The sequence below is a fragment of the Telopea speciosissima genome, chromosome 1, assembly GCF_018873765.1.
Source record: "Telopea speciosissima isolate NSW1024214 ecotype Mountain lineage chromosome 1, Tspe_v1, whole genome shotgun sequence".
Classification (NCBI taxonomy): Eukaryota; Viridiplantae; Streptophyta; class Magnoliopsida; order Proteales; family Proteaceae; genus Telopea; species Telopea speciosissima.
The window spans coordinates 71,115,274-71,187,362 of record NC_057916.1 but is presented as its reverse complement, the minus strand read 5'-3'; the positions used below and the strand labels follow the sequence as shown (position 1 = coordinate 71,187,362).

The window sequence follows — 72,089 nt, the reverse complement described above, 5'->3', positions numbered from 1 at the left end:
GACAGTTCACCCACCATCCTCGTGTTCAATGGTTCATAAAGCCCTCCTAGGATTTTTGTATGTTCCAAAATACCCTCTTGATATTCATTCCTGTCCTCTCTTATCCCTCGGTGAATGGGATCCCATTCATCGTGGGTGGAGGGAAACTTGGTCTTAAGTTTCTCGAATTACCTCATATAAACCCTAAAAATCAAGTTTTACGAAATTTTAAGGGTCCTTTGGATCATGGTTCGCAAGCCAGAGATTAATCTCAGGATTGGTCAAGGTCAATACTGATTTGGATCGGTCCAGATTGATCAAATGTGACCCAAAACTGGGTTTTGCTGGATTGGAATCAGTCAATATCGGTCAAAAAATATTAAAAAATAAAAAATTTTACAAGAGTTTCACAGATCGGCCGATATCCGACGAATTGACCGATCCACTAATACAGTAATAGTGGGCAGGCATAGAATCGTTCATTATTCGGGATCGATCTAGGCCGATACCAATCCGACGATGTTGACCGATCCAATCCGAGATTACGGACCATGCTTTGGAAGCAGCCCACAATCCAAGAAATTTAACCACCCTCAACGAATACAAAGAAGGATATTTTTATGCTTTGGGTTCTCCCACTAGTGCTGGCTGTGATGCTCACGTTTTCGGCAAGGGGAAAGGTGAAAATGACAAGAGCTGTCCTCAAGTCCTTAACGAGATAACGTAACAGGTAAACAGAAATCCAAGGCCAAAGTGGGACAATGGGTGGTGGGTAGTGGGTAGTGGGTACCCACCCAAAAAAGTTAAGTCGCAATCAGGGTGGACCACGTGTAAGGAACCTGCAGGATGGATAGATGGATGATGGGATTACTTCTTCAGGTACATCTATGATCTATCTTCCCGCCAGTCATCACTTTGAAAATTAACCATATATGTCTAAGCGAGCTCTGATGGTGCTGGACCCGGATCCTGAACTTGGACCCTCCGGTGCCTGTGCCGGTGTGGTGTGGAACCGGTAAAACAGCCCCACACTCCCAGTCCTAGTAGGGTTGGGTTTTTCGGTAAAGTGTATTTATATTGAGTTTTCGTTATATATTTGTAGTGAGGATATTTAGTTTTTCTGAAATTTGAGAGAGAAGTGAGGAGTGGTTATAACCTTATTCTCGTTCATTGGAAAGCAAATCCCATCTCACTGTGGCAGTAGGCAATTTGTTGACCTACATAAATCTTCATGTTTGCTTTGTATGATTGTTTGTGTTTTTATTTTTATTTGTTTCATGCATCGTTTTAGGTTTTCGTTTTCTACAAGTCCAATATCGGTTATGTGGGATTTTGGATATGTTTTCATATACCATTAGACTATCTCTGTTGTGGATACATCTCCACGTGCTGGTGTATCTAGCTCAACATCGGTTACATAGTTAGTTGAACTAGTCAACCACTTGCTTTAGACTGTTGTGTACATGTAACCGTATACCAGTGTATTTATATCAATATAATCTTACAGTAATTAATGAGAACATGGAGAACGACATTTACTCATCTTCACATGGTATCACGAGCCTGTCCCTCGCACGAGTCAGCTTTTCTTAATTCCTTTTCTTTCTTGGTTTCTTTTCTTGATTCCTTTTCTTTTCTATAGCTTCTTTCATGTAATTATTTTTCCTGCTCTAGTAAGTTTTTTACAAACAGATAGGGGTGGTGAGTTTCAATCTCTGGATCCTTTCCTTCATACTCATGGAATTTCTCGGCGTATCTCCTGTCCTCATACCTAGGAACAAAATGGTGTTGTTGAACACAAACATCGTCACATTGTTGAATCAGGGTTGGCCCTTATATTACATGCCAATCTTCGTCCTTCCTATTGGACTTATGCATTTCTCACATCAGTTTATCTTTACAATCAACTCTCATCTTCATTACTTGATCTCACTATTAAACGTCTATATATTGCATGCCATGTTGTCTTTGATGAAGGACAATTTCCGTTCTCCACCACTTCTTCTTCGGATTCTACTACTTTTGAATGCTTTGCTCCTTGGTTTACCTCTTCTCCACCTCTTTTATTTCCATGTACTTTGCTCATTCCTGGCATGCCTTCCCCTACTTTAAGGGTTTCAGAGCCCCGGTCCAATCCTTCCCCTGCTACAGCTTCAAGACCCATTGCTTCCCCTACTACAGCTCCTTGGCCCATTCCTTCTCCTTTGGCTCACCAGTTTGAGCCATTCCTTGATTATGCTTTTCCATCTGGTATGTCATCTACTCAGCCCATTTGTGATTCTTTATCTCTAGCCCAACAAGCTGCCCCTGTTTCTCTCTCTGGTCCATCTCGGGTGCCTGTTGGTCCAACACTGACTCAACATCCAATGATGATTAGGTCCCACTTTGGCTCCCTTCGCCAAATCCATTGTTTGTGGTTGCGACTCATACAGTCTCTGACTTTGATACTACAGAGCCTACTTGCTATACGCAAGCTATGCGTTTTCCTTATTGGCACAAGGCTATGCAAGACTATTTTGATACCTTACTAAGGAATGGTACATGGGATTTTATTCCTTCCACCACAAACCAGAATGTAGTTGGAATTAAATGGGTCTTTAAAATAAAAAAGAAAGCTGATGTATCGATTGAGCACTATAAGGCGCATTTAGTTGCCAAAGGGTTTCACCAATGCCCCGTGCTTGATTACAATGATACATTTAGTCTAGTAATTCAGTCTACTACAATATATTTAATATTTTCCCTTGCGGTTACATACAACTGGTCCCTCAAGCAATTTGATGTTCAAAATGCTTTTCTACATGGCAATTGAGTGAAACAGTCCTTACGCAACAACCACCTGGTTTTGAGGACCCGACCTATCCTTCTCATGTGTGGTGTTTGTGCAAGTCCTTGTATGGGCTTAAACCAGCCCCATGGGGTTGGTTTACAAGGCTGAGTGGTGTTCTTCTCTGATACGGTTTTGTTGCCTCTAAGACGGATACATCCATTTTCATCTATCGTCGGGACTCTACTGTACTTTATTTGTTGGTTTATGTTGATGACCTCTTACTTACCGGCAATGACCCTACGATGATTAGTTCTTTGGTTCGTCATCCTTTTGCTGAGTTTCCCTCAAGGAGCTTGGAGATCTCCATTACTTCTTGGGCATGGAGGTTACTCTCAGTTCTATTGGGCTATTTCTTAATCAACACAAATATCTCACTGATCTTCTAGTTACCACAGATATGACCTATGCAAAGCCCGTTTGCTCTCTAGTGGCTACTGGGACTATTATTTCCATTACTCCAGGGACTCCGTTACCTGATGGGATTGAATATAGAAAGGTTGTTGGGGCTCTCCAATACCTTACCATCACACAGCCATATCTGAGTTTTGCGTTCAATAGAGTGGCACAATTTATGCACTCACCTAGAGATGTTCACTAGACTACGATTAAACGCATCCTTCGCTATGTCAAACATACCCCATATGATGGCTTGTTTTTCCGTCTTCAATCTACCATTTCTCTTGTGGCTTATTCGGATGCGGATTGGGTTGGGTGTCTGCTTGATTGAAAATCCACTACCAGGTATTGTATGTTTCTCGGTTCTCACTTAGTCTCTTGGTCTTCTCATAAACAAAAGACCTGTTTCTTGGTCCTCCACCGAGGCTAAGTATCGGGCAGTTGCGGCAGTTTCCACTGAGTTGGTGTGGTTACATTCTTTACTTTGAGAACTTGGTGTGTTTCTCCCTACAACCCCAGTCGCATGGTGTGATAACGTTGGGGCAATATACCTTACCGCCAACCTGCTATTTCATGCTCGTACAAAGCCCATTGAGAACGATTTTCACTTCATCCAGGACACAGTCGCTTCTAAACATCTTGTGGTTCGGTATATCTCCACCGTTGATCAATTGGCAGATGTGTTCACTAAAGGACTCTCTCAGCAACGTTTCTCCCTCCTTAAGTCCAAGCTCATGGTTGGTCCAACTCTGCTGAGTTTAAGGGGGCGTGTTGTAGATACTTCTCCACCTGCTAGTGTATCCAGCTCAGCATCGGTTACATAGTTGAACTAGTTAACCACTTGCCTTAAACTGTTGTGTACATGTAACCGTATATCAGTGTATGTATATTAATGTAATCAGACAGTAATTAATGAGAAAGTGGAGAACCACATTTATTCATCTTCACAATCTCCACCTAATAGCTTAGCTTTTGCGTTGTACCCCCAAATAGTATTTCATGGTGGTATCTTTTTATCATTAATGGAAACTTCTACGGATTGAACCCTTATCTCTATATATTCAGTGATATTTGAACATGGACTAGTGGTGATATCTTTTATCATTAATGAGAACTTTTAATGGGAACTTCTATGGATTGAACCTTTACCCTTATATATTCAGTGATATTTGAACCTGGACTAGTGGTGGTATCCTTTATCATTAATGGGAACTTCTATGGACTGAACCCTTATCCTGTTAAGAATTAACAACGTAACAAAAATCCAAAATGGGCTATATCTATGGTCGAGCGATAACCAGAGCTTTCACTATTCAAATGAAGAAATTACGAAACCCTCACACACACCTCATTACGAGATAACACCCTATATATAGTGTCTCATGCAGTATAATATAGAGAAACCCTTAACCCCGAAAGTACAATATTTTCCCCCAATATAAATGACTCCTAAAGAATTCGGTTCGGGTGCTTTTGCCCGCTAACCTCCCAGCCCACTCTCCAGTGAGTGGGACCACCGTATTGGAGAAGAATTAATAATACTTCTTGGATTAACCTGATATCAGGCTTCACCAATAACATATCCCTATATATTCAATGGTATTTGAACTTGGACTTTGTTAACTTAGGTCAAGATTAAAATTGATAAATTAAATTGACTATTGGAGTTAGCCTGATCTACAAAGGAATGCAATAATGGAATCCTCTCAATTTGTTCCTTGTTTGACTTTCAAACCCATCAAGGATAAAGTAGTAGCTCATATATTTTGAAGATGATAGTTAACAGTTGATGAGCATTGGCTTCTATTACTTTATTATTCATGTTTGGTTCCTTTATGTTAACAATCACAGATGAACAACCATTTTTTATTAATTCTATTGTTTGATGATGTTGCTTGTAGTCATCATGGAAATGAAGTTGAAGATTAGAATCAAATTGTGTCTGGCAACTTGGATTCTCTTTTACTCTCATTTCTTATTTGTGAAATAAAGTGGGATTTGTTTCTGATCAATTCTTTTATTTCAACCCATTGCAACTTTGTGGGTGGATTTCCTTTATTTTTTTTCAACTTTTTTTCTTTTCTCCTTGGATACATTGATTTCTTTTCCTATGATTTTACTCTGAGATTCTAATTTATAAACTTGGGATGCAATTATTGTTATGTCTTTAAAGATGAGGTTCTTAATTAGGTTGGGTCAGGTTATTACTAGCCCAGACCTGGTTTGGATTTGAACCAAATTGATACTAGTTATGCCGACACTGGGTTAAGTTGAGAAAGGAACAAATCACAACTGAATTTATTGGAGGGTCCAACCTAAAACCTTAAGTATTAAGTGGAGATAGTTCTTCAAGTATATGAAGGCACCAAGCACCTAAACAAACTATAACCCTATAACTCTCAACAGCTTAATGTTTTCTCTTACGTGTAGCTTTGGTATACCTGAATCAACACGTAAACAGACAACTCATGGAGAATAACAAAAGGACTTGAGCTCTAATATCATATTGAATAATCCAACCCAAAACCTTAAAATATTAAGTGGAGATAGCTAATTCAGCAAGTATACGAAGGCATCAAAGACCTGAACAAACCAATGTGAAACTATAACTCTAAAAGAGAGAGAGAGAACAAAACAATGTTCAAAGAGCCTGAATTGATTGAACCCTTTATCAGTCCTTAGTAGAGATGAGTGATGTCATTGACCATCAGAAACATAGAAACGCTTTGATCACATATTGGAGGATGAAACACCATTACTTTTCACGTAAAAAAGGAAAAGGCTGGGCACACTGTCGGCATACCGCAAGCTAGTACTTGCCCCCCCCCCCCTTCAAATGACCTCTCTGCCCCACCATTAGTGTCTCCCGCTACCTTACCGCACATGGGCGGGGAGTGCCTATCCGTCTCACCAAAAAAAAGAAAACTCTCTTTCCTTTTGAAGGTTTTGGGACTCAATTACCACCTTCAAACATACTCCCTTTCTGTTTGAGATTAAATATTTTCATACTCCTGTCGGTGATGATGTCACTTTACAACCAGTCTTTCTGTGTAAGCCTCTCTCGACGATGGATAGAAACTTGAGGGAGAAGAGTTGGACAGGGAGAAAGGCTCAGGTAAAGGATCCTCCATGGAGTTCATTTCCTCCTATATGGAATTCTATGTGGATTTTCAAACGTGATTTCATTAAAAACAAAAAGCATCTTTTGATGAGTCTTTTAACGTTGTGTAAATATATTAAGGGTAAGAGATTCATCACGTGGCTTTTACCAGTGTGAGGACCAATGAGAGCATGTGCAATAGCATCAATATGGATGTGATTTTTTATTTCACAGGAGTGGGATAGTAATTTTACGGACTCCTGTGTTTATGTGCAGGATCCACGCGATTAGGCATCATTCTTCTTCCCATACATTAAACTGTTTAATTTCAATGAATATAAGACTGTCAATGTATTTACAAAAATGCCCTTCACCCCCCCCTTTTTTTTCCCCCCTTCCTATCCTCTTCTCTTCTGAAGTTTTATTCCATAGAGTTTCAACCCTAATTAAGCAAACTAAAGCTATGTTTGGATGTCAAGAAAAGAAATGAAAAAAAAAAAAAAACATAATAAGACAAAATTCATCATATATGACATCATCATTGATTTATGTGTTTCTTGTTAGAACAAAAGTTGGCTTGAAACTTCAAGGCGCGTTACAGAGTCGCTTTCCTTAAGATAAAATCCGTCCCTACAGTCTGATGCAAATAGGTTGCAGAAGAATTGTCTCCCAGGATACAGTGAAGCCTCAAACAAAGTTGATTATCTTGGTTGTGTATTGCACAAACGAAGCCAAGAACGATATCAGAAAGCCTTTTGAGAAGCAGAAAAGCCAGAAGCATAGAAATCTATTCTTGCAGCAAAACAGATTCCCTGCAAGAACAACTTTGAGAATGAGGAGAAGAAGAGAACATTTTGGGATATCTTTCAAATTTGAAATATCTCTGGATATTAATAAGCCACTTGGCACCTGTTCCTAATAGATGGATTCTTCCATCTTTGAATCTGGTCCGTTAGATCGTAACTGTATGATCTAAGCCATCCAAACACATAACAGTCATAACTGTTGATCAACTTTGAATCTGGTCCGTTGGATCGTAACTGTACGATCTATACCGTCCAAAAATATAATAGTCATAACTGTTGATCAACTGTATACATTGATCTTATCCAGATTCAAATCGGACCACTAGATCATAAAGGAACGGTCCAGATTAGATCTTGCTCGAAGCGATGCAAGCGTGCGCCACTAACGCCTCTACAGTCCATTGCCCACACCGTGTGAACGGGTGCGCGTTAGGACAAAAGTCCTCGCATATACACCGTAGCATCCACCTTGTTTATTAACTTAAACAATAGATATAGCTTTATTAAATATACTCAAGTATTCACCTTTACGTTTTAGATGTGAGACTATTCCCAACATCATTATGTTGAAAAATTCCAACAATCCTCCACCATTTTCAATATAATGAAAGCCATGATCGTTGACAATCCAGGAAGCCCTATGCATAAACGGTAGGTGTCTCTCGACTTGAACCTCCACTTAGTGAAAATACATCAAGGCAAACCAAGATAACATAGTAGATAAAACTTTGAACTAGCATCCTACAACGATTAGCCAGACATATTTCACACATATGACTCCATCTCAAAATCCTTCCATAAAAGCCGACACGTTAACGACCATGTGTCTATATCCCGGTATCATGAGCGCTTTTAGAGTTAAGCCCTAAACTCACAAGAAGCGGCCCCACTTCTCACTCACTTAGGTAGACTTATTAAAGATGCCCTGTAAATAACATCTTAACAAAACCTGTTATAAGTCTATTAAGAGTATATAACTCATCCTCCACCATTCATCATTACAGGTACCAAGCACTCCTCATGGGATGGAATGTAAGTCCTTTTAGTGCTTGCAGATCACATCACATGAAATACTTCACTCATTGAACTCAAATTTGATATTTCAAGTATTGAGTTGAGATTCTTTCATTGGTGACCATCAGAAGTGGGCTTGAGACCCATCCCTTTAGATGCTTTATTGACCATTTTCCTTGTAAGGCCTTTTGTTAATGGATCAGCCAGATTCTGACTTGATCTCACGAAATCAAGGGTGATTATTCCATCACTTATCAATTGTCTCACATAACTATGTCTCAAACCAACGTGTCTAGACTTTCCATTTTAAATATGACTATACGCTCTAGACAGTGTAGTGAAACTGGTGACATAGGCTTAGGCCATATAGGAATCTCTAACAATAAGTTCCTTAGTCATTCTGCTTCCTTACTTCCGAAAGCTAACGCCACAAACTCTGCTGCCATTGTAGAATCATCAATACAAGTTTGTTTCTTAGAGCCCCAAGATACAGCACCTCCACCAAGAGTGAATATCCAACCACTCGTGGATGAGTGATCTTCGCTCTCTATTATCCAACTAGCATCAGTGTATCCTTCTAGGACCACTGGATATCCAGTATAACATATGCCATAATCAATAGTTCTTTTAAGATATCTCAATACCCTAAAGACAACTTTCCAATGTAGATTACTAGGATTACTAGTATACCTACTAAGCTTTCCAACTGCAAAAGCAATATCACGTCGTGTACCTGTCATGGCCTACATCAAATAACCAATTACACTGGCATAATCTAACTGTGACACAGCTCTGCCATCATTAGGTATCCATTTGACGCTGGAATCAAACGATGTACTCATAGTGGCACAATCAAAGTGGTTAAATTTCTTGAGTACTTTCTCTATATAATGTGATTGGGTCAGCTTAATACCATCACAAGTTTTAATTATTCTCATGCCCAAAATGACATCAGCAACACCCATATCTTTCATGTCAAAATTTGACGAAAGATATTTCTCAGTATTTCCTATTTGTTCCATATCAGTGCCAAAAATAAACATATCATCAACATATAAACAGATGATAATACCTTTTCCATTAGAAAATTTACTATATACGCATTTATCAGACTCATGTATTCTGAACCCATTTGATAAAATAACTTTATCAAATTTCTCATGCCATTGTTTTGGCACTTGTTTAAGTCCATATAATGACTTAATCAATTTACAAACTTTATGCTCTTGTCCCTTCATGACAAAGCCTTTAAGTTGTTCCATATAGATTTCTTCATCTAATTCACCATTTAAAAAGGCTGTCTTAACATCCATTTGATGAATTTCAAATTTGTATATGGACGTCAACGCAATTAGTACCCTAATTGTAGCAATTCTAGCCACCAGAGCATAAGTGTCAAAGTAATCAATCCCTTCTTTTTGTGTAAAGTCCTTGGCTACTAACCTTGTTTTAAATTTATCAACAGTTCCATCACCTTCATTTTCTTTTTGAAAATCCATTTATACCCTATTGTTTTAAAGCCAGGGGATAAGTTAACCAATTTTCAGGTTTTATTTCCCATGATGGAATCCATTTCATCATTAATTGCCTCTTTCCAAAAGGCAACATCTTGAGACTTCATTGCATCATAAGTTTTAGGATCTGTCTCAATATTTAAAGCAACTGAGATTTGACCACTTTGACATTCTCTTGTACCTTCAACTAGATACATAAAGAAATCTGGACCAAAGTCCTTTACTGTTCTCTTCCTCTTGCTCCTTCTAGACTCTTCATTTGGTACTTGAGTCAAATCACTGACTCCTCTTGAAGGTCTAGATTCTTCAAAGTTAGGAATTGAGGTGTACCTCCGTTCATAAAAAATGGCATTCTTTGATTCAATAACAATATTTAATTCTATTGAAACATTAGGTTCAACCACCATGAACCTATATGCCTTACTATGTAAAGCATATCCTAGGAAAATGCATTCAACACTTCTTTCTCCTAGTTTCTTTTTTTTTGGTTCTGGGACTTTGACAATAGCCCTGCAGCCCCAAACCTTAAGATATGTCAAATTTGGTTTTCTCTTCTTCCAAAGCTCATACAGTGTTGTAGAGCTCTTTTTAAAAGGAACTCTATTTAAGATATGACAGGCTATTAGTAATGCTTCAGCCCAAAAACCACTGCTCAGTCCAGAATAGGACATCATAGCATTAATCATTTCCATTAAAGTCCTATTCTTTCTTTCAGCAACTCCATTTTACTGTGGGGTATACGGTGCAGAGACTTCATGTATAATCCCTATAGTCTCAAAATATTCTGAATCATAAAACTCACCTCCTCTGTCGGATCTAAAACATTTTATTGTAGTCTAACACAAATTATGTACTTCACTTTTATAAGTTTTGAAATATTTCAAAACTTCATCTTTTGTATTCAAAAGATAAACATAACAGAATCTTGTATAATCCTCAATTAAGATAACAAAATATTTCTTTTCTCCTCTTGTAGGAGTACCATGGAGATCGCATACATCACTATGTACAAGATCCAGAATACTTGATGTTCTATTAATTTTAGGAAATGGTACTCTAGTAATTTTAGTAAGCATACAAGTTCTGCACTTGTCTATATCCTTATTAACCCTTGGAATTAAATCCAGATTAACCATGTCATGCATTCTTAAAAAATTAACATGTCCTAATCTACTATGCCATAAAGAAAAAGAGTCAATCATATAAGCATAAACTTCAGTTTTATTCATAACGGTAGCAACAACATTCAACTTTAACATTCCTTCATACAGATATCCCTTTCCCACAAAAATACCACTCTTAGTCAGAATAAACTTGTTTGACTCAAACACAAGTTTGAAACCAAACTTATTGAGGAGACTACCAGAAACAAGGTTTTTCCTAATTTCTGAAACATGATACACATCCGTCAAGGTAAGTGTTTTCCCAAAGGAGAACTCAAGATGAACTTTTTCTTTTCCTTTCATAGTAGCATTTGAAGCATTTCCCATATAGAGAATACTTCCATTATCCTCTGGTGCATAATCAAAGAACATACCTTTGTCTCTGCAGACATGTCTAGTTGCACCAGAGTCTATCCACCATGCAGTATCATCTCCGAGGAGGTTAGCCTCAGAAATCATGGCAACAAACTTCTGCTTGTTAGAATTTTCCTTTGACTTCTTTTCATCAGACTTCTCAGACTTCTTTTTCAGATGTCTACATTCCTTCTTGAAATGTCCCATTTTGCCACAGAAATGACAAGGACCCTTCTTCTTCCTATTCTGGTGGTACTTGGTGGAGTTAGAATTCGAGTTCCACTTTCTCTTCCCTTTACCCTTTGCAGGTTTCTCATTCTGCTTAGAGTTTTGGCCTTCCTCTAATACCAGAACCTTAGAAGCATCCATACCTTCACGGCTTCTGTCATCCTCTTCAATTTTCAGATGGCTTTCTAAGTCTGCAAGAGTAATTTCCTCCTTTTTGTGTTTAAGGCTCTTTCTGTAGTTTTTCCAGGAAGGAGGCAGTTTATCTATAATGGCCGAAACTATAATAGTTTCGTCCATTTTCATGTCATGTTGCTTGAACTGATTGAGAATCTGCTTAATCTCATGAAACAACTAAATGGCCTTCCTACTATCAACCATTGTGTAACGAAAGAACTTACCTGCTAAGAATTTCTTATTGGTTGCATCTTCTACCAGATATGTGGTCTCCAGTTCATCCCAAACTTCTTTTGCAGACCGCTTGTCATGATACATGTCGAACAGAGTGTCAGACATAGAATTGCAAATATGACCCTTGCAGCAATAGTCATCTTGTTCCCATTTCTGCCTGGTGCGAGTTTTAACAAGTGTTTCATCATCACGTTCTGCAGGCTTAGGAGTAGAGAGAACATAGACAACACTCAAATGAGTCAACAGAAAATGCAACTTCTTCTGCCAACGTTTGAAATCGTTTCCATCAAACCATTCGAATTTGGTAATGTCTGCAGCAAGTGCCTTGAGTGACTGTGCCATTTGAACAGAAAATTTTGTCTTATGATTGTTAGAACAAAAGTTGGCTTGAAACTTCAAGGCACGTTACAGGGTCGTTTTCCTTAAGATGAAATTCGTCCCTACAGTCTGATGCAAATAGGTTGCAGACGCATTGTCTCCCAGGATACACTGAAGCCTCAAACAAAGTTGATTATCTTGGCTGCGTATTGCACAAACGAAGCCAAGAATGATATTAGAAAGCCTTTTGAGAAGCAGAGAAATCTGTTCCTGCAGCAAAACAGATTCCCTGCAAGAACAACTTTGAGAATGAGGAGAAGAAGAGAATGTTTTGGGATATCTTTCAAATTTGAAATATCTCTGGATATTAATAAGCCACTTGGCACCTGTTCCCAACAGATGGATTCTTCCATCTTTGAATCTGGTCCGTTAGATCGTAACTGTACGATCTAAGCCATCCAAACACATAACAGTCATAACTGTTGATCAACTTTGAATCTGATCCGTTGGATCGTAACCATATGATCTATACCGTCCAAAAATATAACAATCATAATTGTTGATCAACTGTATACATTGATCTTATCCAGATTCAAATCGGACCACTAGATCATAAAGGAACGGTCCAGATCAGATCTTGCTCGAAGCAATGCAAGCGCGTGCACCACTAACGCCTCTACAGCCCACTGCCCACGCCGTGCGTGCGCGTGCACGCTCGATCGAAAGTCCTCGCACATCCACCTTGTTTATTAACTTAAACAATAGATAGAGCTTTATTAAATATACTCAAGTATTCACCTTTACGCTTCCTATGTGGGACTATTCCCAACATCATTATGTTGAAAAACTCCAACAATTCTCTCTCTCTTCAAAGTCTTTTTTTTTTTTTTTGAATTTTTTCCTTTCTTTTCTTGGCATCCAAGCATAGCCTAATTGCCAAATTTGGTTTGCATGAAATTTGCAAACCAAAACTAAAATCTTTCTTGAATTGTTATGTACACATTAACTTTGAAATTTCCCCTCTCCTTACCTTTTAAATCTATGTAAAAAGTTACATTGGACAAGAGAAGCAATGTCATTCTATCATTTTCAAACTGACTAATCTTTCTTTTTTGTTTTTTCACTGGTTAGAGAGAATCTTACCAGCTAACTCACTTGCATATCCTTAGATATTATAAAGCCTCAAAAGTTAAGCTGAAGCCCGAAGGTTCTTGGAAGAAAATACACTTTTCAAATTTAAAAAATTGAAACACTTTATAATGTAGTAAAGAGTGAGGATTACGTTTCTTTCATAGGGAGCAAAGGCTATAATTGGGTCATATATGGTTTAGAAACAAAGAGAATTTTCTCATCATTTATGTGTTTGTAAAGGCAAATGAGAATATGTTTTTGTACGGATGGAGAGTTGTGGCATGGCAACCTTCACAATATGGAGCAGCTCCACTTGTGGCTCAATTGGTTTAGTGCACGTAAAGTTGTAGCTTTAACTCAAAATAGACTCTGATCTTGACAAAACTTGGACTCAATAAAGTTGGTTCGCTCTGATATCATTTGTTAGGGATTTGGGTAGAACTCATTCTTAATTATAAGCCTTCACACTAGGTTACTTACATCTGATGTGGGATTATTACTTCTACCCTCCACGTGAAACCCTAAGTCTATCAGATCTCTCCATTCAAAGTCTAAATCTACATAAAAATCCTGTTCATAGAGGAAAAAAAAGAAGGATCCTTGATCAAAGGAAAAAATGAATGGAAAAGATGGTTCCCCTTATCACTCTCACACAACCCAACCCAATCCTTTGCTGAGCCTCCCATTGCTGCCTTTAGCCACCTCAGTGTGTGAAAGGAGATTCCAATACAGAAAGGAGGGAGAAGTGTAGAGAGAGAAAGAGGGAAAGAGAGTAAGAGTAAGCACTACTGACCATCTTCTAGAGATAGAAAACCTAAAAGTTGCCTGCTTTCTTTTCCATTCTTTTTTTTGTCAAGCTCTGAAATCCACATTTCCATGATAAACACCTTTCCATTGAGGAATTGAAGCAGTGCTTTTGTAATCAAGAAGCTTCCCAGGAGTGAGGGATTCGGTTAGGACAACATTGATGCTTTCATGAGACATGAGCCAGCTTTTACCCCCTCTTCAAACATGTAGGGTAGGGTTAGTGGGCCACTACCAGTGTTAAGCCTACTTGCACACAGCCATCTCCCATGGCCTTAGCTTAAGCCACATGCACCCAACAATTCTTAACATCTCTGATTGGAGATGGGAGAGGCAATGAGACCTAATTTTGCCTACTTAATTAACTAGACATATTTATGAGAATTGCGTACTAGTGCATTTGGTAGAGAGTGTTCCATTAAAGCTCATCCTACCATGAAGTTTATGGGAAAAATTGAGTTTTCCACGATGTCATATGGGCCTCATGTATGTAGATTATACCATTTCCCACCTTGCAGTAGTGTGGTATGGGAGATTCCCCCACACTGGTATCGTGGGAACCTACCCTTTAATATATAAATCAAGTTTTCCATGAAAATTTAAGGTGTCAAATTATGATGGGCTATTAGTCTCACATCGGATATGCCTTGGTCATGAAATATCCATATAAGTGACGGTCAACCCTTACACGTAACGATGTGTTCTGGGTCTGAAAATGGACTTCAAGACCAAAACTGGGTAGGTTGGAATATGACTACATTAGACAATATCGTGGATGCATACTCTCATACCAATGAAGTGCCATAGTTCACTGTGGATCTCACATCACCCGATTTTAAAACACATCATAAGTGTATCAGAGTACACAATCACGATATTGTCCAATTCAACCACATTCCAATCCACCCAATTTTGTTCCGTGGTACAATAGTTAGAAGAGGACTGGAGTCTTCCAAATGACATGGTTGGACCCACAAGTAAAGATAAAATAAAGATGAAGCCAAGACAAACCATGTGAAGATGGGAAGCAACGGCTAAAGTTAAAAAGAAATAAAATAAAATAAAACAAAAAGGAAGGGGGAAGGGGTGAGAAGAGTAAGAAGGGTGAGTTAATTGGGCTGCAATACATTGCATGGGTGTGCGTGTGTAAGAAAAGTCAGGGTTGTCTATCACACAAACTTAACTTTTGCTTCCTTTCCTTTCTTTCTTTCTTTATCAGATGCTTGCCCACCATATCTCCTCCAATCCCTTCTTTATGTTTCCTTCCTCTGGTTGTTTTTCTACCTTTCTGTGTTCCTTAGTGAGCGTTAAAACAACGCCTTCCTTCCTTCCCACACATTTTCTTTTTATACCAAAACCCAAAAGTAAGCACTCATGCATGTCAAAAGCCATTTCAAGGTAAGTAGGCCCCAAACACCTCTACCACTCCTCTCTCTTCTAACTCAAGACTCTCTCTCTCTCTCACTAATGGTCCTGTAATCTCATTTTCCCATATGGGTCCCATGGTTTGTGTTGGACCCTTTTCATCTTTGGACCACAATTGTTAATTTAGTGGAGATCTGGTCCCACAAGACCCTTACTTGGACGACTTGGGTAGCTTCCAAATCAGGATTTTCTTTTCCTTTTTATTCCTCTCTTATCTCATCTTTTTCAGGTTTTATCACGTAATCACACAAGGTCATACCCAACATTCAAGACTACTCATGTCTCGATCATGGCCTCTCTCTTTCTCTCCCTCTTAATGTTCTTTTCTTAAAAAATAAAACTTGGGTTGGTTTTTGTTTGTGCCCATAGTGATTCACTTTTCCAAGTCAATGCCCTCATAATTTCCATATATGCATGTATACTTCTTCTATATAAAACTGTTGAGATATTCAACTATATGGATGTATATATTTAGAGACAGAAGAGAAGGTGAGAATTAGAAGTTTTAAGGGGACAAATCCACGTGGACTGTTTTGGAGGGTTTTGCTTCCTTTTGTTTGTTTGGATTATATAACATCTTGTGTGGTTGTTGCCTAGAGAAATAATTTGGGACCCCTTTCTGTATCATTTTCCTTCTTTCGGTTCTGAGATAAGTGAGAGAGAAAAGCTTTTCTTTCTAGTCCAATGGCACAAAGTGTTGTTGACATGTAATGAGTTATGACTCCTTTGAACAGATGATTGGTGATTTTGGAACTACTTTGGTTATGTGGCCCTTCTCTCCCTTCCTCTCTCTATCTTATAGTCTTATGGATCAGTAATTCAAGCAAAATGAGATATGATAACAGTAATTAGGTAGTAGTAATAGTACTATTAGAATTGGGTAAGAATGCATAGAATGTTATATAGGAAGGTCAAACTCACAAATGGTTCTCTTCCCATTCAGTTTTGTGATTGAATCTTAAAAACCCAGATGTGGATTTGATCCATCAATCAAAAATTTCATTTTTAAGCTGATTTATGTTGACTGAATTAAATCCTAAATGGGTATCTAATCATATGGGTCAACCTTGACCAGAATTGAGTAGTTTTGATTTACCATTCTACCATAATTTATGACACAGAAACCATGGTTTTGATATTCTAATCACATTAGAATTGAGGACATTCTTTGCTGTTTTTTGAATATTTTTTGTAATTCATGGCTACTTTTTGATAAAAGCATGTCTGCAGTTATTATTGAGTAGTGACAATTCATTCAATAAGAATATTAAAGAATCAAAACATATCTTAACTGTACCTTCAGAGATTTGCTTCTTACAGATAATGCGCATCTCTGTAAGCTTATATCACAGCCAATAGGTTTATTATTCCAATCAAATCTAAGCTTCAAGCCCTCCCCCTCCCCCCCCACCCCCACCCCCACAATACACACACACACCCAAGGTATATTCTACAGAAGGCTTTTCAGGACCCTTAAGTACTGTACTGTTGTGCTTCCCATGGGTTGATGTAATTACATGCTAATGTGGGTGTGGGTGTTGGTGTGGGTGTGTGTGTGCATGGGGACTTGAAGCCTTCTGTGTTTGTGTAGAGCTTGGTCTGTCAATGGCAAAGCATTTTGTCTCAATCAGTGGGAAAAGGGTTAAAGAAGACTCAGAAAGGGCAGGGCATAGAATAGACAATCTTGGAATTGAAAGAGGGGGGAAAAAAGAGGGAGATCTTCCATATTAAACAAAGAAACTATAGAATATATATTAATTAGAAAGAGTAGTAAGCTGATTTTAAAGAAAACTATTACAAAGATATTTATTTTCAAAAAAACATAGACCCAATAATTGAAGTTCCAGGGCCATCTAAGCCCATGACTGTTTACAGTGGTAACCCACCTCACTCATATCTGACTTCTAAGAGAAGAGAAATTTTCTGCTTCAAGATGAATGTATAGATTAGGTTAGTAATAATTGGAATGAGATTCTACATTTTTCAATCACTAGAGTCATAATAAATTAAAGTAATGCTTCTTAAATCCTTTTTAAATTTCTCCCTTCTATTTTTTAAACGAAAAAGCATAAGAAGTTCAGATAAGTGACAGCAGAGAAAGTTTTAAGGGCTAGGGTTCTCTGAGCCACTAGGGTACCCTACACCCCCTTACAAGGAATTTTTCATTTCTGTAGATACTGAATATCTTCTAAGTTAATGCGTGGAGAATATAATCAAGAAACTGGCATCTATGAACTTCCTTTGCCTTTTCTGTAGATCTTTCATTTTAATTTGTTTTGAATATCCTTGGACTTAAATTCCTTTTTTAATATTTAAGCACTTTCCTTAACCTCGAAGGAAAGAATTATTTTAATAACTAATACAAGAGAACCTCTAAAATAATTAACAACAAAATAGCAGAGGTCATAAAATTTATTCAGAAATAAATAAATAAATATATATAATTGGGTGAAGAGAATCTTTTAATCCACTGGTTCTGATAGTTAGATGGGGTTCCTGGAATAGTGTTAAAGGCGTTTCCGACTTTGTAAAATAGGAGGGCAGAGGGAATAAAGACACCTCAATGGCTAGATTCTGTTCACCTAAGGTGAAGAAAAACTTCCTCCAAAAACAGGGAAACTTTTACAACAAAAGCCAATATGACGTGGACGAGTCCATAAAAAATTTGACCCCCAACAGACAGTAGTAGTACATGGCACAGAGAATACTTCTGTTTCTGTTTTTCAATAACTATTTTTTAAACAGTAAAAAAAACAAAGGGCACACCCAGTGCACGAGGCTCCCGCTACTGCAGGGTTTGGGGAGGGTCATAATGTACGCAGTCTTACCCCTGCTTTGTAGAGAGGCTGTTTCAAACAGTAATAACAACAATTTTCTGTTAGAAAAAAACATAAACAATGGTGGGAAAGCACTTTAATAGCAGCTGTTGCAATTAAGGAATTCAAAATATGGAACTCAATTTGAAGATACATCCTAAAGTTTTATATAACAAAGGAAACTCCCCCCCCCCCCCCCCCTCAACACACACACACACAGAAAAAGACGAAGACTCTAAGAGTTAAGGTTGTACAACTGCAAAAATAATATGCCCCTCAGAAACCCTACTGTTCCACCAATATATAGAATATATCTAAGATTCAATCATCAAATCAAAACACATTTCCTCATTCTATCTGTCATTCATGCTTTAGGAGCAGTAATGCTTCGAAAAATGAATCTTGTTTTGCCACCTTGGGCCAAATGGCAAATTACACAATTGAAAATCTTAATGTCTATTGCATTCAGAACATGTAATATATACTGAGGTGAACTGTAAATTGAATAACTAAAACATTCATGTTCAAAAACAGAATAGGAAATCTTGTCACATATTTGTTTCACCATTAGTACAGCCATTTCCCCAAGAAGCAATTGTACCCCAGACAGACCCATCCATGCTGAAGAATTCAATTTCTTCGCTCAGTTTCCCCAAGAGGTACCTTGAATCCAAGTATTGCCCATCTTACCTGCAAGAATAATGCAAGTGAGGTGACTCCAGTTCTCCGGACCAGGGATTTTACGGAGATGTTGCCAAATCTGGTGAAGATATAACCCTAAATCCAGTTTCCTTCACTGAGATGATAAATTTATAATTAATCCTATGTTCCCCGCCTTCTGCACATGTGCCTCAATTTCCAAAATGGAAGAATAAGGAATTTCCCCCGTTTTCTTATTTTCTGTGGCCAATGATGGGGTTTTAAGATTCAAACTCCATAAAGTGGTAGGAATGTTTTGACAAAAGAGTATGAAAGTGCACCAGTGAACACGTAGCTGTCCAGCCTGTCAAGTATTCCACCTGTACAGAGAAATTATCCCAAATTACACTTTAAATAACACTAACTCTCTTTGATTCAGTGAAAGAGGAATCCAGAGCAACTGACAAAATCAGTTTTAATTGCAGTCATTATAAAAGATAATAAAATGAAAATAAATCATGATGCAAATTAGATTACCCACCACCCACCCACCCTAAAAAAAACAGAACATAAAAAAATTAATGGACATAGTAGAACTCTTAGCAGTTGGCACTAGGATGCAACAAACAAGTCAATGAAAGTACAAATACTTTAGTATCGGGATAAAATCTTCACCGTCGCCAATAAAATCCCAAAAATCATCTCTTTGCAAGATTTCAATCTTCTATTTGTCGCCCCCCCCCCCCCCTCCCCTTCCCCCTTCTCACCTTAAGCTGTAATCCACCAGCAATCCCAAGTTCGAACATAAAAGATCCTTGAAGGCTTGATGAATGGAGTATATACACATATGGTAAAACCTAGCAAGCTATAGTCCAACCTTCAGACCAATCATTCAAATTTAGTAATATGGTTCAATAGTTCCTGCGATCCTATTGAAACAATTTAAACACCCCCCCCACCAAATCAATTAACATGTATCTATTGTTAGAAATCATGTAATTCGGGTACTTTGGGTACTAGGCTATTATATTATGTTGTAATGTCTTTTTTCTATTTTACCTTATATGCCCCTTAGCCATCTTATAATAGCATGGGGGGTAAGGGTGTAATTTCTCTTTGTAGTTAAGTGGATCAATATAGGGGGAGATGAAACAAAACTCTCCCACACAACATTACCGCCAACCTCTTCCTTTCTTTCTTCTTCTTCTTCTCCTCCTACCTCTCACTCTCATCTTATCTTCTCTTGTTCTCTCTCACTATTGTCAACTTAAACTTGGTATCAGAGCTCTTCAGTTCTGGTTTAGGAGTTGTGCTACAAGCCCTCCGCCTCCTTTCCCTCTCTTTGGAACCCTAGGTTACAAAGGAGTTCCAAGGAAGGGGCTGCTATTTGAAAATTTTGAAAAGATCATGATATAAGTCTAGATGAAGACTATATAAGCACCAAGATAAGTCCTCATGGAAGATTTGGCCATTTGAAGCTCAAATCAACAAGGGACAGCTTCTCCTAGGTTACCTCCAGCTTTGGAGTTCACAGTTTCTCTCTCCCTCATCCGGCATTTAATAGAATTGGGGCTGGGCTTGGAAGAATCGCCCAAGGGTTCCCTTTAATCCCCCAAGATCTCAGTTGTTGAATGTGTGAGTTGTTGGAGCACAAATCTTCCTTCCATGGACTGCCAGGTACAGGTACCGCCAGCTTTATTGATCTGCCCTTTCTTTGATCTGAAATGCTACGTGTAATGCTTTTGGTGCCTTTGTGTTGATGAATTGTCTTATTTGGGTCTTGTGAGTTGGTATGGAATGAAGTTACACCTTGAACGGTGTATGTGATTTGAGTTTTTTTCTCGAGCTTTATCGTTTGCTCCTTTACTGGATATATATAGGGAAAAGGCTGGGTATGCTAGCGGTATACCGTATACTAGCACCCTATGTGTCTATCTCTCTCTTACTCCCTTTGAGGGGTAAGGGAGTCATTTCAAAGAGTGGAAGAGAGAGATAGACACATGGGGTGTTACTAGCATACTTATCCCCATGGTTCAAAAACTCGTCTCGAGTACAGGTTTCGACCTGGCCAAAAAGCGAGTTGGGTCAAGATCTCGACGAGTTGGGGTTTTTTTTTTTTTTTTTGAACTCGATGGCTGGTTTTGGTGGTTTTGGACCTAGTTTGGCCATAAAAGTTGGTATACAGCCTATTTTGGGACATTTAAACACAATGACACTATCAGTTTTTGAAAAATCGAAGTCCAAATAGGAGTTTAACTTAGTGGGAAACCAGGATAGACACTTATGCCAGAAACCAAGACAAACATTTATTTATGCCTAATATCATTTACTTAAGATATTATTCATAAATAAGCAAATACCCCCTATTTGAATCCAATAAAAAAAAGTTAAAAAATAAAATTCCAAAAGGATCAAAAGTCAACCCCCCAGTTCAAGAACAAAAATTGGATTTTCGGCGGTAGGTGCAATTTTCAACTTTCTAATGCTGAGGTTTTTCTCAAATCTAAAAATTCCTTAAATCTTAATATGGTAAAACATTGCTAAAAACCAAAAGTGCGGTAAAATTTTCATTTATTTTGATGTCCAAATTTTTTTTTTTATTCAGAGCGATTTTGATAGCATTCACGCACACCAAATTAAGTTTTACCGGTACATAACTCCTTCAATATAAATCAGATTTAAGCAATCTTGGACTTGTCGGAAAGCTTTCAAAAGACTTTTGGTTTTTAGCAATGTTATACCATATTAAGATTTATGGAATTTTTAGATTTGACAAAAACCCCAGCATTAGAAAGTTGAAAATTGCACCTACCGCCGAAAATTTAATTTTTGTTCTTGAACTGGAGGGTTGAGTTTTTTTCCTTTTGGAATTTGATTTTTTAACTATTTTTATTGGATTCAAATAGGGGTGTATTTTCTTACTGATGAATAATATTTTAAGTAACAAAAACGTTTACTTTAATGATGTTAGGCATAAATAAGTGCATGTATACTAAGGTTTGCATAAATAGGTGTCTGTATACCAAGATTTCCCACCGAGATGACCAAAACCACCGAGATCTCGCCTCTCGGTTGAAATCTGGCACTCATATAATGGTGTTTAGGTCGAATCTCGGTCGGGTCGAGAGGTAAAATGGAATTTCGACTTTCATCTCGTCTTGAGCTTTTGAAATAGCGAGATATTTGCGAGATCTCGCAAGTTCTTGTTCCATGCCTATCCCTCTCCCATATATATATGCCGATCTGATTAAGGTGGGTTAAGGCTGAGTTTGTTGTGTATATATATATATATAGTGTGCACTCCCCATTTGGTTTGGATATCCAGCCAATTTTTCTAGGTATCCACCAAGTCAGAGGTCAATAGACCTATGCAAGCTTCGGCTGGTGGTTCGAGTGGCATCAACCCCAATCTGGTTTTCAAAAAGCCCACCACTTAGATATTCATTGTGAAGTTGGACAGAAACTACTTGGATTGGTCACATTCAGTTGTTATCCCAATGAAGTTAAGGAAAGTTAAGGTATATTACCAGTACTATTCAGGCTCCTCATTCAAATGATCCAACATATCAGAAGTGGGAGACCGAGAACTCAACCGTTATGACTTGGTTGATTTTTTCTATAAAGCCTAAGACTGGTAGGAGGTTTATGAGAAAGGAGACGGCCAAGGATATTTGGAATAGTATCCCTAAGACTTTTGATCGAGTGGGTGGCTCGGCGAAAATCTCCAACTTCTTCGGAAAGTCATCACAATGAAGCAAGGAGACGGGACCATTTCTAAGTACACTATAACATAGTAATTAGAATTTAGAGGAGTATAACAACTATAGGGACCTCCAACTGTCCAACCCCGACAATGAAGCCAAAGTATATTGAAATTTTGAGAAGGAACGTGTTCTGATTCTTCTTGGTGGACTGAACCCAGAATATGAACCAATTTGGGTGCAAATTTTGGGCCAGTTACCTCTTTCCACTCTAGATGAAATATGTATCTACTTGTAAAGTGAGGAGACCAGAAGAGTGGCTATGGAAATTGTACCATCCCTAGAGCGATCTACTCTTCTAGCTCCCACAGAGATTGGCGAGGTGGAGGAAGGGGCCAAGGGCCAGCCAGAGATAGACCCAAATATGACCACTATGGGAAATCTAGGTACACTAGAGAGAGGTGTTGGGTGCTTCATGGCCATCCCCTTACTATACGCGGTGGTAGGAGAGGAGCTAGAGCACACACCATGACGACTAAGCCTGAGCCTATTGGGTACGCATCTGGACTAAGGGTGTCAATCGGTTCGGTTTCGATCATTCGGTTCGGTTCCATGCCTTGATGGTGTGACCCGAAACCAAACCAAAAACCGAGTCAGTTCTGGGACTGACAACCGAATCCGAATCTACTCGGTTCGGTTACGGTTCTAATTCGGTTTTCAAATACGGTTCCAAACTTGCATCCCAAAGTAATAACATGATAACTAGGGAGTGATTGGTGGTAAATGGAGTGGTTAAATTGACTGAAGATGTTATGGCTAAGGGTGTAGCATTTATAGTGGTGGTAACGTGTTAAAGAGAAATAGCCGTTAAATGGGGTAGTAGGGATAAAAGCAATTGTGACACATGGGACTGTAATAGTTGCTGGTTTTGTAACTGATTGAGATTTGTAACGTTGGAAGGTGTGAGTGGACCTATAGCGTTGGAAGTTGTGGGAGAAGTGGAGTTGGAAGTAATGGTAGATAGGTAATGGGATTGTAACAGCTGGTGGTTTTGTAATTGATTGAGATTTGTAACATTAGGAGGGGTGAGTGGATATGTAACGTTGAAAGTGGTGGGAGTGGTGGAGTGGGAAGTAATGGAAGGTAGTAATGGAATTGACTGTTGAGAATTTGAAAACTTGGCTGTTGGGAAGGGTGTCAAAACCAAACCGAGAAAGAGAAATAGTGGAAAAATGGAAAGTGGAATATGAAAGGTCATTCGATTAGACGGTTACCGAAAAAACAAAGAAAAGATATAGGGTTTTTGATTTTGCTGTTTTAGATACTTACCATTTACCAAAAAAATTTAAAAGATATAGGGTTTTGCGTTAAGTGTGGTATTCTGTTCGGTTTCGGTTCAAACCGACGGGTCTTGACAAAAAACCGAAATGAACCGAACCGAATTAAATAACCATATACCAGACCCGAAACCAAATCGAATAAATTCGGTTAGGCTCAATTTCGGGTTCGGTTTTCGGTTTCGATTTGTTTTGACACCCTTAATCTGGACTACTGGCACAGTTCCCTCATTCGAGAGGATATTGCAGCATTTTGCAGGTTTATGACACAACTGAGTAGCCCTTCTTCTACACCTACAGTGCCAGACTCTTCGACTTCAGCCTTGTAGGTCTCTCCGTTTGCTCCTTCCATTGCTTGTTCTTGGGTCATTGACTCTAGCGCCACCAATCATATGACTAGTATGTCTCAGTGTTATGATTCATATCTATCTGCTTTGGTAGGGATAAGGTAAGGGTTGTTGACGGTTCCCTTTCTTCTATTTCTAGTAAAGATAGTGTTCATGTTACCTCTTCTATTTCTCTTGATTCTGTTCTTTATGTTCCTAACTTTGCCACTAACCTCTTAACTGTGAGCCATCTAATCAAATCCCTAAACTTTCCTTATCATTGTCTTTTTTAGGATTTAGTAACAAAGAGGATTATTGGTAGTAGACGTGAGGAGAAAGGGCTTTACCTTCTTGAACTCAGAACATCCCTTTTTCCTACAGCTCAGTCCTATGTGTGTGAACGTAGTGACAACAGTACTGTCGATTCTATTATGCTTTGGCATCAATGTGCTTCCCTTCTTTTGTTGTTATGAAAAAACAGTTGCCACATAGCCCACACTTTTTTTTTCTTTCTTTTTCTTCCCATGTTTTTCAATGTGAACCATGTATGTTTACTAAACATTGTTGTTCTTCTTATCCCTATCATGATAATAGAGCAACTATTCCTTTTCATATTGTGCATACTGATATTGGACATGTGGGCAGAGATCGTAGAGGCTGATGAGGTTCACGGAGGTTATAGAGTTGGGGAGAGGAATGAAGAGGGGATCTTAATGCTAGATTTTGCGATAGCGTTTGATCTGTGCATTGCAAATACCTTTTTTAAAAAGAGAAATGAACACTTAATCACCTACAAGAGTGGGCAACATGCAAGCCAAATAGATTTCTTCCTAACTAGAAGGTCTGACAGACTTTTATGTAAGGTTATACTAGGAGAGAGCTTAACCGCCCAACATAAACTGGTGGTCTTAGATATGTACCTCGGTATGAAGCAACCTAAGAAGGCAAAACATGTGTGTCCTAAGATAAAAAGGGGGTGATTACAAGGAGCTCTCCTAGAGTCATTTACCGATAAAGTGGCTCTACAAGGAAGGTGAGATTTTGAAGGAGATACCAACGAGATGTGGATTGAGATGATGACTTGTATTAAGAAGGTTGCTAAAGAAGTCCTAGGGGTTTCCAAGGGTATGCGTTTGAGCCCTAGAGAAACTTGGTGGTGGGATGATGAGGTCCAAGCAACCATTAAAACTAAGAAAGACCATTTTAAGACTTGGCAAAGGACTAACGAGGCAGAGGATAAAGTGAGATATTACGTGGACAAAAAAGAAGCTCGAAAGATTGTGGGGAAGGCAAGAGCGAAGAAATATGATGACCTTTATGAAAAACTTAGTACAAAGGAAGGGAAAAATGTGATCTATCAGATAGCTAAATTAAGAGAAAGGAAGACCAGAGATTTGGACCATGTTAGATGCATTAAGAGCGAGGATGGTAAAGTACTAATACAGGATGCAAACATTTTGGAGAGATGGGGTGAATATTTTTACACTCTACTAAATGGAGCTACCCTGACTGATAGGATGGATTCGGAAGTAGAGAGGAATAGTCCTAAAGCCAAGACTTGTCATGGACTTCTACAACAAATTGGCGAGGTGGAAGTTAAAGAGGCCCTACGAAAGATGAAGATAGGCAAAACACTGGGACCAGATGAGATCCTAATTGAAGTGTGGAAGAGCTTAAGAGTACGGGGTGTATCTTGGCTAACCAAGTTGATTAACAAGATTTTGAGTACAAAGAAAATGACAGATGATTGGAGGAGAAGCATTGTAGTTCCAATTTATAAGAACAAAGGTGATATCCAGAACTGCAATAACTATAGAGGCATTAAACTAATGAGTTATACCATGAAACTATGGGAGAAAATCATTGAAGCCCACCTAAGAGAAACTGATATTTCAGAGAACCAATTTGGCTTTATGCCAGGGAGATCCACAACAGAAGTTATTTACCTTCTAAGAAGGCTTATGAAAATTTTTAGAGCTTACAAAAGGAATCTCTATGTAGTCTTTATCGACCTAGAAAAGGCCTATGATAGAATTCCTAAAGAGCTCATTTGGCATGTCCTAGGGAAGAGAAGGAACTCAAGTAACTATGTGGATATAATTAAGAACATATATGAGGGTGTGGTGACAAGTGTCAGAATTGCAAAGGACCAAAGTAGTGAATTCCCAATACAATTGGGTTACACCAAGGATCAGCTCTAAGCCCTTATTTGTTTGCACTCATCATGGATGATTTAACCAGGCACATCCAAGATGAGGTTCCTTGGTGTATGCTTTTCATTGATGATATTGTGTTGATAGACGAGACTGTGGAAGGGATTAACGCGAAGTTAGAGTTATGGAGATCTTGCTTGAAATCAAGAGGTTTTAAGTTAAGCAGAACAAAAACAGAATATATGATGTGTAACTTCACTCAAACCAGGAGAGGTGATGAAGTGGTGAAACTTGAGGAGCCAGAGCTGCCACAAAGTGAATGCTTTAAATCCCTGGGGTCAACCATTAACAAAGAGAGTGATATAGAGGACAATGTTTCCCACAGAATTAAAGCAGGATGGATGAAGTGGAGAGGTGCTTCAGGAGTTCTATGTGACAAACGCATGTCTATTAAGCTTAAGGGAAAATTCTACAGGACAATAATAAGATCAGCGATGACTTATGGGGCGGAATGTTGGGCCGTTAAGAAGAGTAATATAAATAAGATGAGTGCATCGGAGAAGAGGATGTTGAGGAGGATGTGCAACAAGACTGGGAGAGATAGAGTAAGGAATGATTGTACTAGGACCAATTTGGGAGTTGCACCAATCCAGGACAAGCTCTGTGAGAGCCGCTTGAGGTGGTATGGTCATGTCCAATGGAGACCCATGGATGCACCAGTAAGGAAGAGTGACCGGATACAGTTTGAAGGAGCTAAAAGAGGTAAAGGCAGGCCTAAAATGACTATGGGTGAAGTGGTAAGAAAGGATTTGCATGTGGTAGGGCTCGATCCTAGTATGACAGTGGATAGAGTTGTTTAGAGGACAAGGACCCGTGTAGCCGACCCCTTATAGGGGGATGTTCCTTGGATGCTGCTTGGACTACTGCTTAGACTTTTTCCTTTTGTAATTTTATTTTCTCTTTTGTACTTCTTTTTACTCCTTTTTACCTTTTTTTTTCCTACTCCCTCCTACTTCTCTTCTCCCTATTACTGTCATAGCCGCTTCGGATCCATGTAGCCGACCCCATTTAGTTGGGATAAGGTTATGCTTGTTGTTGTAATGTTTAGGGACTCGTTCCCACTACCTCTTTATTTGAGTATCGATTTTTTGTTTGATTTGTTGATTATTGTTCCAGCACTACTTGAACTTTTTGATGAAACACAAGAGTGATGTCTATGATGCCTTCAAAAACTTCTATCAAATGATTTGTACTCAATTTGATACCAGAATTAAAATTATTCGTTCTGATAAAGGGGGGGAGACATGTATGGTGGACTCTAAAACCTTTTTACCGATAATGGCATTATCCATCAGCTTGCTTGTGTTACACACCCCCAACAGAATGAGATAGCTGTGGGGAAAATTTGTCATTTGTTGGAAGTCACTAGGGCAGTCTTTGGTATAGTTTAAATTTATGTTTATTTGACACATAAACATAAATAGATGTGTTTGGTATGATTTATGATCCCTATTTATCATTAAAATAAATCAATATAAACATAAATTCATAAACAATTTGAGAGTTGTTTATGATTTATCATCATAAGCTGTTAATATTTGTTTATGTGAGTACCATTAATGAACATGTGCATAATTACTACTTAAGCAGGGGTAAAATGGTAAGATTAATGAAAAGTAGAACAAAACCACTGTTTTCTCTCTTCAACCTCCACCCTCTCAAAATATATTAGGGGTGTCAAAACCTAACCTGAACCGATGAAACTGAGCTGAACTGACCGAAACCAAGGTGAACCTACCGAACCAATATGAGCTTATTGGATCATGTTTCGGATTGGGGTTTTTTTAATCCGAAACCAAACCGGACTGCATTGAAGCCAATAAGACATTGAACCGAACCTAAAAAACTGGATCGAAACCAATATAAACCTGGTAAGAAATCAATACCAGCTTGAAATTTATTAAAAATACACTTTTTCTTCATGCTTTTAAATATATTTACAAGGCAACCCGAAACCAAACCGATACGAATCTGAAATAAAACCGAAATCAGTGCACCCTTGTTGGATCATGTTATGGACTTACTCATTCTCACACTGAAAATGGTGATACCGAACCAAAACCGATCCAAACCGGCCAATTGACACCCCTAACATATATCATATTATAATATATATATATATATATGGATATAATATAATATAAATTATATTATATTATGTATTATCATATAATATAAATTATATTATATTATATATTATCAAATAATATCTTATAATATAAAATATATACTACTCTATATCTATATATATTATAATATTATAATATTATATTATTATCATACATAATATATTCTTTACTTAAGTATACCAAACCTATTTGTCATTATATAATATATTATATCTAGTAGTAACCAAACGATTATTGTTTATAGCCCATATCCTATTATCATAATTGATTATTCATAAATAGGTTATAAATATAAATATAAACTATGCCAAACAGAGCCTAGGAGCCTGTTATATGCATAGTTGTCAAGGCGTCGCCTAGGTGCCTAGGTCGCCTAGGCAAGCACCTTGGACGCCTGGCCTAGTTGGTGTCAACTGACATTTGGACCCTCTCCACCGCCTTGGGTCGCCGAGACGCCGTGACAACTATGGTAATATAGCATGCATGTCCTTAAAACGTTTTGTCTGATGCCCTTCTTGCCGCTGCCTTCTTAATCAATGGCATACCTACTAAACTCCTTGGTTCCAAATCCCCTTTGGAAACTTTATCTCCTCAGGTTTCTACTTCTATCTTGGGCATGTCTATTATGTTCATGTTAATAAGTCTATTCGGACTAAGCTTAACCCCAAGACCCTCAAATGCCTTTTTCTTAGGTATTCCCCCTCTATCAAAGGCTATAAGTGCTACCAACCCTCTTGCCGGAGGCGACTTCTCTCCAAAGATGTCACCTTCTTTGAATCTGTATCTTTCTTTACTCCCCATCAGCAACCTCTTTAGGGGGAGCATAGTGCTCACCACACTGATTGGGAAAGCAAGATCTGTATTATAATCCGTAAGGTAGATGAGCTTCCCAACCAGTCGCCGATACCGACCTGGGTCATCTAACAATACTCCTTCATCTGCTACAAGCTTACAGGTAGAATCCATGGGGGTGTCGGCTGGTCTACATTAGGGCTGTAAATGGATAGCCGAAAATCCAACTCCGATCCGAGTTCGAATCCGTTTAGGAGGTTCCGAATCCAAAATTTTGGTTTCCGAAAAATATCCGAATCCGTCCGAAAGCTAATCGGATTCGGAGTCGGATAATCTGTTATCCGATTGTAAATTATGATTATTTAAGTTTTTTTATAAAAAATATATGAATATTACTATATCACCCTTATTATTAGTATTTTTACAAGGTTATTTTTGTGATATTAGTATTTTTACAAGGTTATTTTTGTGATATGATCCTAACAAACTAGGAGTGTAACCCTAATCGAGTAATCCCTATTCTCTTCTTCCCTCTTTCACTCTCGATTCTCAAGTCTCAACATTTCAAGCCCTCAACGGTGCCGGCACTCTACACTCAAGCCTCAAGCAGTCAAGCCTCAAGGTCACTCACTCTTGATTCTCGACTCTAAGCGGCACCGGCAACAGCACACGCACAACCCTCTCGACTCTCGATTCTCACCGGCAGCGACACTTTCTCTTGGTTCTGTCTCTCGCTCTCTTCTCTTTGCTCTTTTTCCTTCTTTTTTTTCTTTTCACTAGGTCGAACTCTAGAAGGGGTTAATCGAAGTTTCAGGAGGGAAAAAAAAGGGGTGGTGGGCATTTTCTATGGGAATCGACGGTGGGTTTTTTTTAGGGGTGATTTTCAGTGAAAATTGAAGAAGTTATCTGGTTTGGGGTCAAGGAATTGGGTGGGAATGAGAGTCGAAGGGAGGGGAGGGTGAGAAGATGCCGGCTGGCCATGGTGCACGATCAAGAGCGAGAGATCTGTTCGCTCGTCCCTTCAGGACGAAGGGTTACATTCCATTGACGACGTATCTGAGGACATTTAAGATCGGAGATTTCGTCGATATCAAGGTTAACGGAGCCGTTCACAAGGGTATGCCACACAAATTCTACCATGGCCGCACCGGTAGGGTCTGGAACGTCACCAAACGTGCAATTGGCATTGAAATCAATAAGCAGGTTGGACAAAGAATAATCAGGAAATGAATTCATGTCCGTGTGGAGCATGTTCAGATTTCAAGGTGTGGAGAGGAACTCCGACTATGAAAGGTAAAAAATGATCAACTAAAGGCAGAGGCTAAGGCCCGAGGTGAGGTCATTAGCACAAAGAGGCAGCCAGAGGGGCCTAAACCAGGTTTCATGGTGGAAGGTGCTGGAAACTGTGACCCCCATCCCCTATGATGTTGTTAATGATCTCAAAAGTGGTTACTAGGTCAGCAGTTCATTTTTGCCTTCGTTTCGGTTTTTGTTTTGGTATTCTTGGACCCCTGATGGGATTTAGAACTTTAGATCTGAGTTTTGTTTACTTTTATGATTGTTTTTTAGTAAACAAGAACATCATCCAATAAACTCTCGGATTCGGATATGATAATGCCTTTTAGATCTGAGTTTTGTTTACTTTTATGATTGTTTTTTAGTAAACAAGAACTTCTGATTCGTTTATCTATGAGTTAGAAATGCAAGTTGAAGCCCTTCTCTTGGAGATCTTGAAGGGTAATTTTTATTGTAGGAAAAAAAAAAAAAAGAGAGTCGAAGGGAGGAGTGTTTTGCTGTGAACGTCGAGGGTTTTTGTTTGTTCGCTGTTACAGGCTTACAGCAGGGGGTAATGAAAGGGAGAATAGATTTTACTGTTGGAGTCGAGAGGGGGGGTTTTGGGGAGATTGGGAGATGGGGCTGCTGACCTGCTGTAGATGGTTTTTTTTACAGCTCTTTACAGTTGAGAGGGGGGGTTTGGGGAGATGGGGTTGCTGTAGATGATTTTTTTTACAGTTCTTCACAGCTCTTGGTGGCAGAGGGCAAAAGCATGGACGACAAAACTGGGTGTAGAATGTAATCGGAGTCGGAAATCCATAAGTGTAATGTTCACAAATCAGATAGTTTATCGGATCGGATAATATCCGGATCATGGTACTAAATCTCGTTTCGTTTCGGTGTTTCGGTCTGACCAAAATTTCCGAGATACCAAAATTTTGTCGTCGAAATATGGTATTTTTCTGTGGGTGTCAAATGCCAAAAATGTCCGAGATTTCCGAAATTTTTGAAACGAGATGACCGAAATTACCGAGATTTTTGAAATTTCATCGAAATTTCCGAAATATTCGAAATATTGCATTTTTTCATATCGGACTTGCGTTTCGTTTCGGACAGGTCAAGATACTCGAAATATTCGATATCTCGACCGAAATTTCGCGAGTTTAGTACTATGATCCGGATATCCGATAAACTCTCGGATTCAGATATGATAATGCCTTTTAGATCTGAGTTTTGTTTACTTTTATGATTGTTTTTTAGTAAACAAGAACATCTGATTCGTTTATCTATGAGTTAGAAATGCAAGTTGAAGCCTTTCTCTGGGAGATCTTGAAGGGTAATTTTTATTGTAGGAAAAAAAAAAAAAAAGAGAGTCGAAGGGAGGAGTGTTTTGCTATGAACGTCGAGGGTTTTTGTTTGTTCGCTGCTACAGGCTTACAGCAGTGGGTAATGAAAGGAGAATAGATTTTTACTGTTGGAGTCGAGAGGGGGGGTTTTGGGGAGATTGGGAGATGGGGCTGCTGACCTGCTGTAGATGGTTTTTTTTTACAGCTCTTTACAGTCGAGAGGGGGGGTTTGGGGAGATGGGGTTGCTGTAGATGATTTTTTTACAGTTCTTCACAGCTCTTGGTGGCAGAGGGCAAAAGCATGGACGACAAAACTGGGTGTAGAATGTAATCGGAGTCGGAAATCCATAAGTGTAATGTTCACAAATCGGATAGTTTATCGGATCGGATAATATCCGGATATCCGATAAACTCTGGGATTCGGATATGATAATGCCTTTTAAATATCCGTCGGATATCGAATCGAATTCGGATATTGCATTCGTTAAACAGATTCGGATTCGGATTCGGATAGTAGTGAATCCGAGCCGAATCCGAGCCATTTACAGCCCTAGTCTACATTTCAACATATTAGTCTCTCCTTGTAGATCCTGCACATACTTCCGCTGCGAAATGTTTGAGTGAAAAGACTGCTGATGTCACCCCTTCTCGTCCACCCTTTCCTCTTCAGCTATTCCTCCATTTCTGTTTTCTGTTGGAAAACACAAAAAGTGGATATTGTCGATATTGTTGATCATTCGGGTGTTGGTTTTGGTAATGAGGAGTTACTTGTATACAAAAGAAAGGGAAAGAAGACATGCCAAGGGTCCTCTTTGGATCTGCATCCTATGACCTCAGTCAGGCAACATTCCTTCCCTTCCTTCTAAGTTAGTTACTTATCTTCATCTTCATCGAAACCCTAGTTCTTCTTCTTCTTCTATGAACTAGGGTTTCACCTGAAACAAGAGACTTGAATGACTCTCAAAACAGCTACTGGTTACTGCTCTGATACCATGTGACATAACCAAGGATCTGTGTAACCAGTACCTGCAACTCTGCAAGTAGTGGGAGAAAATAGAGAAGAGAGAAAGAATGAAAGAGAAGAATGAGACTACAAGTAGAATAGCAGCCAATAGAAGTAGCTACCTCCCTCATCATGTATATATATATATCAACTAATTATAAGAGAGCCAGGACTAGAAGCCTTGAGGAAATGGGAAAGAGAAAGACTCCTAGCTAAAATAGGAAAATAAAGATCTAATTTAAATAGGAAATTAATAAAGTAAATCTAGCCTAAGCAATACTTAACCACCACGATAGGGACACTCCCCCTATCGTGGTACACATCTTAACAAAATCCAAGATTGCTTAAATCTGATTTATATTGAAGGAGTTATGTACCGGTCAAACTTAATTTGGTGCGTGCGAATGTTGTCAAAATCACTCTGAATGAAAATATTTTTTTAGGCATCAAAACAGATGAATATTTTACTGCACTTTTTATCCTTTATTTTTATTGGATTCAAATAGGGGGGTATTTGCTTATTTATAAATAATATCTTAAATAAATGAAATAACAAATTTATTTCATTTACTTAAATGATATTAGGCAAAAATAAGTGTTTGTCCTAGTTTTTGGCACAAGTGTATCCTGGTTTCCCACTAAGTGAAACTCCTATTTGGACTTTGATTTTTCAAAATCTAATAGTGTCATTGTGTTTAAATGGCCCCAAATAGGTTGTATACCAACTTTCAAGACCAAACTAGGTCTAAAACCCACCGAAACCAGCCATTGAGTTCAAATAAAAACATTACCCCAATTCGCCGAGATGTCGGCCTAACTCGGTTTTTGGTCAGGGCAAAACCTGTACCAAAACCAAGTTCTTGAACCATGCGCTCAACAAGGTTACCATTGCCTGTTAAGGGAGAACATCTAAGTTAATGAGTTGTCGGAGTGTGACTGGTTGAAACCCTGGGCCTAGGTAATTGTTTTGTAAAGAGTTTGCAAAAGTGATTTTATTTTATATTATAAAAATTTAAATCTATTTGAAAAGTGATTAAAAATATTTTTTTGTCCAATCACTGGTCATGACACTCCTTTAGTTAATTGTGGTGGACCCGTTTGCATGGCGGTGATTTTTATACCATGGTTGCAAGTCCACTATGGCTGCTGGTTGTGGTGGGGAGAAAGTGCAATGAAAATATCTACCACAGGGGGTTTTCGGGTTACACTTTTTTAGATATGACCTTTTGTGCAATTAAGGATAACTTAAGAGGCTACCCTATAAGATCACACCACTTGGCACGATCTCATCTGTTAGATTGTAATGTCCTAAGTAGGCTTTTTCTATTTAAGAGAAGCTTGGCACAAACGCTAAATTGCACTCGCATTACAATTGTTATTTCACAATATTCTCTTAGAGAAGAGAAAGAGAGACTTGAGAGAGAAAAGAAAGTCTTCTTCTTCCTCAAGCTAGGGTTTCTCCCATTGAAGTTGGTGCAATTGAACGAAGGTCGTGCATCGTGACCTCGTGCTGCATTCCATTGGAGGAACATGTCGCTTGTGCGTTCGAGGTAAACCTATCAAACCCGAACTTGATTCGTTATCACATGTATTCATCGAGATCCTATTACCGCTTAATTTTTGTTATGTATCTGGTATCGAACCACGTCCGCTGCTGCTTTCACCTTTCTTTGGGTTGGAAATCGAGTTCCAAAGCGAGGTCGGTTGGTGGGGAACTGAATGAATTCCCACTAAATCCGGCATGTCAACCCCTGACTGACCGGAGGCCTCCGAAATCCTCTCACCCTATCCCCATCTCAGCATTCACAGGGCCCCCCTCCTCTATCTACGCAGGGGTCCTCTCCCACCTCCCCCGTCTTCCCCCTTTTCCCATCGGGCTTTCTCCCTCCCTTTGTTCAGCCCCTCACCCCCTCCTGCCCTCAATCATCCCTTGCCCCCCCCCCCCCTCACATTTGTTTTTACAGACGATGCCATAAAAATTAAAAGCTCCCTGCCTTATCCCAAGAAGTTGTCAGTTGCCACTACCATCTCTGCCTACCTAATGAATCAGGAGGTCATTTGGAATTCTCGAGATCTTTATTTCTCGTCCAAACAGGACGAAGTACGATCTCATTTAAAGCTTCAGTACGATGTCCTCTGCTGCCTTGGTGAAGGAGGAGTTTGTCCTTCAATAGAGATTGGCTATCCATGCTCATGTCTTTTGCCAGGACATTTTGCCGTGTTATGGTGAGCAAAGCATTTTTTTTAGGGCTATCTACAATATCTGGTTCGAGCGCAATCTCTCAAGAAGATCCACAAAGTCTAGATCTGTCCAGCAGATTTGGAACTCTTCCTTATTTGATGTTAGATCATTGATAGCTTTGGCCCCGTAAATTTGTCTGTTTGTAGTTTTTTGGGGCCTTTCCCCTTCTCTTTTGCAGGCCCTTGCCTGCCTCCGTCCCTCTGTAAAGGCAGGGTCTTGTAAGAGGTATGTTGTTTTGTTTGTTCTCTCCCCTCTTCTCTTTCTTTGGTAATGAATTTTTTATTCATCCACAAAAAAATAAAAAGCATAATTAAAAAAAAAAAACTTGGAAAGTAGAACAGCCAAAATATAAATTAGATGAGAAACTTTTATCCATCCCCAACACCTAGATAAATATCCTAATTTTAATAGCAGGGAAGTTTCAGAAGATGACAAGATGACCTGCTATGCTTTATGGGAAAAAAATACACAGCAATCAAGAAATAATGTGAACATAAAATGAAAAATGAAGTCAATTCAATAGCATAAAAAGGTTATACAAAGATCAAATGAACTTCTAGTTGCCATGTCTTTCCAGAAATTTCAACTATTGCTAGCCTGAGCACTTACCATGTCCAGGAATGAGGGACCCAGAGTCCTTGACACCAGCATCACGTTTAATCATCGACTCGATAAGATCACCAAAAAGAGATCCCATAAAATTCAAGAATCCAAAAGCTGCAGCACTGATGATTATTCGGACAGTATTCCAACACCCCCCCAGGAAAAAAAAAAGAAAAAGAAAAGAAGAATAAAAGGTTAGTTTAGGAGCTTGTCTTCATGGGTTTATATACAAAATAGAGACTAATTAAAAAATCTGTGATAGATTACGAATATAAGTAGAGAGGAATAGTCCCAAGTCAATATGATAAGAAACTAATAGTTGTGCCTCACCAGTCACCATGAAGAGGTGATAAACCAAAAGTTGAAGCAATCAGGTGAAATGACTTGCTTTAATCGTATTCTTTGCCATGGTCAAAAGCTATGTAACAAGTACATGTTCACTTGTGTCTGTCAAAAAAGAGTCTGGCGTGGCATCCATAAGAACCCAAAATATCTACACGACCATAAATGTATGTAATAATTATGTTTTTACTTTTTATTATAGGCAACATCCAGGTGCAATACAAACAATGCTTCTCCACGATGCTATATTGCTATTTATAATCATACTTCAAAACTTCGACCGAAAAATGTCAAAATTTCAGCGAAATAATTCAATACGACATGAACCGAAAGAAATCCTATGTGAAACACAGGGAAGTCCAAATTTCGGCAAAATTTCGGTCATTTTGACTCATTTCAGGGAAGTTTCAATCATAGGCCCATACATAAAAGCAAGATTCCGACAAATTTTGATTCATTTCATCAAAATTTTGAGCTTTCACACCCTTTTGCCATAGTTCCAAAATGCTAGAAAGCCTCAATTTTGGCAAAATTCTTCATTTTGCTGCTGAATCAAGGCTTGGTGGTCAATTGAGGAGCATCCACTTCAACATTTGGGTGAATTTGAAGCATCATTTGGTCAACTTTCCCCTAATTTCAAATTCCCCACCTATAGGACTGCTATGATGGATATTTGAGAGATTCTTCAGGCAGAGGATGACATGGCTATCATATATCATAGGATCCAAAGACAAACTATGAATTTAGGTTTTTTCTTCCCAAACTAATGATTCAAAGTTTCAAACATGTGTAAACATCTTAAATAGGCAACCCAAGAAGTTTTGCGGCAAAATTCTAAGTCTTGGCCACTGAAATGGCCATTTTGAAATTTCCAACGAAATGGACCAAATTTTGATGGGAATTCGACCATTCGCCGAAACATTTCGGTTTCGGTGGGGGCTCGAAAATCACACGGAAATTCGAAATTTAGAACATTGTATATAATTAAGTTTCCATTCTGCAGGTAATCATTTCCTCCCTATCTCACTCTTTCTTTTTAAAAGGAGAGAAAGGTATTAAAAGTTCCCAGCCATGTTGACATGCATGTCAATGTCCTGCACGAGGACAAAAACATTGTATGTAATTAAGTTTCCATTCTGCAGGTAATAATTTTATCTGCCATAGCTCCTAAATTAGCTCTAATTTGTTCATTTCTTTGTTGGTTTTACCACTCATCCATCTCAACATCCTCATTTCAGCTACACTAAGTTTGTTTATGTGTTGTTTCTTCAATGCCCAACATTCTGCTTCATACATCATTGTTGGCAGTATAATTGTCTGATAAAATTATTTTTTGAGTATTAAAGGAATACGCCAATTACACAACACTCCAAACACACCTCTCCACTTCATCCACCCAATTCTAATTCTTTGTGCAACATCATCCTCTATTTCTCCTTCTTTATTTATGATTGAACCTAAGTACATAAAATTTCACTTTGTGGTGTCTCCCTATTATGAATTTTTACCACCCTACTTTCAATCCTATTGTTACTAAAGTTACACACCATATACCCTGTTTTTGTTCTACTTATCTTAAAAAGTTTTGATTCCAAGGTTGATCTCCATAATTCCAACTTTACATTTATCCTTGCTTTTATTTCATCCACCAAAACAATATCATCAACAAAAGGCATACGCCAAGGGATCTGATCTTGAATGTCTCTGGTCAGCTCATCTATGATTAGCATAAGCAAATACAGGCTAAGAGCTGATCCTTGATGTAACAACTGTAATTGGGAATTCAATACCCCGCCCCCCAGAAGATCTTACACTAGTCACTACACCATAATACATATCTGTAACTATGTCCACATATTTACTCAAAACACTTTTTTCCTCTAACACTTACCAAATTAACTCACTAGGGATTCTACCATAAGCCTTTTCTAAATCAACAAAGAGCATATGGAGACCATCTTATTAAACAACTTAGTTGGCCAAGTTATTCCACAAATTCCTAAGCTTAACACATTTTAAAACGCTATTACTTGTGTTGTTTTCATGTATTAAGTTGTAGAAATAGTTTTTCCATCTCTCTTTAATCTCCTCATCACTTACTATTTACTAACACATTATCATCTTCACTTGTAATGCATCTAATATGGTAAATTTCTATTCTTCCTTTCCCTCATTTTAGCTAGTTTACAGATATCCTTCTCACCCTCCTTTGCACATATTTAATGAATGAAGGAGATAAAGAGTGGGAAGGGGGGTGAGGCTATATATATTTCACCCATACATACTGAATCTTATTATATTGCCTATAAATACCTACGAGTATTCTAAAACTTCTTTTTGGGGGTGGAGGAGGGGGTAAGGGGCCCCATGGGTTTGCCCCTGTTTACAAAGTCATACCCTCTTCACTGTACAATACAACAGTTATGACATTCTTCTTAGTAATGATAGTCTGCCACATCATTTTCGGACCACATAAGAAAGAACAATTCAGTTGGGACAAGGCTGAGTAGTTGTTGATGTTGTTATAAGAAAGAACAATTCACCTGCTTCCTTTCTTCTTGGATGGTCAATGGAGCGTATTGATGCAACATCAGAAACAAGGCTGATAGGTACACAATTTCATTCAAAAAGGATCACTTAGCTCTAAGATAAAGGGAAAGATTTGCCTGGCTTCAAGTTTCATCCTCTCAACCGAACCAAAGAAAATAATAGAATACTCCAGACATTGCGTCTAGGGAAAGGCACCCCATCCCAGTGAACCATTCACAAATAATTTAACACAACCGGAGGGTTTCCAAGAAAACATTTTTTAAATGACTTTTAGGTGTGAAAAGTTGGAAGAGTCAAAGCCACCTTTCACCTTTCTATCATGAAATACTCTCAACTTTGAATCCTGATTCCTGTCAACATCCGTGCTCAATGAGGACCATCATCCTATTTTTCTTTCTTCTTTTTAAGTGGCTTATTCAAGTTTAATTTTTTGTCTTTGCTTTTTTTTTTAATTAACAAACAGAGCAGTTCTTTTTCTTTTCTTTTTTTGGGTGGGGAGTTACTACATACCCAGTAGGTTTCAGTCAGTAGATGTCACAGGGATATAATTAAAACTCTCAACAATCAGAGCAATGTAGAAAGCTTCTTTCTTGGCTTGGCCACAAATTTAATTGCCCTTTTTTGTTGTTTATACATGGGATGGTGGGGTCCACCCCAAATATTCCTTAAATTACTGATGTCATGAGACGGGAAAGTTGGTTGGTGGTTAGTCATTAGAGGAAACAACAGGATCAGAATTGCGAACTCTGATATCTTGCATGAACCTGACAGGTTTTAGTTAGAATTCACAAACAATTTATTTTTTTATACTGTAAAGATGTCTAGAATAATGGTTGCCTCAATCTAGAGATGAAATAGCCATTATTTCAGAAATTACAGAAAGAAGATTCAACACAATCCAGCTTTTGCGTTAGCCATTCAGTTAAGCTGGTAGCAGAGAAAATATTCATCATGATTTGTGAACTTCAAACCTATGTGCACCCAGGGGGTGCCAAGAAGGGAAAAGTGAATCAAGTATACACTTTCCATATAAAGAAATCATAAAGTTTTCATGAGACAAGAATAAACAAGAAGCCAAAAATGAATCAAAGTATACACTTTCCATTAAAGAAATCATAAAGTTATCATGAGACAAGAATAAAAGCAAGGAAAATGTGACCATGCAAGGAACATTCATTATTACCTCAGTAAAGATGTTGGCCAGTGCAGAATTTTTGATAATATGAGTGCAGTGGCTATACAGCCACCTAAGCCCGCAATAGCTCCTTCCCATGTCTTCTTAGGGCTAATGTTAGTCAGTGGTGTCCGACCAAATGTCTGCATAAAGTAAAGTTGCTTCCAGAAATTAGGGTCTAGCACCCATATATTTTATAGTTCAGACTTTCTTTGTAATTCCTTAAGCAATACAATAGAGTTTATAGCAGACTAGTCAAAATGCCGAAGTCTTCCACACGCTTTGCTTTAAAAGCTCTAACAAGGATCATCATGCGTTTAGTTGAGTAGCACAATTCATGGATATGATTTGTACTAAAGGCTTCAACTCAGAGTTGAAGGTTGGCAAGTCCTTATAGTTAGAAGTAAAGCAAACGATCCTTTGACTGGGTACTATTGCAAAGGTCCAAGATACCAATTCGAGCATTCATCAAAAGGACTTCACACTTGTATGTTCCACCACATGGAAGGAGTTCATGTCCTTCCTCATCAGATGGTTGAAGAAATCCAAGGGATTGATTCAATCCCATGGAAATATCAAAATTACAAAGAAAATAGTGAATTTGGGCATGGTATAGTGCAGTGCTATGCAGAATTATTCCTCTAAGAATGAGTAACATAGAGGTGTATTTTTGCAGTTTCTAAGGAGAATTTTGGTTCAGTCTAGTTAGGAACATCGTTGTCTTTATCTTTGGGTCAGATTTATTAGAAGTAAAGAATCTTATCTCTTTTAGTAAGTAGTAGGGTATGTGTTTTTGTTTTAAGTTTTAATTTCAGTTTGATTTTCTAGTTTCTGCATGCTTTACAACTACAATTATAGAAGAAAGTCCTAGAACCTGGAAAGGTATTGTCGTTGCTGGGATTGCTTTGTGGACTGAGACTACTAAACCATTTTTTATTTTTCTTCATTGTTGCTGCGACTTTTTTCATTGTCTTCTATTTGATGCGCTGCAGGTGTCACTTTTCTGAGAAATCTGAGTTCCCTTCACAGATCAATCTGTACACCAGCCTCACACTTCCTGCTCCCTTCAACAAGAGTTTTTCTTGTAACATAGCATAGTAGTGTTTTTTAATTGCCTAGAATATTTGCATGTTGATGTTCACCTTCTCATCCTTAAAAAATGTTTGTTCTTCTATCTTTTCTTAATGGCCATGAAAAAGACACTTCACCTCTTTGTCAAAACCTGGTAACAGGCTATCAGGAACTTTACAAAATTCCATAACTTCTTGAATATCCATTAGATACTTCAACATCTGCTCACTGCCTCAGCCTATCCATAGTCCCAACTCCCAACTTTATCCCTGACATGGTCAACCTCTTCACCATTTGACACATCTGTCTAAACCAATACCTAGTTCAAGGTAATCAAGGAAATTTGTTGAACATAAACCATCACTTGGGCGGTGAATCAGTGAGTCAAAGTCTCTCAAAACTTCTCACCGTATAGGGGAAAGTCACAGGTTGATCTGGCACACAATCATACAACCATCACAAACCACAACGCAAGATATAGCGTGGTTTGCCAGTGTGGCTACGTCCACGGTGCAAATGGTTACTTGGGCTACAACCCAAATCTAGCCTTGGTATGATACAAAATACACTTCAGTTCAGCAACACCCACTGCTAGGAGCATCAACCTCCAATTCTTGTAGCACCCACTACAAAGGAGCAACAACCCCTCTATCAAGCACCCACTTTTTAGTTTATAAGATATAATCAAAATGGCATATGCAAATGCCTACAATATGCTCAAGGTTATGACTAAGGTGATTCATCAAACACCTAGCCTATAGTTTCACACACATACACATATGAAAATGCAAACAAAGAGCCAAAGAGGTTACCTACACCCAACGTTGCATCCCTTTCTCTTCTCCCACTTATAGGCTTCACTCAACACTAGCAGGGCTTGAAACAATGTTCTTGAGCAAACCAACCCCATCTTGTGCCTTCTTCACAACCCCATCTCGTGCACTTCCAGCTTCAGGATCTCCTCCTGGGCGCCTGCGAACATCCATCGCCCACACTGTCACCGAGGTGATTGCGCATCCCAACATCCACTCCAGTCTGCCCCACCAGGTTGGATCAACTTTAGCTCCTCCTGCTCCCCTGGCATCGATGCAGCCTGGAGTGAACCTACAGCAGCCACTTCAGCTCCCGAGGTCAACGCCTGACCCCCTGGTCCCTGCTCCTGGATCTGCTGGAAGCCTGGATCATCTCCTTTTGTTGTATCCTCTGGTTCCTTTAGCTTCAACGAGAGATCCAACAGAGAAGAGATGTTGATCTCTTCATCAACTGGCCCTCAGGCCCCTCAGGCTCTCCAGATCCCTGGCTCGAATACCCCTGTTGGTCGTCGCAGTCTTCCTCGATCCAACCACCGCAACTCCCTTAGCGAGGTTATCACCTCTCCGGCAACCTGCAACCTTGAACCCCTGCAGACCCTGACCATCTTTTCTCCTTTATCCCATTCTGTTGCAGTTGACCATCCCCCTTCCCCTCCCATCATTTTCACCCACTCGTCCTCATACTACCCCCTCTTCTCCCTACAACCCCTTTATCCTCGCTCCCTCTATCGCGTTCTAACCCTGCTGGACCCCACCCTACCCCTGACCCTAACCAGCTCCGAACCTCGTTTAACCCAACTTTTGAACCGTTGCACCTATCCTTATCCCCTCAAACTTTGGTCCCTTCTCCCATTTTTCTTAACCCCCCAAACCAATCGGCGAACCAGACCAACAACCCCCTGACCCATTGCCCTCTTACTATCTCCCTTAACCAATCTCCTTTGAACCCCATTGAATCGTTGAACCAACCCCAACCCTCTTCAACCGAGAACCAAGCTCTCATCCCCTTGAACCTCTGCCCTACCCACCATGTTTCCCACGGTTTTCCCCTCCCCTCCTTTCGGTCTTGTCTGTTGGTTGATCCCCATCCCCCTCCCCTTGTGGGGCCCTTGCCTTCCTCTCTTGACACCCATCGCATGTCCGCCCTTGCTCCTCCCCCCCCCTGGTTCCCTATGTCCACAAGCGCTACAAAAGCCTTCCCCCTAGGGGATTGTTGCCCAACCCCTTTTAGTTTCCCATGTCTTCTGGATTTCTTTGGAATGTCAGGGGCCTCAATTCCTTGGCAAAGCAGGATAACATTAGGGCCCTCATTAAATCATCTCATTCTTCTTTTTACGCTCTGCTTGAAACCCGTGTTCTTTATGAGAATGCCTCCCGTATTGCCTCCTCCATCGCCCCTTCCTGGTCTTTCCTGGCCAATTATGATCATTCCCCTAAGGGTCGTATCTGGATCCTCTGGGACCCTTCCAAACTCCATACCTCTATCACTTTCTCTTCTACCCAGCCCCTCCACCTTCTCCTTCCCCCCCCCCCTTCTTTCTTTCGGTAGTGTACGCTCACAATCGTGCTATCGACCGAATCCCTTTATGGGTTGACCTCTCCATCCTCAATACCCCCAAGAACATTTGTTTTTTTTCATAATTAGTAGCAAAGCATTAACAAAGAAGTTCATTCATTGCAATGTGCATTTTTTAACAGAGAGGGATCGGATTTTTCATATGACTATAAAGGGAAGACATTGTAGGTTGTTTTTTTTTTATAATCAGCATGCCCTCTTCTTTAATAAACTGAAATATAAATAGAAGTGCATCAAAATATTAAGAGGGAAAAGGGAATTCAGAGGAAAAATCTATATCTGTCTGAGTTCTTCAACCAAAAAATTGAGTGATATTCTACATATAAGAAATGTAAAGCCATATCGATCAATGCCAAAGATGGTATACCTTTCCACCTAAAAAAGCATAAGTATCGGCTGCAATTATGCTGCTAATAGAAATCAAGGTTGCCACAAGACCCACAGTCCAATGTGCTCGGCCACCGAGAAGAATAGGCCATGAAGTTCCTATTTCTGCCAAACATAAACTGGTTAAGAACCAAACTTTAGTGAATGTGCAAGAAAAGCCCCACCAGAACAGAAATACATAAAGGGACACAAGATAATCTAAACGAAAGATGGATTGAGTTATAGAAAATTGGGTCATGAATGGAAAAGTGTGGCACTATACATGCTGTCAACCTCATGAAAAAGTTGGTTGTCAACATGGATATGGATATGAGAGAAATATCAGCTTAGATTGGTAAAACAAAGCCTTGCTTTGCCCCTATTTTATTAATTCAGATATATTTGATGCCTAGTTAGCAAAAGCGCATTTTACCATTTGTTTCCAAAACATATGGGAAAAAATAGCAAATGGCAAGCATTCCTGTTTTAAATGTGTAAAGAATCCCAGAACATGTAACCAGTGCCTGGCAAAGAGAAGAGAGAAGATAGAAAGAGATGGAGAAGAAGAGAGAACAACGGGAGAAAAGGACTGATAGAATATTTCATCTACCGTACCAGCCAACATATATTTATATTAAGCCTAAAACAGAATTACAAAAGGAATATAACTCTTACCTATTTAAGCCTAACCCTAAACCCTAAATAGAAGCTTCTTAGACTAGGAAACTAACAATTAAAGACATAAAGAAATAAAGGAAACCAACCACGATAAGGGGACTCCCCCTATCATATTACATATCTTAACACCCCCCCTCAAGCTGGAGTATACATATATCAAAGGAAAGCTCCAGCTTGGACCAACACGAACAGATATGAAAGGCAGCACCAGTCTTGAACACATGTAGTAGTCATAGACGCCAGCGAGCTCAAAGCAGCACTTCAATCAATTATCATAAATCCATAAACACTATCAGCCCAAACAAATCCAATCAGCAATAGTATCACGCCAACACCAAAAGCTCTTCCCAAGGAAGACAACAAAATGTAGCACCCAACAACTACATCAAACATCACTTCCAATGAAGGCAACAAAATGCAAGTAGTAACCTGTTCAAACAAAGACAGATAAAGTGCAACTCCAATGGTTATACAAAAGCCCATAAAAGTGCAACTCCAGTGGCTACACAAAATCTCATAAAAGTGCAGCTCCAGTGACTACACAAAATCTCATAAAAGTGCAGCTCCAATGGCTACACAAAAGCCCATAAAAGTGCAGCTCCAGTGGCTACACAATCCCACAAAAGTGCAGCTCCAGTGACTACACAAAATCTCATAAAAGTGCAGTTCCAATGGCTACACAAAAGCCTATAAAAGTGCAGCTCCAATGGCTACACAAAAGCCTATCTCGAGGAAGGCACTCCAACAACAATCGCAACTCATTCCGTAGTCCCAATTAGACTCACTCCTGAGCTCCAAACACATAAAAAAGACTCAGAGAAAATTGCTTGCAATAGACATCAGACATCTTCAATCTCCCCCTCATGTGTAGCATTACAAGTGAACAAATAACGATCAATAATCAGCATCTCAACAAATCTTATAAGCAAGAGCACCGAAAAATAAGATCCCAATAAATTAATCTTCAATCACGATCAGCCACATATAATCGCCAATAAAATAAGCACCCCTCATGATAGCAAACAAAATCCCAAACTTATGCAACGGGGTCCACCAAAGCAAGATTATGGTAAATTTGTAATTAATCCATCAATCCCAATGCAATCCCAGACTTAAACCAAATTATTGATCCACCCAAGAGAGGTAAAAGACAAGTACAAGGAAGTAGTGGCAATCTGGTAATTAACCAAAATTTTCAAGTGGCTCTTGGGTAGATAAATAGGGGAATGGCAGAATGGTAAATAACTAAAAGTTGAAAAAGGATGGCATAGCTGTAATTTGGTGAAATTCAGTTCAAAACACAATCCAAGCCAAAGGGCAAACTTGGAACAATGAAGAAGATAAGGGTAACTTGTAATAAACTTGAGCAGAATGGGTAATAGTAAAGTGTAGAGGCAGACTTGGGAAGGAAACTAGAGAAAGAAAAAGAAAAAGACAACCATCCCAGCAAGGCAGCAACTAAGAAATTATAAACCCATTCGACGAAGGGACAACTCAGGGAACAGAAAACCCAAAAAGTAGGATTCTTCAAGTCTTCAACCTCTCAGTAAAACCAGAAAAGATACGATTCCAGCAAAGGGAGATTAAACAAAAAAACCTGCAACTCCAATCTGGCGGTAGAGCTCAGAACCAGATCTGAGTTCCAACTGGTTTCTCACAACAAACAAAAGGGGAAAGAGAAACAAATCTATAGCAGCAATCAAAGCAGAAAATCGATCCTGGAAGGTAGGCCAGCAGCAATCGAAGCCGTATCAAGTAGAAGTCAATTAGAAGGAGAAGCAAATCCCAGCAACATACTAGATGCAACAATACAAATCAAATACGAAATAGGAATCCCTGGCAGAAACATCAGCATCGATAGGAGCATTACAAGTGCAAATCGATTCAACGAATCAATACCCAGATAAGCAAACAAAAAGCAGTGGCAGCCATCGAGTCCAGGAGACAACATATACTCCATCAACCAAGCCTTCGAACCAACAAATATCAGAAACCATAGCAGCAACAGCAATAATCGAAGAACCAATGAACCACTCAACATCAAACAAAAGGGGCTTCAACAATATCAAAACGCCATCAACAATTGACTACCATATTCAGCAATTTCATAACCCCAAAATCGATACCAGAAACCAAACAATCCATGTGGCAGAACAAACACCACTGCCAGCAAACCTTCGAACCAAACATGTATGATTCGTCATACTATACTTCAGCCTTCAGCATACGAAATCCTAGTTCTGCTTCTATGAACTAGGGTTTCCTTCTTCAAACTAGAGACTTAAAACGACTCTCAAAATGGCTTTAATGGAGAGAATCAGGTACTGGTTACAACTGCTCTGATGAACTGGTAAAAAGAAAGCGGCCGTTCACGTCAGGGAATGTCAATTGTGTTGATTCCGTTGCTTGTACTTTTCTTTTATTCATCGAGGTTGGGTTGGTGTTCAGTGTACCCTACTGTATCGAAAAGAATGCATTTCATTCAAAGTGAGATGCTCCAAAGAAAAGAAAAAGAACGTTTGTAAATGTAAAGAATCCCAGAACATGTAACCAGTGCCTGGCAAAGAGAAGAGAGAACAATGGGAGAAAAGGGCTGATAGAATATTTCATCTACCGTACCAGCCAACATATATTTATATTAAGCCTAAAACAGAATTACAAAAGAAATATAACTCTTACCTATTTAAGCCTAAAACCTAAACCCTAAATAGAAGCTTAATTAGACTAGGAAACTAACAATTAAAGACATAAAGAAATAAAGGAAACCAACCACGATAAGGGGACTCCTCCTATCATATTACATATCTTAACAAAATGCGTTTAAAACGTGTTCCCCTTTTTTTAGTGTTTTTTAAGACCATAGACTTGTTGATACTTAACTGACCATATCTCTCTCAACCGAACTCCGATTGACCTGATTCTTTCGCCAACGTAACGCTGATTCGAAGGGCTACACTTCTCATGTTATCACTTTTTAACTCATGTTCAACGCACAGACCCCGAAATTGAGCTACAAACTAATACATTTACTGAAAAGGGTTTCTAAAATGATGACTGCCAACTCTAACAAAACATGCATCATTCTAGGAGTGTGTTGGTTATGTTAACAACAATGAACAACACCATAGCCAAGCCACATTGTGCAGTTGGACTTTGGAGATGTTCTGTATTTTGGATGATCGATGGTATGTCTTTGAACTTATAATGGGTTTTGGAATATATATATATATTATATATATATATATATGTATGCATTAATGTTGGATGTTATAGTTGACATTAGATGCGGGTATTCAGGTAATAATCCCTCAATATACATGAAAATATTGCCCTTTTTTGGTCCCTTTTTTTTTAAATGTACACGTTTAAAACCCATACTGTCCATTTCTGTTTTTTTTTTTCTTTTTTGCCGTTTTCTGTTTCTTTGACCATACTGTTCGGAGTTTTATGCCGTTTAAACCCGTATCGTTCGTTTTCGGTTTTGCTAACTATGTTTTGATGTGCTCCTGAACTGAAATTGCAAATCTTCATCTAAAATCATTTTCCTTCACGACTGTTGTACAGTTTACTAGAGATTCTTTACTTCTTGAACCTGCTGTTTGATCCTAGCTAATCTTCTTGAAACTCAAAACTACTATTTTGTGATATGTTAACAGGAATAAAATTAGAGCTGAATGCTTGGATAGTCTAAGGCAGACCCCAAGCCATATATTTATAATCAATAGAAAATATTACATGGACAGAACTGTCCCTAACTAAGCCGACATGGCTGTACATATCATAAAATAGGTAAAAAGTCCAGAATACCCCCACGGTATTCTGGCCCATACACCAACACTCCCCCTCAAGTTGGAGCATATATGTCATGCATGCCCAACTTGACTAAGATAGGAAGAAACACTTTTTCACTTAGTCTCTTAGTGAACACATCGGCTAACTGATCAGTAGACTTCACAAAGGGAACACAGATGAGTCCGGCTTCGAGCTTCTCCTTGATGAAATGTCGGTCAACCTCCACATGCTTAGTACAATCATGCTGGACAGGGTTATGAGCAATGCTAATGGCTGCTTTATTATTACAATAAAGCATCATAGGAAGATGGACAGCAACACCAATATCCTGCAACAATCCTCTAAGCCACAAAAATTCACAGATTCCTTATGCCATTGCACGGAACTCTGCTTCAACACTGGACCTTGCCACAACATTCTGCTTCTTACTACGCCATGTGACAAGGTTTCCACCCACAAAGGAACAATAGCCAGAAATTGACTTTCTGTCGGTAGAGCCAGCCCAATCGGCATCAGTATAAGCTTCAATCTTTAGATGACCATTGGGAGATGGGAGAGAGAAGGATTCCTTTTCCTGGAGCAGACTTCAAATATCGCAAAATACGAAGGACTGCCTCCATGTGAGAGGAATAAGAATCATGCATAAACTGGCTCACCAAACTTACAGCAATGGCTATGTCAGGTCGTGTGTGAGAGAGATAGATTAGTTTGCCCACTAATCGCTGATAACGGCCTTTGTCAACAGGTTCACCCTCTTTTTCCTTAAGTCTTGTAGAAGCTTCCATAGGAGTATTTGAAGGATGACAACCTAGTAACCCAGTCTCAGACAATAGATCTAGGATATATTTTCTTTGAGAAAGAAAGATGCCCTTTGAAGTTCGAGCAACTTCTATCACTATAAAATATTTTAGAGTCTTCAGATCCTTTACTTCAAACTCACAGCCAAGGAAGTGCTTCAATTTCTTGATAGCATCACCATTATTACCAGTGACCACAATATCATCCACATGGACTATGAGAATAGTTACTTTGTCACCAACTCATCTGATGAACAAAGTGTGATCAGCATTGCTTTGCTTATATCCTGCTGAAATCATAGCCTTGTGAAACTTGCCAAACCAGGCTCTAGGTGACTACTTCAACCCATAAAAAGCATGCTTCAATTTACAAACCTTGCCCCTGGTCCTGTCATCACAGAAGCCTGGTGGAATATCCATATATACCTCTTCCTCAAGCTCCCCATGGAGGAAGGCATTCTTTACATCCAACTGCTGAAGATCCCCCCCAAGATTTGCAGCACAAGACAATAACACCCTTACAGTATTGAGTTTTGCCACTGGTACGAAGGTCTCCTGATAGTCAACTCCATAAGTTTGAGTGAACCCCTTTGCAACCAGTCGTGTTTTATAACGATCCATTGTCTCATCTGCCTTTTGTTTGATCACAAAGACCCATTTACATCCAACAGGTTTTTTCCCTGGAGGAAGAGTCACAAGATCCCACGTATTATTTTTGTTTAATGCTCTCATTTCTTCCAACATTGCAGCCTCCCACTTTCCATCTGTAGATACTTCCTGCCAATTTGAGGAATGGAAACAGAAGAAACAGAAGATACAAATGCACAAAAAGAAGGAGAAAGAGAACTATAAGGAACAAAACGAGATATGGGATGCAGAGTGCAAGTCCTAGTACCTTTGCGATGAGCAATAGGTAGGTCGGAAGAAGAGGGCTTACCAGGAGAGGAAGGATCTGGATCTTGAGCCGGCATCTGGATGGGTATCGGTGCTACAGTAGATTGAAGCTACCCCCGTTTGATACTTCCCTTTTTATAAGTGATCATATTGGAGTTGTCAATCTTCTTCTGAAACTCACCAATAGTTCTTTGGACTAGAGTCAGCTCCACCTGATCTTCTTCTGAAACTCACCAATAGTTCTCTGGACTGGAGTCAGCTCCCCCTGAATAGGAACATCAACAACACTCTTTTCCATGGTCTCCTCCTGTAAAGGACTCCCTTCGGATGAGGGGGGAACAGCCAGAGGAGGTTGGGCAGCAGCCAAAGGAGATTGGGCAGAAGCCATGGAAGGCTGGGCAGCAGCCGTAGAAGTTAGAAGAGGAGGAACCTCAAAGGACAGCACATCTTCACTAGAACTCTCCCCCTGAAGAGGTGGTAAAGAATAATAGGAAAGGGTCTCATGAAAAATAACATCCATATTAACCAAAGTACGGCGGGAAGGGGGATGGTAGCACTTATAACCCTTCTGGGTTAGAGAATAACCCAAGAAAATACAACGTAACCCCCTAGGTTCAAATTTGCCTGGAGATTTTGTATCTCTAGCATAACACACACAACCAAACACCTAAGGAGTAACAACAAAGGAGGAATTCCCCAGTAAAACTTCAACTGGACTACGGGAGTCAAGAACCTGAGAAGGTAGCCTATTGATTAGATAGGCAGCAGTGATGACAGCATCTCCCCAATATTGAAATGGGACATGTCTAGCAAACATCAAAGCCCTAGCCACCTCTAACAAGTGGCGGTTTTTTCTTTCTTCCACACCATTCTAGGCAGGGGTATCAACACAACTAGTCTGGTGAACAATACCATGGTCAGCTAAATATTTTTGAAATTGACATTCTTTATACTCGGTTCCATTATCACTTCTCAATATTTTGAGAGTAGCCTGGAACTGAGTTTGGACCATTTTATGAAAATCTCGAAAACACTCAAAAACTTGATTTTTTGTGTGTAAAAGATACACCTATGTGTTCCTAGAGTGACAGTCAATAAAAGAAACAAACCAACGGTGACCAGAAAGAGATGTTTTACAACTAGGACCCCAAACATCAAAATGCACCAATTGAAAACAAGAAGAACTCCTTTTATTTGATAAAGAATAAGTTGATCGTGTCTGTTTGGCCAGAACACAAACCTCACAAAAAAAGTCATCCTTAGTACATTGGGTGACCAAACTAAGAAATAAATGTGTTAAAATTCCTAATGGAGGGTGACCTAATCTAGAGTGTCATTGGTAAAGTTTAGAAAAGACCAAGGAGTTCTGGTGTAGCAGAGAAGGTAATGGCGGTAGAGAGGGACGACCATCTTCAAGCAGGTACAATCCATTGTGTACTTTACCCAATCCAATCGTCTTCCCAGAGTCCAGATCCCGAAAAACAGAATGGGAAGAAAAAAAAAGTTACTTTGCAATTAAGATCACGAGTAATAGGCTACTCGACTCAGGAAGATGCCAGAGACCCTTGGTCTTGGTGGCTGCCGACCTTTCTAGCTGGCCTGAATCCTCTCTTCTTGCCTCCTTTGGGGATATGCCGTCCCTTTCTAGAAACTCCCCTCCACTTTCGCCTTCTCCAGCTCCCACCGCTGCTTCCCTTGCTGCTCAGCCCCCCCCCTCCTGGACCTCTCTCTCTGCTCCTAACTCTGGATCTTCCTCTGATGGTCTCCCTCTGCATTTTGTCGCTCCTCCTTCTATGGGCTATTCCAAAGTAGCTCTCTACCCTTCTGATTTTCTTGCTGATGAAGCTAAGTTGTGGGATAATTGCCTTGTGGGGCACTTCTTGGGCTCCAGGCCCCCATTCCATACCGTTAAGCTCTCCCTTTCGAAGCAATGGCGTGTCAAAGGTTCAGTGGAGACTTACCTTCTGGACAATGGGTTTTTCATTTTCAAGTTTTTTGACGCTATTTACAAAGTTTGTGCCCTTGAGGGAGGTCCTTGGGTTGTAGGGAAGAAGCCTATCTTCCTGCGTCAATGGCATAGGCACCTGCAACTTCAAAAATTGGATCTCTTCACGATTCCGCTTTGGGTTTCCCTCCCTGGGCTACCTCTGCACTACTGGTGTACTGATGGTCTCAGTACTGTGGGCTCAGTGCTTGGAACTCCCCTCTTCTCTTATTTGAGAACCAGAAGAAAGTATCGACTTGCTTTTGCAAGAATCTGTATTGAGTTTTCCGCTCTCGAACCTCTTCCGTCGTTCATCACGGTTATGGAGGGTGATGACTTCTCCTTCGATGAAGAGATTCACTACAACTAGAAGCCTCCTCATTGCTTGGTCTGCAAAGCATTTTGTCACAACTCCAACTTTTGCACCCCCAAAGGCCCCTCTGACGCTGATTTGGTTCCTGCCATTGGTGAGAGCTTAGCTGCTGCTTCTGAGCGAAGTCCTTCCACAGGCCAGACTGAAGATCGAACTACGGTTAGAGGTAGATCGAAAGCCAAAGCTCCTCTTGGGAACCAGCAGAACCGCCGAAACCACCATCGGAAAACCTTTCGCGCTTCTGCTTCTGAACTTCTGGCGCAAGCTTTGCAGAACAGGTTCAGGGTCCTGGCTACTTCTGAGGCTGTAGACGTCGACTCTGAGCATTGTGACTGTCCCGAGAAGTTACCTTTTCGAGCTTTACCTCGTAGTCGTTCTCGCATGTCAGAGAATCCTTCCATTCTTGGTTCCCTTGGCGATGAACATGCTGATCCTTTGTCGTTACCGCTGGATCCTTTGGAAAACCTTGCTTTGGAAGCTTGAACTGCACCTCCTGAGGCCCCGTCTGTAGTTGGTAGCAGCGTCTCATCCTCCATCTTGTCGCGAGGTAACCTAAATTTGGCTTTACCCTCTTCTTGCGTGGGCCCTACCATTTCCCTTTACTCTTCTAGTCTTGCCACTTCCTTGGTGGACCCCGCCACTGACCCTCTCTTGACCTCTGCTGGCCCTTCCATTTGCGCTGGTCCCCTTGAGACTAATTCCTTTCCTTTGGTCTCCCCTTCGGATCCTAACCCGATAGGACTGGTCAGACCCGACAGCTCTCTTGACCCAACTCTTCCATCACCCACTCCCCTGTCTCCCTAAAACTCCCTCCCTCTAGCTTCCTGCAACTCTCCATCTCTTGCCAAATCCTCCTCGGCCTTTCCCTCCTTAGACCATTCTTACTGTAGGAAACACTGCAGTGCCTCTCGAGGCCAGTCTGTTCTCTCTTGGCTCGAAGGGCCTTTGCTGCCCCTCCTTCCTCTTCGCAAATGATCCAAGGATTAGTACGGAATACCAGGGGCCTCAACTCCCCTGCAAAGCAAGCTGCTGTTCGCTCACGCATTCACTCTTCCAAGGCCATTTTTTGTTGCCTATTAGAAACTCACATTAAAGAGTCTAATTCTGCTAGAATTTTAAGCTCTCTTGTCTCGGGTTGGAATTTTGTTTCAAACTATACTCACCATCCTAATGGTCGTATATGGGTTTTATGGGATCCTAGTAAAATCTCCCTATCCCTCTTATCTTCTTCTTCTCAATTCATGCACTTGAAATTCTCTGACTGTCTTGGCCTCTACTCCATTTTCACCATGGTCTATGCTCACAATTCCCCTTCTCAAAGGATCCATCTTTGGACTGATTTGCGCACCATTGCAAACCAGATTGGAACCAGCCTTGGGGTTTGGGTGGAGATTTTAATGTCATTAGATATTGTCATGCAAAGTAAGGTGGTAAACACTTAGACATGGATGCCATGGACTCTTTCAATGGCTGTATCGAAGACATTGGTGTCAATGATCTAAGGTGGACTGGTTTCCCTTTCACTTAGAGCAACAAAAGGGCTGGTAATCATCGCATTGCCTGTAAGCTGGACAGAGTGCTGGTTAATGAAGAGTGGTTATCATCATTCCCTTCTTCCCATGCTTCTTTTGCCAACCCTGACATATCTGACCACTCCCCCATCTCATTAGCTATTCAGCCCTCTACTTCGTTTGGTCCTGAGCCATTCAAGTACTTTGACATGTGGTCTTCCCCCCCCCCCCTCTTTTTTGGCTACTGTTCAGGAAGCTTGGAACAAGCCTGTTCTAACTTTCTCTACGCCCCTCATTGCTTTCTCTAAGAAGCTTCGAAATGTGAAAACTGCTCTTAAAGATTGGAACTCTAGCATTTTTGGCAACATTTCCCAGCAAGTTATGGACTGCAAAGATAAGTTATCAGCTATACAGCTTCAGTTGCAATCTGATCATCTCAATGGGCCCTTCGCAGAAGAAGAAAAACAGCTTTCTCTTGAGCTCTCCTCTTTGCTCTCTAGAGAAGAAAGCTTCCTCAAGCAAAAGTCTAGAATTAAATGGTTGGATTTGGGGGATTCTAACACTGCCTACTTTCACCGCTCCATGAGAGCTAGAGTCAATGCTAATTCCATTGTTCAGCTTACATTTACTGATGGTTCTACAGCCACTACTGTCAAAGATATTAAGGATTTGGCGGCAAATCACTTCAAAAATATTTTCAGTGGTTCTTAAGAAGATCAAGGCCCTCTCCCCAACAACTTGCTCAACAAATTCCTTCCCTATGAGTACCTTGATTCCTTGCGTTCCATTCCTAAGGAAGAGGAAATTGTGGCTACAATTCATTCTCTTAAGGTGAAAGGTGCTCCTGGGCCAGATGGTTTTAGTATGGGTTTCTTCCTTGCTTCCTGGGATATTATTAAGAAGGATCTCATTTTGGCTATTGAGAGTTTCTTCTACAACCCTAACCAAATCAAAGGAGCAAACCACACCTTTCTTTGCCTCATTCCCAAGAAAGAAGGTGCCTCAGCCTTGTCTGACTTTAGGCTCATTGCTCTTTGCAATTTACTTTACAAGTTCATTGCCAAGATCCTAGCTCGAAGGCTCAAAAATGTTGTGGATCTGCTGGTAAGTGATAACCAATCGGCCTTTATCCCTGGCAGGAGCATTTCTGACAACATTCTTCTGTGCAATGAAATTGTTAGAGGCTTCGACAAGAAAAACCACTCCCCAACAGTCCTTTTGAAGATTGACATCCATAAGGCTTTTGATTCCATCCGTTGGGATTTTATGGTTCAAGTTTTGATCAAGATGGGATTTCCTTTAGTCTTTGTCAATGGGATTCATTGCTGTATTTCAACTCCAAAGTTCTCAGTTTTGGTTAATGGCAGCCCTGCAGGCTACTTTGGTGCTTCTCTGGGAATTCGTCAAGGATGCCCGCTCTCTCCGTATCTGTTTACTTTGGCATTGGAAGTGCTCTCTAGGAAAATCCAAATCAGTACCAACCAGCAGCTTATCTCTCCTTTAGCCAAGTGTAAAGCTTTAAAGTTAACTCATTTAGCTTTTGCCGATGACATGATGATTTTTTCAAAGGCTCCTATTGTCTGCTTGAATCTACTTTACTCTGTCTTTAGCAATTTCATGAGCTATCAGGTCTTTGCATCAACCCAGCTAAGTCTCTGATGTTCTTTACTGGTGTTACTGATCGGGACAACGCCGCTTTCTTAGAGAAATCAGGTTTCTAAGAAGGTCTTCTTCCTGTCAAATACTTGGGGCTTCCTTTGATCCCTGCTAGGCTCTCAGCCCATCATTGCACCCCGATGTTGGATCTCATTCGGAAAAGGCTTCAGTTGTGGAAAGGCAAGCTCCCATCTTATGCAGGCAGGTTAGTCCTCATCAAGTCCTATATCTACTGGTCTGGCATCTATGGTCTCCCTCAAGCTACTATCAAATCCTTAGAATCTCTCTTGGCTTCATTTCTTTGGAAGGGTACTGAAACTACAAGATTTCTTCATCCTCTTAGTTGGGCTGTTGTGTGCCTCCCCAAGAAGGAAGGTTGTTTGGGTATCCGTAGAATCAAAGAAGTGAACGATGCTGGTATCATCAAGCTAATCTAGAAAATTGTTACAAAAAAGAAGAGCATCTGGGTTGACTGGATTTATTCGAGCCTCCTTCACCAGGACTCCATTTGGACCGCTGTGTCCTCGTCAGATTCTTCTTGGGTTTAGCGCAAGATCCTCGCTTCCCGCCACTTGGTGCTTCAAGTTATCCACTCTCAGATTCGAGATGGTCTCTCTTCCTTCCTTTGGCTGGATCATTGGCACCCGAGGGGGATCCTTCTTCACTCTGTTTCCCATAGATCTATATATGCCTGGGGCCTCCACAGACTCTCTTTGGTGGCTGACATCTTAGATCAGGATGGCAGGGCTCCTCCCCTTACTTCCAACCCTTTGCTTAACCTTATTTAGAATGAGCTCCACTCAATCTCCAGAAGTCCTACTGGAAGGGGTGATCGTGTTACCTGGTCGGCTAACAACTCTATCTCCTTCACTTCTAAAGTGGTTTGGGACTTCATTCGACAAAAAGGTCAGTTGGTTACTTGGAGGAAGCTTCTTTGGTTCAAGCATCACATTCCTCGCCACTGTTTCACGGCTTGGAGGGTCTTTACCAATTGCCTTCCCACTCAGTCTTTCCTCCGCAATCGCCAGATCTCAGTCTCCTCCTTGTGCTGCCTTTGCCGGAATAATATGGAAGACTCCGATCATCTTTTTTTTGGCTGCCCTACATCGACTGCCATTTGGAAAGGCATTTTGTTCAAGTGCTGGCCAACTACTAGAAGAATCCTTCCTTTCTCTCATGAGTGGATTTGGATTGATATGACTTTCGCGTGCTCCTCTATTTGCGACACTGTCGAAAAGTTGGCCTTCTGTGCTACTCTCAACCATACTTGGATGGAGCGTAATATCAGGAAATGGACCTCCAAATCTCGGCCTTATCAACAGATTTGGGATTCCATCTCTTTCGAAATTAAAGCAAAGCTGTCGTCAGTCCCTCCCTCTTCTTGTCCTGACACCCCAAGGAACAGGCTCATTGTTGTCTCCTGGGGTCTCTTCTGTTTCTTTAGTTGGCCTAAGTTCCTCTTAGCAGAAGCCTTCGCCTTGTGTTTCTTGTTTTGTTGTAGTCCTTTGGGGCTCTTGTAATCCTTTTCTTTTTATTATTAAATTCTTTTATTCACCCAAAAAAAAAAGATCACGAGTAATACTACTAATGGAAAGAAGGTTAGTAGTAAAATTAGGAATATGTAAAACAGAGGACAAAGGAAGAGAGGAAGTACAGTTGATGATTCCTTTTCCAGATATAGAAGAAAGGGAACCATCAGCTACTTTAACCTTGTCTTTCCCATAAATGGGAGAATAACGATGGAACAGGCTAGAGGAACCGGTCATGTGATCTGTAGCTCCAGAATCTATAATCCAAGGATGGGAAGCTACAGAAGCACAGTGACCACCAAATGGAATACCTGACCGGGCAAAGTGTGAACCTGAAGGAGCAAAAGAGTTGGCAGTATCAGCAGATGTAGTAAAGGCAGCAGCAGTGGAAGTCCTTAGCACACGTAGGAATATGTTGGCAGAATCGTGGGTTAGAAAGAGAGAATGAGAGAATGGAATAATAATGTTATATTTCATTGATAGGTAAGCCCCTCTATAGGGGAAAGTTACAAAGGGACTGAAATAGGCGATGTGGGATTAAACCCACATAGCCAACTGTAGACATAATTACCCCTAACTAGCTGACTCTATAAGAGCAGCCACTTAAACCTAATAACATAGGAATAAAAAACCTAATAACATAAGAATAAAACTACCCCAAAAGGACCAGAATACCCCCACGGTATTCTAGATTACATATTCCAACAGAATGCCTGTAGATCATCCTGGGATAGACCAATGTCAGTAGCAGGGGCTGTGGTAACAGCCTCAGTGTGATGAGCCTTGTTCTTTGGCTTTGTCTTTGTCTTGGCAGCCCTTTCAGCTTCAAAGTCAGCTGGTTTCCCATGAAGTTTCCAACACTTCTCTTTGATGTGGTAGGGTTTATGACAGTGCTCACAAACAACAGTCCTCGTAGTAGAATCACCAAGAGAAGCAGTGCCAACCATAGTTGTCATGGCGTCGCCATTATCTTCGCCATGGCGCCTCCATGGCGTCCTGGCACTGGAGGTATGTGCATATCGATCTATGCCATGGCGTCCTGTCTCTCTTTCCCTCTTCGATTTCTTCTTCTTTAATTTTTTGTTTCTTCCCCAACCTTAGACCCACTCCCTGCTTCCCAAAATCTCCTATTTTAGCCTTGGTTTAGTAACCTGCAACTAAGACATCCGCCAGATCTGATTTCGAGATCTCACCATTCAGTTGCCAGTAGAATTTTGGGGCTATTTCTCGTTGGGATCGGCAGACCTTGGTGCTACGATTTTGTTCCAGAAATTGCAGGGAGAATCGTCTTCATAAGGAGTTTCCTCTGCTGGAACTACTCCAGTTCACCGCCTCTCTGCCTCTCTTTCTACGTGTTATTGCAAGATTGAAGAAGACATTAAGTCTTTAAAATTGCAAGGACAACTTATATTATTTATATAAAACCCCTTATATTCTCTATTGCTATTCTGTTTAACCCATTCAGTTTTCTCTTTAACTCCATTAAATTACAGTTCTGCCACTCCTTTACAACTTCAGATTAATTACAATTCTGCCATTGCTCGTATAAATCTTGATTTATCTACTAGTTTGCCATTCAACTTTGCCATTCAACTTTGGATTTAGTTACAATTCTGTCATTGCTCATATAAATCTTGATTTATCTACTAGTTTGCCATTCAACTTTGCCATTCAACTTTGGATTTAGTTACAATTCTGTCATTGCTTTTATAAATCTTGATTTATCTACTAGTTTGCCATTCAACTTTGGATTTAATTACAATTCTGCCATGGTTGACATGATCGCCATGGCAATGGCGACGTGTCGATATATCGATCAGACACCCCTACACCGACTTGGATCACCATGATGTCGTGACAACTATGGTGCCAACAGGTGCAAGAGTAGCCGGGGCAGCAGTCTTGAGGGCTAATCTGTCAGTAATAGGTGGGTGCAGCATGGCAGCCCTACGGTTTTCCTCAAAGGAGACTAAAGCATAGGACTGTTCAAGGGTGAGAAAAGGTTTATGGCCCAACACCTGAACCCGAATTTGGTCATAGTCCACATTCAAACCAGCTAGAAAGTCATAAACTTTGATCTTGTCCACATGCTTCTTGTAAGAAGTAATGTCAGCAGTTGTAGTAGGGTGATAATCAGAGAAGTGGTCCAATTGCTGCCAAAGGCTGGGTATTCTTAAGCAAATTTGGTGGATTGCCTCTAAAAAGGACAGTCTTTGGGTTAGGTGGGTTTACACCAGCTATCTAAAAAATGACTCTATTTGGACTGTTAAGATTCTCCAAAACTGCTCTTGGGCTTGGCGAAAAGTTCTCAAATTTAGAAATTTGGTTGAGCCTCACATCCATCATATTATTGGGAATGGCCAATCTACTAGACTTTGGTTGGATAATTGGCATCCCAAAGGGGTTTTGATTAAAATGTTTGGGGATCGGGTTCGGTATGATGCTGGTTCTACCCGGCTTGCCTTGGTTTCGGACTTTATTAGAGGTGGTCTATGGCATTTGCCCCCCAGGGCTCTTTTGATCTGATTACTATTTCTAGGGATCTCCCTAGTATTCCCATTGTGAATGAGGAGGAGGATCTTATTGTTTGGAAGGAAACCCCTAATGGCCTCTTTACTACTAAGTCGGCTTGAGAATTTGTGAGAAGCAGTGCTACTAAGGTGGTTTGGCATAGCCTTGTTTGGTTTCCTAGTTTTTTACCTAGGCATTCCAGTACTACCTGGAGATGTCTTATGGGTGGGCTCCCAACAAAGGACCAACTTATTAGAAGGAATATTGGAGTTGGGCAGAATTGCGTCCTGTGTTGGGGGGGTTTGGAGAGCCATGCCCATCTATTTTTTGACTGTCCCTTTTCTAAGACCATTTGGGATAGGGTTAGTTCTAAGTGCTCTCAAAGTTGTAAAGAACTTGCTAGACTTTTTGATGTGGTTAATTGGCTCTCTCATGTGGTTTGTGCTAATGACAAGTTAGATGTTATCCCCAAGTTGGCTTTCTGTGCTACGGTTTATCATGTTTGGTGGGAGAGAAATCAACTCCTCTTTAGTAATCAATCAAGGTCTTATGATAAAATCCTTCAAGATATCAACTTTGATGTGGTCACTAAAGGTTCTCGTTGTCCGATTTTGGCTGCCCTTACCCCTAGAAATCAGTTCTTGGTTGATATTTGGGGGATCTAGGTACGGTGGGCAGTCTCGGCCCCCAAAGCTTGTTCTTGGTCGAAACCCCCTACTCACTTGGTCACGCTCCATTGTGATGGGTCCTTGAGTGGAGATAGAACTTCTTATGGCAGTATTGTTCGTAATACCACAGGAGATCCGATCCTGGCTTATGTTGGTAAAGGTGTGGAGGCTTCGGTTCTTAGAATGGAGTTGTTAGCCATTCATAGGGGGGTGGCACTGTGTTTAGAGAGGAATCTTCAACATGTTTCTATTAGATCTGATTCGAAGTTGGCAGTGGAGATTCTCACAGGTGTGTTCAGTTGCCCTTGGAATGTATATGTTTTGAAGAACCAGATCATCTCTAGTCTGAACCAGTTGACTCGCTATGAAGTGAGGCATGTTTAGAGGGAATTGAACCAGCTGGCAGATTTTATTGCTTCCATTAATTGTGGGGATGGGGAAGCTATTTTGTATCCTCTTGAGTTTCATGATGACCTGATACGACTGATCCTTGATGATGCTTCTGGTAAGGTCCAGTTTAGGCCTCCGAGATTGGGTTCGGTGGTTTTTCCTTGTAGTTACGAGGAGTTTGTCCTCGGGGGCGTGGGGCCTCTTCCTCCTCCTTAGGTCTGTCTAAGGGGTGGAAGAAGGCTGCCTTCTTTGTATCTTTCCTTTCTTCTTCTTTATACACACAACTTACCCATAAAAAAAAAAAGGTATCGATTCGAAGGTCACGACCCTCAACATCGCATCCACACGTATAATAAGAGATAAGGACACTTTTTAGAACATCTTAACCCCAAAAAAGTCCAAAAACGCCCCCAAATAACTCCAAACGACCCACCTAGTTTGATTTAAACCGAAAATGAACTTATGCCGAAATAGGTATCAAATCAAAGCTCACGACCCTCAACATGGCTTCCACACGTGTAATAAGTGATAAGGAAACTTTTTAGAAAATACCAAACCTAAAAAAATCCAGAAATGCCACCAAATAACCCCAAACGACCCACCCGGTTTGGTTTAAACCGAAAATGAACATATGTCAAAATAGGTATCGATTCAAAAGTGGCGACCCTCAACATCGCATCCACACGTCTAATAAGAGATAAGGACACATTTTAGAAAATACGAAACCCAAAAAAGTACAGAAATGCCGTCAAATAACCTCAAACGACCCACCCGATCTGGTTTAAACCGAAAATGAACATATGCCGAAATAGGTATTCATTTGAAGGTCTCGACCATCAACATCGCATCCACACGTGTAATAAGAGATAAGGACACTTTTCAGAAAATACCAAAAGCAAAAAATTAAAGAAATGCTGCCAAATAAACCCCAAAAGACCCACTCGGTCTGGTTTAAACCATAAATGAACATATGTCGAAATAGGTATCGATTCGAAGGTCACGATCCTTAACATCGCATCCCCACATCAAATTAGAGATAATGACACTTTTTAGAAAATACCTAACCCAAAAAAGTATAGAATTCCCCAAAATAACACGAAATGACCCACCAGGTCCAGTTTAAACCGAAAATGAACTTATACCGAAATAGGTATCTATTCGAAGGGCACGACCTCAACATCTCATCCACATGTCTAATAAGAGATAATGACACTTTATAAAAAATACCAACCCCAAAAAAGTACAGAAGTGCCGCCAAATAACCTTAAACGACCCACCCGATCTGGTATCGATTCGAAGGTCATGACCCTCAACATTGCATTCACACGTCTAATAAGAGATATGGAAACTTTTTAGAAAATACCAACCCCCAAAAAATATAGAAGTGCCGCTAGATAACCCCAAACGACCCACCCGATTTGGTTTAAATCGAAAATCAACATATGCCAAAATAGGTATCGATTCGAAGGTCATGACCCTTATCATCGCATCCACACATCTAATAAGAGATACGGACACTTTTTAGAAAATATAGAAATGCCACAAAAAAACCCCAAACGCCCCACCCGGTCTGGTTTAAACCAAAAATGAACATATGCCGAAATAGGTATCTATTCGAAGGTCACGACCCTTATCATCGCATCCACACATCTAATAAGAGATAAGGACACTTTTCAGAAAATACAGAAATGCCGCCAAATAACCCCAAACGACCCAGCCGGTCTGGTTTAAACCAAAACTGAACATATGTCGATATAGGTATCAATTCGAAGGTCACGACCCTCAACATAGTATCCCCCATTCTAATAAGTGATAAGTATATTTTTTACAAAATACCAAGCCCAAAAAAATACAGAATTGCCCTACAATAACCCCAAATGACCTACCCGGTCTGGTTTAAACAAAAAATGAACATATGTCGAAATACATATCGATTCAAAGGTCACGACCCTCAACATCGCATCCACACATCAAATAAGAGATAAGGACACATTTTAGAAAATCTTAACCCCAAAAAAGTACAGAAATGCCCCCAAATAACCCCAAACGACCCACCCGGTTTGGTTTAAATAAAAGATTAACATATGCCGAAATAGGTGTCAATTCGAAGGTCACGACCCTCAACATCGCATCCACGCGTCTAATAAGAGATAAGGACACTTTTTAGAAAATACCAAACCCAAAAAAGTACAGAAATGCCACCAAATAACCCCAAACGACCCACCTGGTCTGCTTTAAACTGAAAATGAACATATGTCGAAATAGGTATCAATTCGAAGGTCATGACCCTCAACATCGCATCCAAACGTCTAATAAAAGATATGGACACTTTTTAGAAAATCAATGCCCAAAAAGTACAAAAATGCCCCCAAATGACCCCAAACGACCTACCCGGTCTGGTTTAAACCAAAAATGAACATATCACGAAATAGGTACCGATTCGAAGGTCATGACCCTCAACATAGCATCCACACGTCTTATAAGACATAAGTACACTTTTTAGAAAATCTTAAGCCCAAAAAAATACAGAAATGCCCCCAAATAACCCAAAACTACCCACCCGGTTTGGTTTAAACCGAAAAAGAACATATGCCGAAATAGGTATTGATTCGAAGGTCACGACCCTGAACATCGCATCCACACATCTAATAAGTGATAAGGACACTTTTTAGAAAATACCAAACCCAAAAAAGTACAAAAATGACGCCAAATAACCCCAAACGACCCACCCGCTCTGGTTTAAACTACAAATGAACATATGCCGAAATAGGTATCGATTCAAAGGTCACGACCCTCAAAATTGTATCCACACGTCTAATAAGAAATAAGGACACTTTTGAGAAAATAACAAACCCAAAAAAGCACATAAATGCCCCCAACAATCCCAAACGACCCATCCGCTCTGGTTTAAACCGAAAATGAACATATGTCAAAATACGTATCAATTCGATGGTCATGACCTTCAACATCAAATCCACATCTGTAATAAGGGATAAGGAAACTTTTTAGAAAATCCCAAGCCCAAAAAAGTATGGAAATGACCCCAAATAACCCCAAACGACCCACCTGATCTGGTTTGAACCAAAAATGAACAAATGCCGAAATAGGTATCGATTCGAAGGTGACAACCCTCAACATCGCATCCACATTTCTTATGAGAGATAAGGACACCTTTTAGAAAATACAAAACCGAAAAAAGTAGAGAAATGCCCCCAAAGAACCCCAAACGACCCATCCGAGCTGGTTTAAATTGAAAATGAACATATATCAAAATAGGTACCAATTCGAAGGTCACGACCCTCAACATCGCATCCACACGTCTAATAAGAGATAAAGAGACTTTTTAGGAAATCTTAAGCCCAAAAAAATAAATAAATGCCCCCAAATAACCCCAAATGACCCACCCGGTCTGGTTTAAACCGAAAATGAACATGTGCCGAAATAGGTATCGATTCGAAGATCACGACCCTCAACATCCTATCCACACATCTAATAAGAGATAAGGACACTTTTTAGAAAATACCAAACCCAAAAAAGTACAGAAATGCCCCCAAATAATCCCAAACGACCCACCCGGTCTTGTTTAAACCGAAAATGAACATATGCTGAAATAGGTATCGATTCGAAGGTCACGACCCTCAGCATAGCATCAACACATTTAATAAGAGATAAGGACGCTTTTTAGAAAATACCAAACCCAAATAAGTACAGAAATGCCCCCAAATAACCCCAAATGACCCACGCGATATGGTTTAACCGAAAATGAACATCTGTCAACATAGGTATCGATCCGAAGGTCACGACCCACAACAGCGCATCCACACGTCTAATAAGAGATAAGAACACCTTTTAGAAAATCCTAAGCGCAAAAAAATCCAGAAATGCCCCCAAATAACCCTAAACTACCCACCCGGTCAGGTTTAAATTGAAAATGAACATATGCCAAAATAGGCATCGATTCGAAGGTCACGATCCTCAACATCGCATCCACACGTATAATAAGAGATAAGGACACTTTTTAGAAAATCTTAACCCCAAAAAAGTGCTGAAACGCCCCCAAATAACTCCAAACGACCCACCTAGTTCGGTTTAAATCGAAAATGAACTTATGCTGAAATAGGTATCAAATCAAAGCTCATGACCCTCAACATGGCTTCCACACGTGTAATAAGTGATAAGGAAACTTTTTAAAAAATACCAAACCCAAAAAAATACAGAAATGCCACCAAATAACCCCAAACGACCCACCCGGTCTGGTTTAAATCGAAAATGAACATATGTCGAAATAGGTATCGATTCAAAGGTCACGATCGTCAACATCGCATCCCCACATCAAATTAGAGATAATGACACTTTTTAGAAAACACCCAACCCAAAATAGTACATATGTGCCCCAAAATAACCCGAAATGACACATCAGGACTGGTTTAAATAAAAAATGAACATATGCCAAAATAGGTATTGATTCGAAGGTCACGACCCTCAACATCGCATCCACACGTGTCATAAGAGATAAGGACACTTTTTAGAAAACACCAAACCCAAAAAATTACAGAGATGCCGCCAAATAACCCCAAATGACCCACCCGGTCTGATTTAAACCACAAATGAACATATGTCAAAATAGGTATCAATTCGAAGGTCACAATCCTCAGTATCGCATCCACACATCTAATTAAAGATAATGACACTTTTTAGAAAATACCCAATCCAAAAAAGTATAGAAATGCCCCAAAATAACCCGAAACGACCCACCCAGTCTGGTTTAAATCGAAAAATGAACATATGCCAAAATAGGTATCTATTCGAAGGTCAAGACCGTCAACCTCGCATCCATACGTCTAATAAGAGATAAGGACACTTTTTAGAAAATACCAAACCCAAAAAAGTACAGAAATGCCGCCAAATAACCCCAAACGACCCACCCAATCTGTTTTAAACCGAAAATGAACATATGCCGAAATAGGTATCGATTCGAAGATCACGACCCTCAACATCGTATCCACACGTCTAATAAGAGATAAGGAAACTTTTAAAAAAATACCAAACCTAAAAAATTACAGAAATGCCACCAAATAACCCAAAACGACCCACCCGATCTGGTTTAAACCGAAAATGAACATATGCCAAAATAGTTATCGATTCGTAGGTCACGATCCTCAACATCATATCCACACGTCTAATAAGAGAGAATGACAGTTTTTAGAAAATACCAAACCCAAAAAAGTACAGAAATGACGCCCAATTACCCCAAACCACCAACATGCTCTAGTTTAAACTGAAAATGAACATATTGGTATCGATTCGAAGGTCCCGATTCTCAACATTGCCTCCACAAATCTAATAAGAGATAAGGACACTTTTTAGAAAGTACCAAACCCAAAAAAATACAAAAATGCCCCCAAATAACCCCCAACAACCCACCCGGAATGGTTTTAACCGAAATGAATATATGTCGAAATAGGTATCGATTCGTAGGTCACGACCCTCAACTTCGCATCCACACGTCTAATAAGAGATAAGGACACTTTTTAGAAAATACCAAACTCAAAAAAGTTCAGAAATGCCACCAAATAACCCCAAATGATCCACCAGGTTTGTTCAAATCGAAAATGAACATATGTCGAAATAGGTATCGATTCGAAGGTAACGACCCTCAACATCGCATCCACACATCTAATAAGAGACAAGGACACTCTTTAGAAAATACCAAACCCAAACAAGTACAGAAATGACGTCAAATAACCCCAAACGACCCACCCGCTCTGGTTCAAATTGAAAATGAACATATAGGTATCGATTCAAAGGTCACGACTCTCAACATCGCATCTACATGTCTAATAAGAGAAAAGGACACTTTTTAGAAAGTATCAAACCCAAAAAAGTACAGAAATGCCCCCAAATAACCCCAAATAACCCACTCGATCTGGTTTAAATCGAAAATGAACATATGCTGAAATAGGTATCGATTCGAAGGTCACATCCCTCAACATCGCATCCACATGTTTAATAAGAGGTAAAAACGCTTTTCAAAAAATACCAAACCCAAAAAAGTACAAACATGCCCCCAAATATCCCAAAACGACCCACCCGGTATGATTTTAACCGAAAATGAACATATGTCGAAATAGGTATCGATACAAAGGTCACGAACCACAACAGCGCATCCACACGTCTAATAAGAGATAAGGACACCTTTCAGAAAATCCCAATCCCAAAAAATTCCAGAAATGCCACCAAATAACCCCAAACGACCCACCCGATCAGGTTTAAACCGAAAATGAACATATGACGAAATAAGTATCAATTCGAAGGTCACGACCCTCAACATCGCATCCACATGTCTCATAAGAGACAAGGACACTTCTTAAAAAATCTTAACCCCAAAAAAGTGCAGAAATGCCCCCAAATAACCCCAAACGGCCCACCCGGTTTGGGTTAAAACGAAAATGAACATATGCCGGATAAGGTATCAAATTGAAGCTCACGACCCTCAACATTGCATCCACACGTCTAATAAGAGATAAGGAAACTTTTTAGAAAATTCCAAACCAAAAAAGTATAGAAATGCCACCAAATAACCCTAAACGACCCACTCGCTTTGGTTTAAACCGAAAATGAACATATGCCAAAATTGGTATTGATTCGAAGGTCACGACCCTCAACCTCACATCCACACGTGTCATAAGCGATAAGGACACTTTTTAGAAAACACCAAACCCAGAAAATTACAGAGATGCCACCAAAATACCCAAAATGACCCACCCGGTCGGGTTTAAATAACAAATGAACATATGTCAAAATGGGTATCGATTCGAAGGTCACGATCCTCATTATCGCATCCACACATCTAATTGAAGATAATGAAACTTTTTAGAAAATACCCAACCCAAAAAAGTATAGAAATGCCACAAAATAACCCGAAACGACCCACCCGGTCTGGTTTAAACCGAAAATGAACTTATGCCAAAATGGGTATCTGTTGGAAGGTCACGACCCTCAACCTCGTATCCATACGTCTAATAAGAGATAAGGACACTTTTTAGAAAATACCAAACCAAAAAAAATACAGAAATGCCACCAAATAACCCCAAACGACCCACCTGATCTGGTTTAAACCGAAAATGAACCTATGCCAAAATAGGTATTGCTTCGAATGTCACGACCCTCAACATCACATCCACAAGTCTAATAAGAGATAAGGACACTCTTTGGAAAATACCAAACCCAAAAAATTACAAAAATGCCGCCAAATAACCCCAAACGACCCACCCCGTCTAGTTTAAACCGAAAAATAAACATATGCCGAAATAGGCATCTATTCGAAGGTCACGACCCTCAACATCGCATCAACACGTCTAATAAGAGATAAGGACACTTTTAAGAACATCCAAAACCGAAAAAAGTATAGAAATGTCCCCAAATAACCCCTAAACAACCCTACCAGTCTGGTTTAAATAGAAAATGAACATATACCAAAATAGGTATCGATTCGAAGGTCACGAGCCTCAACATTGCATCCACACGTCTAATAAGAGATAAGGACACTTTTTAGAAAGTACCAAACCCAAATAAATACAGAAATGCCCCCAAATAATCCCTAACGACCCACTCGGTCTGGTTTAAACCGAAAATGAACATATGCCAAAATAGGTATCGATTTGAAGGTCACGACCCTCAACATCGTATCCACACGTCTAATAAGAGATAAGGACACTTTTTAGAAAATACAAAATCAAAAAAAGTACAGAAATGACGCCAAATAACCCCAAACGACCCACCCGCTCATGTTTACACTAAAAATGAACATATAGGTATTGATTCGAAGGTCACGACTCTCAACATCGCATCTACACGTCTAATAAGAGATAAGGGCACTTTTTAGAAATTACCAAAGCCAAAAAAGTACAAAAATACCCCCAAATAACCCCAAACGACCGACCTGATCTTGTTTAAACCAAAAATAAACATATGCCGAAATAGGTATCGATTCGAAGGTCACGACCCTCAACATCGCATCCACACGTCTAATAAGAGGTAAGGACACATTTTAGGAAATCTAAAGCCTAAAAAAATAAATAAATACCCCCAAATAATCCCAAATAACCCAACCGGTATGGTTTTAACCGAAAATGAGCATATGTTGAAATAGGTATCGATACGAAGGTCACGAACCACAACAGCTCATCCACACGTCTAATAAGAGATAAGGACACCTTTTAGAAAATCTTAAGCCCAAAAAAATACAGAAATGTCCCCAAATAACCCCAAACGACCCACCCGTTTTGGTTTAAACCGAAAATAAACATATGCCGAAATAGGTATCGATTCAAAGGTCACGACCCCCAACATCGCATCCACATGTCTAATAAGAGATAATGACTCTTTTTAGAAAATACCAAACCCCAAAAAGTACATAAATGTCATCAAATAACCCCAAACGACCCAGCCAGTCTGGTTTAAATAAAAAATGAGCATATGTCAAAATAGTTATCGATCAACGGTCATGACCCCCAACATTGCATCCACACATCTACTAAGAGATAAGGACACTTTTTAGAAAATACCAAACCCAAAAAAGTACAGAAATGAAGCCAAATAATCCCAAACAACCCACATGCTCTGGTTTAAACAGAAAATGAACATATAGGTATTGATTCGAAGGTCACGACTCTCAACATTGCATCCACACATCTAATAAGAGATAAAGACACTTTTTAGAAAGTACCAAACCCAAAAAAATATGGAAATGCCCCCAAATGAACATATGCCGAAATAGGTATCGATTCGAAGGTCACGACCCTCAACATCGCATCTACTAGTTTATTAAGAGATAAGGACGCTTTTTAGAAAATACGAAACCTAAAAAAGTACATAAATGCCTCCAAATAACCCCAAATGACCCACCCGGTATGGTTTTAACCGAAAATGAACATATGTAGAAATAGGTATCGATATGAACCAGTTGGCTCGTTATGAGATAAGGCATGTTTGGAGGGAGTTGAATCAGCATGCGGATTTTATTGCTTCTATTGATCTTAGTGATAAGGACGCTTTTTAGAAAATACCAAACCCAAAAAAGTATAGAAATGCCCCCTAATAACCCCAAAGGACCTACCCGGTATGGTTTTAATTGAAAATGAACATATGTCAAAATAGGTATTGATACGAAGGTGACGACCCACAACAGCGCATCCACACGTCTAATAAGAGATAAGGACACCCTTTAGAAAATCCCAAGCGCAAAAAAAATCCAGAAATGCCCCCAAATAACCCCAAACGACCCACCCGGTTGGGTTTAAACCAAAAATGAACATATGTTGAAATAGGTATCGATTTGAAGATCACGACCCTCAACATTGTATCTACACATCTAATAAGAGATAAGGACACTTTTTAGAAAATACCAAACCCAAAAAAGGACGAAAATGCCCCCAAATAATCCCAAACGACCCACCCGGTCTGGTTTAAACCAAAAATGAACATATGCCGAAATAGGTATCGATTCGAAGGTCACGACCCTCAACATCGCATCCACACATTAAATAAGAGATAAGGGCGCTTTTCAGTAAATACCAAACCCAAAAAAGAACAAAAATGCCCCAAAATAACCCCGAACGTCCCACCCAGTTTGGTTTAAACCGAAAATGAACATATAACGAAATAGGTCTCAAATCGAAGCTCAAGACCCTCAACATGGCTTCCACACGTCTAATAAGAGATAAGGAAACTTTTTAAAAAATACCACACCTAAAAAATTACAGAAATGCCACCAAATAACCCAAAACGACCCACCTGATCTGGTTTAAATCGAAAATGAACATATGCCAAAATAGTTATCGATTCGTAGGTCACGACCCTCAACATCGCATCCACACGTCTAATAAGAGAGAAGGACAGTTTTTAGAAAATACCAAACCCAAAAAAGTATAGAAATGACGCCCAATTACCCCAAACGACCAACATGCTCTAGTTTAAACTGAAATTGAACATATTGGTATCGATTCGAAGGTCCCGACTCTCAACATTGCCTCCACAGATCTAATAAGAGATAAGGACACTTTTTAGAAAGTACCAAACCCAAAAAAATACAAAAATACCCCCAAATAACCCCAAACGACCCACCCGGAATGGTGTTAACCGAAATGAACATATGTCAAAATAGGTATCGATTCGAAGGTCACGACCCTCAACTTCGCATCCACACGTCTAATAAGAGATAAGGACACTTTTTAGAAAATTCCAAACCCAAAAAAGTTCTGAAATGCCACCAAATAACCCCAAACGACCCACCTGATCTGGTTTAAATCGAAAATGAACATATGTCGAAATAGGTATCGATTCGAAGGTAACGACCCTCAACATCGCATCTACACGTCTAATAAGAGACAAGGATACTCTTTAGAAAATACCAAACCCAAAAAAGTACAGAAATGCCGCCAAATAACCCCAAACGACCCACCCACTCTGGTTTAAACTGAAAATGAACATATAGGTATCGATTTGAAGGTCACGACTCTCAACATCGCATCTACATGTCCTATAAGAGAAAATGAGACTTTTCAGAAAGTATCAAACCCAAAAAGGAACAGAAATGCCCCCAAATAACCCCAAATGACCCACCCGGTCTGGTTTAAACCGAAAATGAACATATGTCGAAATAGCTATCGATTCGAAAGTCACGACCCTCAACATCACATCCACTAGTTTAATAACAGATAAGGACACTTTTCAGAAAATACCAAACCCAAAAAAGTACAGAAATGCCCCCAAATAACCCCAAACGACCCACCCGATCTGGTTTAAATCGAAAATGAACATATGTCGAAATAGGTATCGATTCGATGGTAACGACGCTCAACATCGCATCCACACGTCTAATAAGAGACAAGGACACTCTTTAGAAAATACCAAACCCAAAAAAGTACAGAAATGATGCCAAATAACCCCAAACGACCCACCCGCTCTGGTTTAAATTGAAAATGAACATATAGGTATCGATTCGAAGGTCACGACTCTCAACATCGCATCTACATGTCTTATAAGAGAAAATGACACTTTTTAGAAAGTATCAAACCTAAAAAAGTACAGAAATGCCCCCAAATAACCCCAAATGACCCACCCAGTCTGGTTTAAACCGAAAATGAACATATGACGAAATAGGTATCAATTCGAAGGTCCCGACCCTCAACATCGCATCCACATGTCTAATACGAGGTAAGGACACATTTTAGGAAATCTTCAGCCCTAAAAAATACCTAAATTCTCCCAAACAACCCCAAATAACCCGCCCGATTTGGATTAAACCGAAAATGAACATATGCCAAAATAGGTATCGATTCGAAGATCACGACCCTCAACATCGTATCCACACGTCTAATAAGAGATAAGGACACTTTTTAGAAAATACCAAACCCAAAAAAGTACAGAAATGCCCCCAAATAATCCCAAACGACCCACCCGGTCTGGTTTAAACCGAAATAGGTATCGATTCGTAGGTCACGACCCTCAACATTGCATCCA

General features: G+C 39.8%; 2 protein-coding genes and 1 pseudogene across 2 annotated transcripts; 1 reads left to right on the top strand and 2 right to left on the bottom strand.

Annotated features, from left to right (window-relative positions):
• Positions 1–8,520: 8,520 nt before the first annotated feature.
• On the bottom strand, positions 8,521–8,865 carry LOC122653958 (secreted RxLR effector protein 161-like). Its single transcript, XM_043847925.1, has one exon. It carries the CDS (start codon positions 8,863–8,865, stop codon positions 8,521–8,523), a length of 345 nt encoding a protein of 114 aa, XP_043703860.1.
• Positions 8,866–14,986: 6,121 nt separating this feature from the next.
• Positions 14,987–30,989, top strand: LOC122639701 (annotated as a pseudogene).
• On the bottom strand, positions 18,671–44,057 carry LOC122639693 (phosphatidate cytidylyltransferase 4, chloroplastic-like). The gene is made up of 4 exons (XM_043832598.1): positions 43,785–44,057; positions 39,968–40,101; positions 35,899–36,014; positions 18,671–19,305 (listed from the first exon to the last, which is right to left on the bottom strand). Exons 1-4 carry the CDS (start codon positions 44,040–44,042, stop codon positions 19,214–19,216), a joined length of 600 nt encoding a protein of 199 aa, XP_043688533.1. The 5' UTR covers positions 44,043–44,057; the 3' UTR covers positions 18,671–19,213.
• Positions 44,058–72,089: the final 28,032 nt, after the last annotated feature.

Excerpts from the sequence above, each read along its gene's own strand:
- LOC122653958 (XM_043847925.1), bottom strand. The coding sequence starts at position 8,865 with ATGACAGGTACACGACGTGATATTGCTTTTGCAGTTGGAAAGCTTAGT.
- LOC122639693 (XM_043832598.1), bottom strand. The coding sequence starts at position 44,042 with ATGACCCAATTTTCTATAACTCAATCCATCTTTCGTTTAGATTATCTT. Across the intron at positions 36,015-39,967 it reads TGGCCAACATCTTTACTGAG|TGCTGCAGCTTTTGGATTCT; the intron begins GTAATAATGAAT and ends AATAATCATCAG. Across the intron at positions 19,306-35,898 it reads GTCCCTCATTCCTGGACATG|GTGGAATACTTGACAGGCTG; the intron begins GTAAGTGCTCAG and ends TTCTCTGTACAG.